The sequence below is a fragment of the Mercenaria mercenaria genome, chromosome 13 (assembly GCF_021730395.1).
Source record: "Mercenaria mercenaria strain notata chromosome 13, MADL_Memer_1, whole genome shotgun sequence".
Classification (NCBI taxonomy): Eukaryota; Metazoa; Mollusca; class Bivalvia; order Venerida; family Veneridae; genus Mercenaria; species Mercenaria mercenaria.
The window spans coordinates 52,046,738-52,118,826 of record NC_069373.1 but is presented as its reverse complement, the minus strand read 5'-3'; the positions used below and the strand labels follow the sequence as shown (position 1 = coordinate 52,118,826).

Sequence of the window (72,089 nt, the reverse complement as noted above, 5' to 3'; positions counted from 1 at the left end):
TTACTCTAAAAATATTTTTAAACTACTTGAAACGGGAAATATAAACGTATTTAATATTTTAAGAAATTACGAAAGAAGCAAGATATAAGCTCTTTTTAACATCCCTGTTGCAGAGGCTGATACAATTTGATACTATGTTAAGTGTTTGATATTCGGCATTTAATAACCATTGATGTTCCAATTAAGCCATTAAGAAAAAGCTGTCCAAAAACTAGTTATTGTCTATGGATGCTTAAAAATACGTAAATACGTTACCATGGAAACACAAGCTTTAAGCTTATATTAGAAAGCTAATGCATATACTAATAAAATCATTAGCTACGTAGACTATTAAAATAAACGGTTAAGTGTTAACTATTCATATTGTCCATCTTCTTTCGATATAAAATACATTTATAGGGTCACGTACTTCGCTAAAAATTCACTTGAAGGGAAAAAAACAAAAATATTAGATTTTGCAGCTTAACCATTTACAACAGAAAATATAGAAAACAATTAGTTCCTGTCTATTAGGGACAAGTTTCTAGGCAAAGTATTACATATTTGTAGGTGAAATTGTTTGTGATTTTGCAGTTGATTCGAAAGTGTTATCAAAACTTCTATATATGATAGTGAGATGCAAAAATGAGAAAGCAGGACTCTATTATAATCGAAATAGAATATATATTTCAAATTGGGAAAAACGATTTTGCATAAAAGTAAACTCTAGTTATAAAACATAACGCACTTTACTGCTACATTTTTTATATACGTTTCATACAAATTAGACACCATGATAACATAAATTGTATAAATGTGCTCTTAATGTCACATTTGACCATATATTTCATGGATATACTAATTATATAGTAAAGGTCAAATAAATCAGCGAGTTGCTAATGACAGGGTAGACTAGACTGCAGATACTTAAAATAGTCATAATAAGTGTTAATGACGTCAAAACATAATGTCTTTTTGATTTTTTTTCAGCGGATAACTTCCTATTTTAGATCAATATGATGCAAGGAGAATTTCCCATCGTATGTACAAGAAATGGGATTTTTCTATTCCAAATGAGATACCGTAAGTTATTGAATTTCATGCCATTCCCACCACTGAAACGCTTTGAAACTACTAAGAATATCAAAATGATATGTCTCAATTAAGGTAATTTTAACACGTTTGGTATTATCACGGTATTAAAGTACTTCCGGGTAGATGTATGTTAGGAAGTTGTTCTTTAACATTGTGACTTTGAAGCCGTTTCTATTTTCGAATGGTTTCATGAATCTATTAATATTGTAAATTTTGTGTCGTTTCTGATGTCTTTAACAATTGTTTTGTCTTTTTTTCTGCAGGACTACATATCTGTGCGAAAGGATTACAAAGTACTCTATACCTGTCATCTAGATAGATGAAAACGTGGGCAATACATGTAAATATTGATGTAAAGCAAAAACATTCATTGCTGACGACAGTTGTTTTCTTGTCTTGATTCACTTGGATAATGTAAAACTTGGACTGACATTACTGCTTATTCACCATTCATGTTCAAAAAAGTTGTTCTTCTTTACAGCAAGGAAGGAGAAAAATATCCGACAGACCTCGTTTAATTAACCGGAAGTAATAGTGTGGATAACGTAGAATAAAGCCTGTACTCTTACACAATAAGGGCAAAGTTTTGGTAAATTTATCAAAAGGGCAACTTTGTTTTTCTTTTCATGTATAAAATATGATATCAATTTTTTTTGTCTCGTTAAGTAACTCCAAAGAATAGCTCTACATTAAACCAGCTTTAAATGTGCGAATATTTTTAATCATAGGAAATTTCTCAAAACTAAGCACATAGGCATATACATTTTATTTCACCGTATTATAGAACATACATTTACTTTTAGCTGCGAGAGAACATTCACTAAAATCTTAGTCGAAGAAAAAATCTTTACGTCCCATTTTTCTATTTTAAAAACTTGCTTGAGGTAAAAGCATTCAAATTCGTCTAGCAAAAAAGCACACGGTTCTATCTTTTCCTTTGCTAAATTTTCTAAGTAATTTCTGAAGTTTTGAGAACTCATGGCTGAACCTTCCATTAAATGTCAAGAAAAATACTCAATCAAACCGAGTGTGCTATTATGTTTGCTTGGTTGCATTCTATGCTTCTGAAGGATCTTCTTACATTGATTACGTAATTATTTTGCATTTGATTTTTCTATATTTGTCAAAGGCAGTATGGCTGCGTGAAATGATATATTTCGTTCTCCTTAAATATACAGACTGTGCACTTGGGTGTTGCTATTTTTCAGGCAACTTCTGTGAAAACATAAACAAAACTGGTTAGAACATTTAGGCTTATTCTGCAGCGCGTATCGTCAAAATCGATGAAAAACGATTGGTTTCTTCCACGTTAAATGGCTTAGGAGTCAAATGGAAATTTGCAATTTTCCAATTGCCAAATAGCCTATGTTATTTTCTTGATTTGTTTACTGTAAATGTGTTTGAATTTCTATAATTTGTTTAATACCTGTTGTGTCCACATCTTCTATTAATCTAAGCAATCATTCTTACCTATCGACTAGACCTAACATCGAATGACGTAATGTGAGATCGCATTCTATTCTTGGACATGGCTACTGTGAAGTCGGGAAAGCTGTTAAAACATGCATTCTTTTTGCCCTCCGTCCAAGAAGTTCCCATATGTTCTAGCTTTAATCTATGTCCGTTGAGCAAGCCGGCCAGTGAATCACACAGACGTTATGTTCCCGTAAGCAGTGCAGAATGTGGCAATGTGTTATCGTGCCTTATCTTACTAGGGTTCCAATACCGAAATAGAATCACTACTCGATGGAAAAGGCCGTCAATATAACGCTGGGTATTTAAATGGTAAGGAATGACGAACAGGGTTTGTTTCCGACCTATCCTATAGAGATGGTACCTAAGGCTACGTATTAAATAACAACAACAACAAATCAAGTGCAAAACTGAAGCGCATATCGCGTTTCTCACACTAGCAATATCTAAACATAGCACCGCGCAGTAACTACGGGAACTTTTGACAGCGAAATCGGCTTCGTTGTTTTTGTGGATTAGCTAAAGAAAGGTGATTATCATTTCTTTTTAACTAACACAACCATTTTATTTATACTAAAGAACGTCTGCATTGTATTAACAGAAGTTTCTGTAACGGTAGATTCCGCAAGATAAATGCTGTTCAGCACGCCTCGGTCAATATGCAAATTTGGTACATTTGTAAACACAAGGTGCGTGTCATAAAAAGTGAAATAACTTCTTTCAGCACAGTTTTTTTTGGTATGGTTTTGGTGTGACCATCAGATAGAATATACATTTTTATATCGCTCTGTTTTGAATCGTACATTTTAAGGCCTTGATTATTCTTGGCAAACGAATGTTGTACTGTGCACGGTATTCTGTATTGTTTTACTACTGGTACACTATGGCCTAAATGTTTGCTTTGGATATCAGAGAAAAAAGATATTTTACGATTTCTAGAAATTACTGCTAGACTATGTTTACTATTTTACTATCTAAGTCAAAAAGCGTCGTGGTGTCAAAATTCAAAACATGGTGTCCAAATATATAACAGAATTTCTAATCAATCTTATACATACATATTTCTAAAACAATGTCGTCGGCATTGGAGTTAAAATGGGTTAAAAATAAAATATGTGTATCTCAATGTCAGAGATAAGAAGCAAAAGCATTTTAAGTCATGTATATTTATATCAATATTTCTGTAGATGGATGGGGTACTTGATAACATCAATATTTGCTCGACATTCAAAAACAGTTTTGGCATTTATTTATAAAATGCTTCTTGAACTGCTTTATTATGTAATACATGCATGTGAATAAAGAAATGATACTAATATTTCAGTTAATTGATTACGCTTTGCTTCATCAACATTTTGTCCTTTCAAACCAAAGTTATTTTCATAAAATCTAACATTACACAGTGACTCATTTTAATATACAAGCCACTGTGCGACGAGTGACGGAACAAAGAAAATAACAGTTACAAACTTGGAAAAGATGTGTCTCTAATGTTTAAACACTTTTAACTGTTCAACAAAGTTATCAAACGTTCCGGAAGAACATTTGTGATATAGGTTGAAGTTCTGGTCGTGAAACACTGCGCCAAAAATTAAGAGTTTAGTGAATTCGTTTCGGATAAGGACACTTGGTCAATATTTTGGCACAATTAAATGTGACTCGGGCCTTTGGCTTGGGGAAGTCCAACGGGCACGGATGGCATATTTGCTAACGCGTCATTAAGGGCAGCGGAGTCAGCACAAGGACTGGTATATGCGGACATTTGAGCTTGACTGACTTCAGGTTTTGAATTGATAGAAGGTCTACAATGATCAGTACATATCCATTTGCTGAACATGAGCTTGAAGAATTATTAAAAAGCAGGTATGAGTATTCATTTTGCCTGGCCTCTGATATACCACTGTAGTTCAGTATGGATTGGACATTCTTATGACCTGATATTTGGATGATTTCTGTTGGTGGAACGTTTGCATCCCGCAATTTCTGAACTTAAAGTTTTCTGGCCGAGTGTTTATTAAGTCGTTTCCATGCTTCAGCGAAACCGGCTTTTTTGGACATTGTTTTCAGTAGGCCGTCCAGTTTTTTACACCCACCCTCTGGCTAATGAACCACTGACAGTCTGGGATTTCTGGATCTATGGGCTTAGTCCTTGTACCGAGGTAGAAAGGGTCATTATCCCGACATAGATTTTTTAATCGTTTACTTTCATACAGTTTGTAAACTTTAACAGGGTCACGGTCTCCGTAATTAGCAAACATTTTAGAGGAAACTTTGTTTGTCTTTCATTTAGTTCTAGATACTCAGTTTCATCTGGAAGTTGTTTCAGGGCTATATTTCCCCACCTGAAAAAAAAAAAACAAGTATATTCGATGAAGGCGAAAATGAATGGTCTTTTTACTAAACAGAACATTTTTTTAAAGTGCTAGATTTTAGGGAAAATGTGGCAAACAAACAAACATTGGGATGTTCTATGCCTTTCTGCCATTGTGAACGATTCATTTATAAGAATTGTACACAATTGTAAAGCAGTTTTATAAAATTTTAAAAGCTATTTGACACAGACATTTATTTCAAGTAACTCATGACGCTTAGCAATATTTCTTTTGTAATTATAACACATAAATGCGCGGTATTTTTACATTTTCTCTCTTGTTACGTTTACAGAAATGTTTTTAGCTTAGGTGCCGTATTAACCTTAAATTGTAATTTTCAATGGTTCCACGTAGACCAAAGTGACTACAGTTGTTGAGCCATACAGTGTTTTGAAGAGCCTGCGGGGAACAGTCACCCAACAATCCTTTCGCAAAAAGTGTGTTGATCTCGTCATCAGTGAGTGTGCTAGCAGCATTAGGTTTGTTACCTATTTGTGTTTACGAATTGAGGTTGATTATTGTTCACATTTCTGTTTTGTTATAAACTGTGAACACTTTAGTACACATGTTTTACAAATGAGCAGAATGTTGTCTGTTCAAGTTAATCTTCGAAATTTATTATACCGTATACAAATAAATGACTCCTGTTCCTGTAAGGATTCTTTACGGTATAGCTAAATGCATTGATTTATATCATCCTAACACTACTGATAAAGTGCTGGTATTTAGCTGATTTAGATTAATTTAAATACATTTTGTTCAGATATGGCAGTCAGCCATTTGTTAATTACAGAGAGAACATTTTTGTTGTGCATACGGTATGCCGTTATTTTATTGATATTTAAAAGGCCATCCAGCTGAGTGAGGAAAGCAAGATCTATACTAGTATTTACTTTAATTTTTATTATAAGAACAAACATCTTTTGAAATGTTTTACTAAGATACCTTTTCCAGACTTTTTGAGCAGCTTTGTCCTGGCAGTTTTATAGCACTTCTGGTTAGAGAAAATGTGGGACCGTTGTGCCCGACAACAGAGTATGGATACTTGAGCCGCTTAAGTTCCCGGTCAAAGCTGCTAATATGATGTTCTTATGTTTAAGAAGTGTCCAATAACTGTTCAAAATTGTAACAGAACTGCAACTGAAACGATTAAGATTAGCTGTACTTGATTAACAGTCCAAGAACTTTGTTGAACTTTTTGAAAATACTTGGTGTTCTTATACTTCCTTACAGAGAGTCTAGCACATTTTAAGAACAATTCACAAACTAAATTTACTCTTAAAATGTCCTTGAAATGTTCTTATAAACCATTTTGAACATAACAAGAACAGTTTTTGAACATTTTGTGTTCTTCATATTTCCTGAAGTGGCTTGTTAACAATTTTTGCACATTTTTAGGACAGTTTGTGAGCATTTTGTGTTCATCATTTGTCCTTTAGTTGTCTTATAAAGATTTCTTGCATAATTTAAGAATATTTTATGTTCTTTATATGGTCTTGATGTGTTCTTATAAACAATATTTGCACATTATGAGAACAATTTATGAACATCTTTTGTTCTTGCACATTAAAGAACAGTTTTTAACACTGAAAGGTCTTTAAAATTTCCTTGAAATAAATTTGAATGTTCTGCATTGGTCCTTGAAATGAATTAATCTCTTGATTTTATAAAAAAGACTCTGCCTTCTTTAAATGTTCTAATGCTATACTATGAAAATTCAAGCAGAAGATTATTCTGACTATTATTGTGTCAAATAAGAAAATACACAGACTGCTTATCTAAAATATAAAGTAGCAATTGGATTTTGAAACTTCAAATAAAAAAGCCTTGTCCATTTTGTGCTATATTACTTTGAACAATACAGTATTATTTCGAAATTTCGATATCTGGCCTTGACTTTCCCGGTCCTGATTTTCTTTTCTTATTTTATATAAATCAGCTATGGATATCTTGATTCGGTAATTACAATTTGTTTGATATTTTGACTAAATTTTCAATTATTAAATTTCAATTTACTCTATTTTGAGGTAGTTCTCGAATGACAAAAATATCTTTAAAAACTTAATTCATGAACAATTCATAAACTTTCATGAACATTGAAATATTCATTTATTATACATAAAACTTAGGGGTATTACCTTTATCAAATAAGTTCATGAACTTTTATGAACATTAAATTCATAATGTCACATGATCAGCTTCCATCATTTTGTTGCAAGCTGGGAAATGTTTTTGCACATGGAATGCTGCAGTTTTTGAGAAGTTTGTGTAGCAAATAAGAAGGAAACATTTATCATACTACAGCAAGGCATAGTTTAAAACATTAGGACACTGAATATTGAATAAGTTACTATGTTGTTAATTGTTATTATCATTCATTTAAAAAAAATATAGAATCTTTTTAAAATGTCAAAATTTTTTACGAGCCTGATGAAAGGTTAGTATCTGAATTTTAATCTTCAGATTAAAGTAAATTATATATTAACTTTATGCAGCCATTGTTTACTTCTTATTATGTCTCCCCCCCCCCCCCCCCCCCCCCCCCCCCCCCCACCCAACCACCCCGAGTTTACTGTTCTACTTGTGTCGTTTTAAGGGGGTAAAAGTGTCACAGTGACTGAGGTTCAAGAAACAGTCTCTGGCCACTAACTGTACAGCACCTTGACCTACAGCTGTCAGATTTCATAGGATGTGCCATAGGCTATGGTCAGTATGCTAGACCAAAAACAAAATATTGTAGTTTCCAAAAACAAAATGTTGTTTGTCGCCCGTGTCAAGAACTGAGGTTTTCTCCCTGTGAAAAATTTCATGAGCTGTTCAAGAAAATTTTAAGGCTCATGAATAATTCACTAACCTTAAATGGGACTATATCCAGTTCTTGATTTAATTTATGAATTGATCAAGAACACATTTTAAGAACAGCTAAAGAACTATATTTTAGGAACAATTCTAGGACAATTGTTCCTAAAACAAAGTTCTTGAACTGAAATTCTAGCATAAAACTGCTGTTCTTGTCACTTTTCGGGAGTGTTTTAACAGGAGAAAAGACGTGTGTTAACAGAGAGATTCTCGCGCTCACGTGCTGTTATATCACCTTTTTATATATGCGCGTTCCGTGGCAAAGCGTAAACGTCATTCGGCCCCAAAACGGATAATTCAAAACGAAATGACGTCAACGTAAAAAAATCAAACTCAGACATTCCCGCGCATTTCGTGGAAATTTAATGACGTTGAGTGACATTGTATTCATTTATCAGTTTTTACGCGTTTTATGCTAGAATAGCGTTAGCGCATGTTTATTTCGTGTTATAACATCTGCAGAATCCCTCGGGATACGTTGGTACCCTCGCTCTAACGGGCTTGGACACCAACCAATCCCTCGGGATTCTGCAGATGTTATAACACGAAAAAACATGCGTTATCCCTACACTGTAACATTTGTAAAAAGTTTTGTCTTGAAAATGTGTCAAGTTAAACATTTCTAAAAATGTACTTGAATTGTTCTTGCACACTTTAAGACTAGTTCTAATACAGTTCTTGAACACTATTCAAGAACAATGCTAGAACATTTCTAAAAGTGTTCTTATCCTAATCGCATAGGAAATGCCCGAATATTTGTAGGCTGATACTCATCCCTATCACTTTTTCTTATGGACTAAAGAAAGTTGGCTATATATTCATCTAACGCGTCTACGTCTATTTCATTGAGTGATCTGGTTTCATTATTGAATCTGAGAAATCTCTCAAATATTTTAAGTCATGTTCTGTCCTTTTAGATGTATTTATGTTTGCTTGTCCGTTTATGGTCGCAGTTACATCCTCACTACTCATCTCCACAAATTCCTCTTTTTCATGTTCTCGTTCTGACTGAGGAGGAACAGTTTCGGATACAGAAGATATTGTTTCATCATGGACAAAGTCATTATTGCCAGATAACTGAACATTCTCAACGTCAAAGCTATCATCAAGTGCCCTAGCATCAATGCCAAAAGTGGTATAAAATTCTTCAAAAGACATCTCTTTGACAGTAGTAGTTTCAGTGTCATTGGGTGTGTCTTCCTCCCTTATAACTTGAAAATTAAACCCAGCATCAGTGAAGTCAGTGAACTCAGCCATTTTTAGTGAAGCAGACACCAACAACAACAACAACAATTATCTGTGAAATTGTGATTTATATTTATTTCATTTCTATTTAAAACAATGTTACCAATTTGAAAAAATAAAACAAAACAAACACTTTTTTTTAATTTATGCAACTTCACTCCAGAACTTCATTTATTGATTTTGACTGTATCATTGTTTATTTACAAGTTGTCAAAACTCGGAAATTTAGGTAAAAAAGGTAGTCCGACAAGCTTGATTTAATCACTGACCTCATAAAGCAAAAGTTATTATAACCCTCGATTTTTAGCTTTTATTTTGCATAAAGGTAGGATAAATGAGGACTTTAGTGCGTTTTTAAAATAATCGTCAATTATTTTCAAATAGATATAATATAAATCATTAATGTTATGCAACAACAGATATGGGTGGATGGCAAAATGACTGGTAAATTATGTTTGTAGTAATGAAGCTATTGTTGTGACTTTCTTGTGGGCCTTTCCAACCAGAGTCTTAAATACTGCACGGCTGGAATGTCACCATTGAATGAAACTGGGCCATACAAAATTAACCAAAACGCATTTATTCATTAATACACACCTATATTACCCGTAAAAGATGTATTTACAAATGAGACATTCTATGTTTAATGCTTTTAATCAATGTGTATTTTAATGTCGTATTTACAAAGCATTTGGTAACATAACATAGGCTTAGTGAAATTCTCAAAATCTTAATCTTTAAGGTAAATAAAAGGCATAATGTATCATTTTATAAGGGCAAGACATTAAACATTTTAACTCATTTTTTTCAAAACTAAATAAAGTCATATTTGATCAAATTGAAAACTAGATTATAAATTCAAATTTGAAACAAAATTGACATTAAAAATGTTTTGTAGAGGTCAGTAACATTTACGCTGTCCTAATGGGTGAAAAATGGAAGCTATTGCAATCTGGCAATTAATTGTAAATGACCTCAATAACAAAGAAATGCGTAATCGATATATTTTCTCTTGGGAATGAAATGAGGCATCGTCATTATCAAAAAGAAACCGGAAATATAGGGTTGCATCTGCATCTGTAATGATCGTCTGCCGGAAGTAATAACATTGTTCTACGGAAAATATAAATCAAAACTTTAATAGATAAGAGTAATAAAAATTCCACTCCTCTGAATACGTCTCATGGTTGGATTCCTTCTATCAGAACAAGTTATTTTTAGAGAAACAACTATTACCCAATTATTAGCAAAATGGGCGAACATCCAGACAGCAACATTACAGCTGTTTTGCTTAGTTATAGCAATGTATAGCGTCTTTTTTCTAACAGTGTTCTGCACGACTTAACGGCCCTAGATTATTATTTCCTTGATATCAGACACGAATTCTCCTTATGTTTAATAAACGATGTTAAAACTTTGTGAATGGTTTACAAAGACTTACTGTATGAGTCACAGTGACTTTCCTTTCTCTCGTAAAAATCTTGCAACAGAACAAAATCTAATTTAAGTACGTACAAACTCAACAAAATCTGCAGACCGAGCCAATTGATTTCAGTTGACTAACATCACTGTGTGTTCTACGGAATGTTTCTCTGGATTTACTAAACGAAGGGCAGCAGTTTGGTCTTAATATCCATTATTTCACTTAATTGTTAAAGCCGAAAGTTGTTCCACATCTTTTAATTTCATGATATTGTTTTATTATTTTCATAAAAGAAAATAATTTTATCCATAAAGCTATTTTAGAGGTCAAACATATATCATAGCTTAAAACAATTGACAGTTTTCGAATATATCTATTTATAGTACTGGTACCATAAGGGAATTATAACAACATTAGTAGCCCAGCCCCCTTGGATTATCTTTCTTTAATCCTAGTTTCCATTTTTCCCCAATTCATTTTGAAACTACTATTGCATAAATGAGACAATTATAAGCTACAGGCATTACCCGTATCAATGCCATCTTAATGTAAATATTAGACGAGTGCTGCCATGATACTTGTTTTAAAGATTGGTAAACATATTTACAACGATTAAGTTTTGTAAGTAGTTTTGTAAATCACAGAAAAAATCTATGATGAAATTACTGTTTTTAAAGACATTCTTATAAAATACTGAATTCTGGGAGTGAAAGAAAAACTAAAGTGTCTATCTGCACCACAAAGACAAGTTCCGAAAGGGGGCCTTGATTTTACGTTCCGTACATTGCAATACATATGAAGTGTTTTTCTAGAAGTAAGCAATATGTTGATCATTTTAATGACAATTCTGTATTTCGCCGGGCCCGTAGTGGGTCTTCTCTTGTTGCTCTACCTTTTGCAAAGGTATTGACTATATGCATAATAGGCCCTTATAGTTCTTAAGGTTTGTTCTATATATATTCTTACACGATCATTTCTTTGTATAAAATATTGTATCGTAATTCTGTAGCCATTACGTGTTGAAGTGATTCACTGACAGGGTAATACACAGACCAGTAACTTCGGAACATGGTTGGGATTAAGATCGAGCTTTTGTGCACTATTGAAAGGCTTAAACTTGCAAGTAAAATCTTTGCTGTTGACTGTTCGAAGGCGGCGCCCCACTGTTTTGTGACATCTTCGTTTTCCACATGTTTTACATTGTCTATTTATCATTGTAGGCGTGTCTATCATGCGTACATCTATATAATTATTCTTGTAGGGGTTGCATTGTTGAAACGTGACAACGTTTTTAACTCAATATTGAAGGAACAACTACAGATTTAGTGGCAAGGCTCCGCTGTTCATTCGAGGCAAAATTTGGTACAAGGTATTATAAAATCTGTAATTTGTAAGTTGTTGATTTAATTTCGTGTAAATAGTTACTTCAACATGTTTTTAAAATTCAGTTCAATGTAATATTCTAATATGAGCATTTTTTTTATTTTACTAGAAATATATATCGACGCTCGTCGATTACAACATTGCTCCCCTTCACATGTATAAACATGAAAATAGTATATCGGATACTATATCTGATACAAATCTACTGTTTTACACAGTCTGATTGATTTAAGGTGAATTCAGAAAAATAATCTTCGAAGTTAGACATTAGTCTCCACATCTCCTCCATGGGAGGTTACGAGTTTAAGAGAAGAGTTTGTTCTGTCTGCATAATACTGAGCATATCAAGGGAGTAACTGGTACCATTTTTCACATCCTTGGTACATGACCGTGGATCTCATCTGCGACTTTCCAACCCGGAGGCGGACACTCTGCCATTAGACAAATTAACTTCACTGGAAGTGGAATCGTGTGTCATGATAGCTCAGAGGTAGAACGTTCTCCTCCGGAGTTTGAGCTCCACTGGTAGGAGAGACAAAGAGATAGAGACAGAGAGGTAACAGTTAGGCAGGGCAGCTGGTCCAACTTTATTCCTGAAAGATAGATCTGACCAATGTAGCTGGTCCGACGCAGAAAATCTATTTTGAGTGTTTTCATTTTACAGTTAAGCACAGCTGCAGTCCGATGCAAAGAATTTATTTCTTGGCGGGAATTCTCCACAAGCGAGATCTTCGGACTGTATCGTAGATTTTCACATAAAATTCCTATCATAATATCGTCCCGAGCGGGCCGAAAAAAACCTACACCTACTACATGATCGTTTGAGAACGTTGTCAGTATGATTTGAATCCAGGTTAACTTTATCCTTCACCAAACAAAGATATTTTGAGAGTATTTATCCCATATTTGCCTTGCAAAGAGGTAGCATATGCAGTTCATGTTCCAGCATTTTAATCATGATCAAAGAATGACGACTATTTTATTAATTTCCACTCTTCTCACCTCTATAAGATGCGAGCTGACCGTCTACAGTATCATAGGTCTCCTAGCTCCCTAGTATAAGCACGTCGTAGATACCGTGTATATGCATTGCTAACTGAGTCAACGCCTTGTCGGGTTAGCGGTTCATGACTGAAGTCAGACAGAGTGACCGACAATAGGAACTACCATCTGTGGTCCCGAGTCCTTTTGCTGGACCTCCCTTTTTTGACCGGATTGCTGGGATCTCATGAACACTCTATTGCTGGACTTGAACACAACGGACAAGACTGTTGCCGGTGTAGACTAACAGCTAGTCTTGATTACCTGCCCTTTACTATCGTTATCGGGTCAGGCAAAGCCAAATAATGGCGGCGTCCAGTGCAAATTGCGAGGTATCAATAAATTCTTATTTGGAATGAACATTTTGCACTGTCGGTTGAAATCAAAGCTACTATTTACCTAAAATATAGTGGAGACCTTATCTTTAATCGTTCGGTCCCTGTTTACGTCTAAGCCGGTGGTAAACATCGCTGCAAAGTAGCCATATTTCGGACATGTATTTTGTCCGTTCGTATTTCGGATGAACGGTTTGTCAGTTAACCGGTTATCCGGTATGGCTAACATTTTCGTTTTTGTCGTGTTGGGCGACCTGTGAAGTTTCCACTTTTCTCTGTTTTAGATCTATTGGGTATTTATTTGAATTATGTTTTTAAAATATCAGATACGTCAATGCCGTGTTTATATGTTTTTGTCTCTACATTCACCTTTAGTATAGCATATTTTCTGCATAGATCTATATCATACAATAGATATATACAGCATCACAGAGGCTTGTTTAGATGTGAATAAAAGTCACAGGTCCATAAAACAACGTCTGGATTACAGAAAATTACTTTTTTTCGACTGACAAAACTTGACCCTTATCTGCCTTAGTAAATTATATAATAAGTGTAGATAATAATGTCTATAATTGGTTAAATATTTTCAGTTGAAAAAAAAGTTTTTGGTAATCCAGTCGTAGATCTATAACCATGTAGTTAATTGTCCAAAACTGCCAACAATGAGTTGGATGGAATCCAATGATACCCCTGCTTGAGGCAGATAATACTCCATGTACAAAGTATTTGTCTACATAAGCATGTCATGATAAATAAGTACATTGTACATGGAGGGGGACCAGAAACCATGGAGCTGTTCTAAATGTTGAAATGTTCTTTTATCACTTTCCAAACCCAAAGCCTTGAAATGTATGAAATTATGAAAATACCCTGTATATTAGCTGCTAATAATTTACTGTACCTGTTTCAGGATGAGAGGTACTGTATGGCACTGACGGCCTACAATCGTCAACATAAAAAAGATATAAAAGAGCTCAAACCCCTTCAACAAAAAGCCTTAGATGCTCTGGTTGGTGGGGCTTATTGTATCTGCTGCTTACCAACTGGGTTTGGAAAATCTCTGGTTTATGAAATGTTACCTTTTGTAGACCCAAATTCACTGGTCATTGTTGTTGTGCCTCTCAATGCACAACAAATTCAAAAGCTTGGTAGTATGGCTACAAATCACATTGCTGATGGCACGGTAAGATATATATTCACCCATCCAGAGGGTATTCTAAACAATCGAAAAATTACAGATTTCTTCAGACGGGATAATGTAAAAAGACTCAACACATATCTAATGATTGATGAAGCACACTGTATATTAGACTGGGGGGGGGGGGGGGGGGGAGAGGAGGATTTCCGACCTGATTATAGACAGCTTTGTCAGTTAAGGGACATATTTTCTTGTAGAGTTTTGGCACTGTCAGCCACAGTAACAAGTGTTGGACAAAAACAAATCATGAAGAATCTTTTAATGGAAAACTGTACAACTGTTATAACATGTCCAACAAAAAAAAAATATAGAGTTTATAGTGCTTAAGCGACCAAGTGCCACTGCAAGAGGGAATTGTTCCACCACCCCTTATGACTATATATTTGAACCAGTTTTGAAAGAGCTTAAACATATGGGAGCTAGCTTTTCCATCACAGTAATCTACTGCAAATCAATACAATGGATTGGCTACGGCTATGAAATGGCAAGACAGATCCTAGAGGACAGTTTTTATGCTGGAGAGAAAACACCAGAGAATGCCAGAGTAGTAATGTTTCACTCCTCTGTGGAAAATAGCAGTGGGAAGGTAACTGCATGTATAAACTAGAGCTATCACTAAAGGTGATGAATGTACCCCCCGCATGCACTGACACAGTACATTGCAATTTGATGCACAGAAGATTGCATAATTATGTAGACTGTATGTATATAGACTGTATGTATACAGTATATAACAAAAAACAAAGTCCCATAACTATGCAAAATAACGAAACATGCACAATGCACAACTAGGGTTGATACTGATCACTTGTGTGAAGTTTTGTTAAATTGTGTGCAAGGGTTCGGGAAATTATGCAGACTGTATGTACATAGTATGTTACCAAGAAACAAAGTCTCATAACTGCAATTTTTGTTGTTGAAAGAACCTAACATGCCCCATGCACAACTACTGTTGTTACTGATCACTTTGGTCATAATTATGTAAGAGAGATGTAAGATTTGTGTTATGTATACAGTATATAACAAAAAACAAAGTCCCTAACTCTGCAAAAAAATCTAACAAACATCCCAAAGCACAACTAGGTTGATACTTGATCACTTGTGTGAAGTTTCATTAAATTGTGTCAAGGGATAGGGAAATGATGCAGATGTGTTATGTATCATAGTATGTTACAAAAACAAAGTCTCGTAACCTGCAAAAATTATTTTTTGAAAGAACCTAACATGCCCCATGCACAACTACTGTTGTTACTGATCACTTGTGTGAAGTTTCATTAAATTATGTCAAGGGGATGAGGAGAGATGGTGCGCACAGGATTGTGTCTATGTATATAGTATAGTAACAAAACACAAAGTCCCGTAACTCTGCAAAAAAAAAATTCTGAAAGAACCTAACATACCCCATGCAAAACTACTGTTGTTACTTATCACTTGTGTGAAGTTTCATTAAATTGTGTCAAGGGGATGAGGAGAAATGGTGCGCACAGGATTGTGTCTATGTATATAGTATAGTAACAAAAAACAAAGTCCCATAACTCTGCAAATATTTATTCTGAAAGAACCTAACATGCCCCATGTACAACTACTGTGGTTACTGATCACTTGTATGAAGTTTCATTAAATTGTGTCAAGGGGATGAGGAGAAATGGTGCGCACAAGATTGTGTCTACGGACAGACAGACGGACAGACAGACAACCTGAAACCAGTATACCCCTCCCCCTTACAACTTTGTTGTCGGAGGGTACAATTATACTTGGGTTGTTGTATTAACATAACACTGCAATCCTCACTGAAAGTAGTAAAGTGGTCACTTAAATGATCCGTGCCATGAGGAAACTAATATAGTGGGTTTGCGACCAGCATGGAGTCAGATCAGCTGCACATTCGTGCAGTCTGATCAGGCTCCATACTGTCCGCTAAAAAGAGAGTATGAACCTTATATAGGGCAACAGCGAACAGTATGGAGCCTGATCAGACTATGTTGGTTGTCTCATGGCACGGCCCAAATTATGGTTTGCTATGAATCTGTTTAATTATAATTCATTATAAATTTCTATAAAAAGCAGGAGTTATTTACTCAGTTGTCTCAAGGCTTCATCTTTTCTGCAAATGCTGGGTTTATCAAACATAAACGTGCTATCTAACCAGTATGTCACAACCTTATCATATATACATATAACATGTGTGTACATGTATATCTGTCTTTTTATCGGTTGAAGGACATGATCTTGGGAAAATTACAGACCCCACCAGGAACATATTGTTTAAGATTGGTATTTGCTTCAGTGGCACTGGGCATGGGTGCAGACTTAAAGCACATACAGCGAGTAATACATGCAGGACCACCAACAACATACGGCAGTAATAACTCTATTATGTACCATTTTAAGCTTTACTTGTACAACATCCAAGTTTTGCATTATATATCATATAACAAATATAGATTTTCCATTACTCTTACTACCAAACATGTGTGATAAGAAATCTAAATCCATATGTATACAATTACAAGTACAACTAAGATAGTATTGCGTGACTGTCAGGATCAAGGGTCAATATCAAGTAATCCCTAAAAACAAAAACAAAAAACTCGATAGAAAAAATACCAGTGGATTCCCCTTAATTGCATAACTGTTTTGTTAGTGAAAAAATGTTCAATTAATTAACTCTTTTGTTAGTAAAAAAATATTCAATTAACAGGAATATACAAGTAACAGTAACGTTTAAAATAAAAGTTTTTTATCCATACGGGGAGCATAAAAACTTGTTACAAGACTAACAAGAAATCAACCGATGGCTTTACAAACATATGCAAGAGAACATTTTGCTATGAAAACAAAGTCATTGTAAAAATAAAGCTTTTGCCATTCTGTTTCTGACATCTTTTAATAAAATATCTGCAAAAATGTCAATAACTTTTCTCAAAATAGCAGGGTTTTTCGTCAGTTTTGATTTTTTATGCAATAAACAGGAATTAATAGGAATGGCAGGTTAAACCTATGCAATGAACAATAACTATATACATTAAAGACTTAGGAGATGGTTTGTACTTCAACATTTTATGCAATTAACAGGAATATGCAATTGACAGATATGCGATTAAGTGGAATCTACTGTATTTCTATGAATTTATCCATGAAAACTGTTAACTTCTGACTATTCACATCCTTACAACACTCATGATGACAGACGTGCAGCAATTAAACTGGAAATGACAAAAATGTCATAAAGACAAACATGCCTGATTATGTGGTATTTATAGTATATAAACATAAAGATATCAAAACTTAGGTAGATATCAAAACTTAGGTCTCTTTATTGCGAGCTGAAGTAGAGGGAAGTATAAATATAAATCAAGTTACATTACAGATCAGATAAATGACTTTTATAGTAAATGTTCATATATATTGCAGCCTATGTTCAAGAGATTGGTAGGTCCGGACGTGCTGAAAGTCAAGCACAGGCTATTTTATACTTTAACAACAATGACCTGGCTGTAGCACACATGCAGACAAACATGAAGGAATACTGCAGAAGTGACAAATGCAAAAGATTACTTATAAATGAATACTTCGGTTTCAACAACACAAGTAAACAAAAAATCTGCTGCAATGTTTGTCAACCGGACCTTGGTCTTGAATGGAAATTTACACAACTGTCTCTTTAAGGTATTTTACCGACATAACTACTTGACTTAGTTCAAAGTAGAATTTGTGCTGATGAAATCTTATCAAATTTATAAAGTCAATTGCATTCAACTTGGTGAGGGGATTCCTTGGTTGTTTTTTGAAGAACGTGGCTTGTCTACCTGGAACTTTAGTGAATGGTTTTATTGAGCTCAAGTCACAGATAATTCTAGTTTCATCATCCTTTGAGGAAATTCTTTTATGTTTATGTGCACGAGTCAATACAGATGTTTCCTTGTCAAACACTGCACTTATCTCATCCATACCAAAAAGTACTACTACGTTTCACCAGAGATGCATCAGTTACATTTGAACACATTGTCCGCAGGTGTCCTTTGGTCAATTTTACAAGGTGTTCCATTTGTAGGTCTACTGGGATTATTGTCTTTCCTGTGTTAACAAATAACCCATACACTGCTTTATTAGCAGCCCTTTCACTAAGCAAAGCAAATTGTTGGCATAGTAAGCGTAAGATTTCTAAGGCGCATTTGGACTTGTTGTCATGTCCTTTCATTACAATCATTAAATACTTCATACTAGTTTTGAATCTTTTTCTGTTAGGATTTTTTACAATATCACACAGTTCCAGAAACACCAGACATAACTCAACTAGTATGTTACTGTAGTTGTATATTATATAAGGGGAGGCATCTTCAACTAAGGTTCCATCAGTTACATTTCTGCTTGTAGATGTGACTTGACATACAATAGGTGATGCTTTAGATATCAACCACTCTTTCTTTTGTTCATCTGTCATGGTATCTAACTCTGGGACAAAGTCAGGTTTGAAGTTTAAGTTAGGCATTTCAAACTGTTCACATGTAGCCAGAACTATATATGCTTTGATTACAGATATGGCTAGTTCTTTACAACTGTCATAATGATTTTTTACATCTTGTCCATTAGCATCTTTTCTAAGCAATCTTATCCGCTGACAGTGGAGGGTAAAAATATCAGTGTGATACTCGTCATATAGCATCTGATAATATAGTGTAAGGACAGCCATCTGTAGGTGAAAAACTTCAAATGTTATAGGATACAAAGCTTCAAATCTTTCTGTTTCTGTTAAGGCTGCAGCTCTCAACCTTTTGGCCCCTGAAAATCTTTCTCTAGTCAACTGGTCACCTCCTATGTAAACTTTGTCAATAGCCTTTCCAGCAGCCATGTACGTACTTTCACATATGTCTTGGTATGATGCCAAAATGTCTACAACATCCGAGTATTTCTGTTCGTTCTTGTGCATGACTGGCAAAGGTATTACGTCGTTTTTGATTTTCATAGCATCAGGCATATCTGCAATAGGTTGACTAACAGAAGAAGTGGCAACCTTTAACCATGGAAAAAAATTTACCAGAACTCTAGACGAAAGAATAGAGAAGTTGTAGGTGATGTTTTGCCAGTCTTTCTCATTTAATATGAACATTTCTGTTGGAAACTGACGTAAATCACATTGTGGACCATCATTATTCAAATCTGTGAAGGAAATGTTTTGCGCAATTGCCGCCGAGCCAAACCAGTGCTCCATATGACTTACTTTACCTACACTTTGTCTCACTTGAGCAACACCCATTTGAATATTAATATTGTCTCCCACTATTCAATTTTTTTTCTCGTTTCAGACTGTCGATGAGTTTAGAATTGAAACTGTCTGGTATTGGTGTCATTGTATCCAGCAGACCTTGATGGCTGATAGTAATTCCCAGGGGTTGAAGTCTGTCATAGACCTGAAACATAAAATGCAGAAAGTCTTAGCACAACAAATGCTTTAGTAGATTCACAGTTTTCATAAACAATTGTTATTCATTGGAAGATTTATAGTGCTGATGAAATGTACATTAATGTAGAACAAGGAACGTGGAAATTCTGTTAGAACCATGCTTTCACACAAGCTCATTTATAAGGTCGTAGATCAAATGTGCATTACTGCGAAGTTTCTTCTCAATCAGTCACTTCATATTGAAGTAAGTGAGCAGAATTAGTTTTTCAAGTTTCAAGTAACAATGATCTAGTGACCCAACATACGATCCCAAGCTAGCTGTCCTGTTAAGTTTCATCGAAATCAGCCACCCTTAAGTAAAGTTATTGTGCTGAAACCATCTTCCCACTCGCCTTCTGACATACCCCATTCTTTTCACCAGGTTTTTCTATGAAAACCTTTAAAACTAAATGTCTCGTTGTGTTGTAAGAGAAGTTACAGTGTTAGCCATAGAAACAGATATACTTTTATTAAGAGCAAATTTGTAAGTGAAGTAAATACAGATGGAAATAATATAACTGTTACTTTGCTTTATACATTCAATGCATGTACAGCTCTAGTGTTTTTTGCGGCAGTGGAAATCAATACCAGAACAGATTCCTTAGTTTGTTATGTGTAATGCTAGGAAAAGGGACTAGGAAAAGTATGGTTTCTGAAGGACATTTTGAATGTTATATACTTTAATACTATCCACCTTGTGTATATTTGACAACTTGTTGATCTGTAGTGATGCCTCATCTGAAATAAAACAGTAACAGGAACTAAACAAACAACAGTATAACATGTTGAAGCAAACAAAGAAAATACAGTCAAACCTGTCTATATGGACCACTGTAGAGAGAGCCAAAATGTGGTCTTCATTGTGAGGTGGTCTTGATTAACGGTTATAATACACTGTAAATGTTATAATGTGAACAAACATTTAGTCTTTAGAGTCAGGTGATCTCTTTTCAGAGGTGGTCTTTAACACAGGTTTGACTGTATACCAAACATACAGAAACTAAAACATCTGACATTTAAACATGAACACTGCTTATGGCTTATGACATTATACCATTATACTCTTCGTAAATAAACACAACTGAAAGTCTCAAAGAACACCTACTTATAAACATTTTAATTCATTATTAAGGGCAATGGAAAACTCCTTTATAAGTGACCCCCACCCAAAACCCAATATACATGAATGTAAAATACACAGACCTCTCACTAATTAGTCTCTAATACACAGAATTCTGCCAGTATGGTGCACTGGGCCATACGGTTTATAATATTGGTAGTATTGGATTATTGATTGTCTTACTGATTTGCTGATCATTCATTGATGAATGTACAGAAACTGATAAGATGAAATATCCAGCTGTGCTAATTAGTCCCCCTCTACCAGTTGGTGAATACACAGCCGAATACACAGAATTCCTGCTGGAGTGTGCCCCAGCTGGAGGGGGGACATTCCTTGAATTCCTGTCGAAGTATCTTAAAATTATTCTGAAGTGCTGTTTATGATAGAGAACATTGGTTTGTAGTATGTTTTATTTTATGTTCAAAAAGGCTTTAAATAACATTTTTTACCTAGTTCCCGAACCCACAATTACATCTTTCTTTTCATAAACAACCCTGTAATTTATCAACCTAACTATTCCTTGTACTAAGTCCAAATATAATCAATAATTATCATACAAAGATATACATGTATTCAGACATTCATTGCCTTTCTACATACATCACTTGCCAGAAAATGTAACTCACAGCCTGGTGTAATGGGTTTTAAAGCTGAAACATTTTTATATTTAAAAGATCATTGTAATACCTTCATATGTGTCTGTTCATTGGCTAAGGCAGTAGTAATCATCTTTTGTACACCATTTAGGGCATAATATCTCTGCTTCATCAAAGCCCCATAAGCCATCCCTAAAACTGGAATGAGATCCTCCGTTGCTTTTGTGTTTCCGATCCTATCTCTTGGCAGTGCTATTGCTAGGAGTACCTCTGCAAGAAAAGTTTGTTTTTTCATGAGTTCATTTATTATTCTTTCCCACTGAAAATCAAATAAGTGTTCGTAATTCTTTAGATATAGGGCACTGCCTTTGTTTGAGCATATTTTGGCTACCATTTCAGTGTCGAATAAAAACATGTTTTTTATTTCTTCTCCCAAGGAGCCAAACCCTAAAGTTGCTCTAGCTATTTGACTAAGGGTACCAGTCTCTGAAAAAAAACCCCAGAAAATATTGCTTAGAGGTTGTCAGTAGTTTCTGAAAACAACCTTTCGACATCAAATATCAAAGGATGAACTGTGTGTGCATATTTCAGTAGGGAAGTATACATACATGTGCATTGAAGCACAAATGTTACAGTATCACAAGTATGTCCTAAATTACATATTGTTACATTTTTAAAGTATAGAAAATCTACACAAGCACATTGATGTTTTTACAAATTTAGTGTAAGTCATTATTCAACTTAATTTTCACGTACTGATGTTTCCAACAATAAGACACACTCACATATAAGACCTACCCCATACACTGGAGTGTACATAAAGTTCAAGATATATAGATACATCAAAGATTGATGGAATAATTGATGGCTTGATATTTAAGTGGTCAAAGCTCTGACTTTTTCACCTTGTCATTTGTTTAAAACAATGAAAATGTATACTTACTTATGATATCAATCAATCAATCAATCAACTTTATTAGCAAAATCGGCAATTAAACTTGCCTTTGGCCATTTAACATACAGCATATAATAAACATGGCAAACAAAAAATATCATATATTGCATAAACATAGCACATTTATGAGAATATCACATGCTATAAAATACCAAACAGTAACAGATTAAGAAACAGCAAGATTTGTTAGGGTATTATGTCTTATCGTCACAGATTCTTTTATATATCTACAGATGTTTACAAGACGTTTCTTATTTCTTGTTAGCATAATATTTTTAAACATCTGAATTGTAGGCCAAGCTATATTTCCCAAATACTTATTTCTAACATCTGTATATTTACTACAACATAACAAGAAATGGTACTCAGTTTCAACTGCATTTTGATTACATATTCTGCATATTCGTTTGTTCCAATCAATATTATAAAATCTACCAGACTCAATTTCTAACTTATGGGAGCTTAATCTGAAACAAGTAAACATTTTTCTTAAATTTTCACTGGCAATTTTATCAATGTATTCTTCATAACAAAAGACTGTTTTATACTGACAATAATATTTCAGCTTTGACATTGAATTAATCGATGCATTCCATTCTTGAATAAATTGGTCACGTAATCTCAGTTTGAACGCAGGGAGATAGTTAATATTCGGATTAAAATACTGACGCACATGTGTCAGACCCAGATGGTCAATAATAGAATGCATACGTTTAGCCCAGTTCTTACCAACAACATTTGAACATAGATTTTGATACAGACTATTCATTGGAGAATCTACATTTTTCATTAATTTCAACCAATATTTAACAGACCTCTCTTTACAAATAGTAGATAATGGAATGCCACCTAATTCACCATACACAGCATTATTTGGCGTTTGCTTCTTTACTCCTAGTAAATATTTGCAAAATTCAAATATAAATTATCGACACCCTTGAAATTGTAAACACCCCAAATTTCTGCTCCGTACAGTAAAATAGGTACCATTCTATCAAACAGTAATTTTGTCTTAACATCTAAACAGACTTTGTCAATTAATAACAGTATATTGTGATAGGCTCTTAAAGCCTGATCATTCAGTGCCTTAACTGCACCTAAAAGAGAACCAGTGTAAGAAAATTTAATGCCTAAATATGTAAAATCATCAACTATTTCTATTTTATCATCATTGATGTAAAATTCTTCATTATGATGAGTTTTTCTGTTTTCAAAAACACAATTTTTTGTTTTATTAACATTTATTGTTAGACCCCAATTTATTAAAAATTGATAAATGGAATCGATTTGAGACTGTAAGCTCTTAGGATCAGTCGTAAACAATACAATGTCATCAGCAAATAATATTAAATACATAGAAAGAAGCTCAAGATCTTTATCCGTAAAATCATTCCAATTTAAGTTTTCTGTGATATCATTGATAAACAAAATAAATAGCAAGGGAGATATGGCTCCCCTTGTTTCAATCCGATCGTTACATCAAAGAAGTCAGAAAATGACATCGTACTTGATATCTTAACACATGACTGTACTTTTTGATGCATACATTTAATAATATTTATCATTTTACAGCTAATGCCAGTCTGTATTAATTTATACCACAATGTATCTCTGTTAACTGTATCAAAAGCTCTTTGATAATCTATAAAAATGCACCATAATTTAGACAGTACTTTTTGAATAATAGCATGTAGAAGGAATATAGCATCAGCTGTAGAACGATTATCTCTAAAACCGAATTGTACATCATTAAATATTTGTTCAGATTCACACCATTTGTTAATACGATTTCTAAGTAGCAATGAAAAAATCTTCGAAATTTACCAGTGTAATCCCTCTGTAATTTGCAGGTTCAGATTTACAACCCTTTTTATTTACCGGTACTATAACTCCTTTAGACCATGCCTCAGGATATAATCCAGTATCAAAAATATGATTAAAAATAACACATAGATATGGAGATATAAAGTCATTAGTGTCAATGAAAAAGTCAGCAACATTTCGATTATAATCACAACTTTTATTCCTATTTAATGAAGAAATAGTTTTTTTGACTTCTGCCACAGGTATTTGCTTATCAAGTAGCTCAACATTTAATGGTACATTTCGAGAACTTGTAAAATCAGTATCAGCACACTGGTTCATAGCTTCATTTGAAATATCTGAAAAATGTCTAACAAAATCATCTAATTTTACATCATTCTGACTATTATTTGTATTTTTAAATTTATTTATATACTTCCAAAATTTACGTGGCGACGAAATAAGACAATTTCTGTCAGAATTAGTCGGAGGTGGGTACTGCCGCAATCGCTTCGTTGCAGTCTCATGGACATTGTGTGCAGACTTGCTTGCTGACTCCTACAAAAAGTACCAAAACAAACATACAAATTAATCTTCTCACAAACAGATGGTATACATCTTAGACATCAATACTATCATTATCATACAAAAGGTATAAAATAAGATAGTAAGTTTGTTTGTGTTGTGTTAAACGCCATGTTTCAACAGTATTTCAGTTATGTAATGGTGGGCAGTTAACCTAACCAGTGTTTCTGGATACTTTACTAGTACTAACCTGTTCTCCGGGGGAAAAAACTGCCAACTCTCCCATATGATAATCACGGGGATATTTGACTTCTTAAAAAACAAATCTAAGTAAAAAGGAGCATCATTCTGTCAAAAAGCACTTCACAGTTAGGGGACTGTTTCTAATAATATAGACATTGATAGTGAAGAACTGTTCTAAGTTTCAAGTCAGTTTGACTTTATAAAAATCTTTAACCAATGCCAACAAAAAAGTGACAGTAAAAGCTCTTTTTTCTTTGAAATGTCGAGCTAAATAACACATACCCCGTGAATTTTCACATGTAGTGATATAAAGTGTTGGTGATTATTCATTAATAGTGCATTAACCCTTGTTAATTAAATATAATTTATATACATGCACAATTAATTAATAACATGTGCTACATAGGCAATATTGAAGAAATTGCTCAAACAAACACATAATAATTACCCGAATGTCTTTAGTTGGCTGCATAAACACCCAATCTAATTTTGTGTCATCTGTCCTGAAAAAGTTAGCAATTTTGATGTCAGTGATTTTTTCAGTCTAAGGAGAAAGCTGGCGGGGCTTTTGAGAGGGGAAAATTGCCTTTTTTTATGAGAATATGGGATCTATTATCAAAACTTATTATGACCAGTAAATATGCTATTTATCACCATAAATATAATATTGTCCTCAAAAATGTCTTTTAAATACTGTATTTTCTAAAGAAATGAACAAATATTTACTTGAATATACATCCAGCTTTTTTCCAAGAATTTGATGGGAATGAAAAAAGAAACACTAGATGTGGAACTGCTAGTTCATTGAATTTCTAAGCAACACAGTAATATTTCTATTCATATTCTGAAGACAATTTCAGCTTATGCATTAATATTGTATTAAGTACAATAAGCTTTCAATTTAGGCATTTATTAACTGATATTCATATTTCACAGGGTAATAACAAACACTTGTAGTTGGGTAGTACCAATAAATCGTTAGGCAGATCGGCATGTGGCTTGGTATCTCAGTGGTTAAAGTGCAAACACAATGAGCAGGAGACCCTGGATTTGAGCCTCAGTCGAGTCACGATTTTTTACACCACCTGTTACACATTGACGCTGAGCCAGACTCTAGCATGAAAGTCTTGAAAAAATAAGAGGCCATAAGAATGTGTTAGCTTATAAATGATTTTAAAAAGAAATTCTAAAAGCAAATAAAAGGTTTCTGTAAGCTCAAAGGTTTTGTTGCATTTATATACAAAAATATAAAGAACTTGAAACAGAGTTAAGGTTAACAGATAATCTCTTTTACCTTTTCTGTTGCTTCCGTGGAACTTCACATTTATCTGTTCAGCACATTTTTGTCAGTATTCCTGAACAGTCTCTGTGCCTCTTGGATTCATTGCCGCATAATTGATCAGGAAGTCTTTTTCTTTAGATGTCCGGTGAATGTGTTGCCGTGGTTTATTTTCCTAGAAAAAAAATTATTTTAGACATATGTGATTTAGAATTTATCATTTCAACTTACTGACAACAATTGTAATATTCTGGATATTTTCATCCAATCTGATAAATGATGTCGATAAAATTAAAGACAAAATTTACAACCATGCAAAATGTATATGCTCACCCTGCTTTGTGTTGGTTAAAAGGAAAAGAAACTTTGTATCTTTGTGGAACATTTAACATACTGAACTTCAACACAATAATTCCTAATAATGTCTATGTTATCGCTGTTGTTGTTTTACTCAGAAATATGCCTTTAACTTACAACTGTGGAAATCTTCTTTGCCAGCTGGAATGGAGTCTTTCCAGTAGGAGTCGTGAGCCCTCTCGCTCTTTTCTTTGATGTTTTGGTTGTTGTTTTGGTTGGTGTTACTGATCCCTTACTGTGACCATGATCTATTCCGAAAATCGAAGGAACCCGAGCTTGACATTTGTCTTTTGTCTCCTTCCAACTCGAATATGTGTGATCAGCACTCTAAAAATGTCGAATGATAAACTTTATATTATGGACATGGCATATCAAACTTTCATTAAGATGACAAAACATGTCCAGTTTCCTTATTTTTTGCACATAATCCCAATGTCATGTCTCGAATCTACATGAATATCATGTCAAAATAAAGAATCCGAAATTGTAATGTGACATTTACAACGTCCGAATTATGTCTACTTTATTGATACGGTTGTAGGTTAATATTTCGGTAATAATTGCTAGGTAAAGATAAATCGAGTCTTAATGACGTATATTATACCTTACTCCTGCCAAATCCACCATCTAACGAAAATGTTCATGCTTAATAAGAATATTCCTTACCTGAAGTAACCGTGTACATGCACTGGGCGCCGCCATTATTGTGCTTTGCCTGACGTACTTTCAGAGTAACCCGGGAACCAGACAAACTAACAGCGCGATATCAATGCGTAGCTTTAAACACATGTATACGTTAACAACAGCGAAGAACATAACGACACAAAAATTACATTAACGCAAACAAAATGAATTATATAGAGAACACACTGTCCTACAGCACAGTGAATGTCCACCAACAAGTTTTGCACATGGCCGTGATAAATAAATCAAATTATATACAGTATCATACTGGATCACATATAATCACTTTTAATCAAACAATAGCTCAGAAAGGAATTCATATCTTCCGACATGTGGAGAGATATATTGATTTTACATTGTCTGACGGTCGATTATTCACCCGTCTGTCCGTCCCGTCGTCCTTCTGTCTGTCCGTTTGCCACAAAAATTAATTCCTGGGACTTCTCTATTGCTGGTATACCTGGTATTTTCATTTTATTTACAATGTTTTAGTTTGATGTACTTAGAGTGTGTGAACTTTGCCTTGAATTTAGAGTAATGGTACACAGGTGGCCTTGGCCCTCATTTTTACTTTATCTGATTAGTCATGGTTTCTTACAATATCTTGTTGTTAAGTTATGTTTTGTCAAATACATATGAAAGCCAGTTGCCTGTTATCAGTTCCATAACATTTAGAGATATATTAACTGCAACTTAAACATAACTACCTATGAATGTAAGTACACTTTTAAGGTTTAGCAGTATATCACAAAACAACAGAAATTATTAGTAAACGAACAACATCTTGACAAACAATTTATCTGTCCAATACATGTTCCCATAGAATTGGATACTTAAAGTATTCTAAATGAGCTGCCCCCTTAAAAAGAATGCCATTTGTAAAGAAATAAATGTGAACAATTGTCAAAAACGATGTTTTACTTAGTAATATTAAGTTTAAACATTGGTACATTGTTGCAAATGCATCAAAACGAAGACATGTAACAGCTTTTTTAAATACAGTGAGATTTTTAAGGGCGCTGTACTGTTCAGAAGTGTGGCCCCTTCGTGCATTCCCTTTCCGGAATTAAATGCATATATGAGTAAATTGATAATGGTTTTGTAGAAAAATATACAAAACATTTACCAAGGATCTAATTATTCATATTCATTACAATGACAATAATGTGACATGGATATACGTCAATTTTCATTATTGGCCAAGTGGAAGAAATCTGGCCTCGTATTCAAAAGAGCACCGTTCTTCGATTTATATACAAACAATCTTTCACAAATTTATATTTGTTCACAAAAGTATATTTGAATGCATCTTTTATCAATATGAAACACGTCTTGTATGATTTTTTAACGCAAATAATTGCGTAATAGTATTCTAAAGGTACAAAGACCAATGATCTGATACTATACGTTTCTAGAATATTCGGTGTCAGCTAAGTAGATATCTCTGTTATAAAACTAATAAAAGTTTGGACAAAATATTACTTTTCAGAATCTTGAACATTATTAAACTTGAATGTTTAAGATTTTATAACAAGTTTATTAAGGTGTATGTCTTGTAAAAACTCATTCAAATGTGTACAAAGTTGCCACTATGATTTCACTGTATGGTAAGTACAACGGTAGCAGTTTGTTTGCAAAATCAATAAGACATCATGTAAGGTCTCTTGAAAATATTTTTTTCAAATTTGTTAATTAAGGTGTGTAGTCTCTATTCATGTACTGATCGCTGATACGAAAGAGCAGCTGACAACTGCGGACGATAAATGAACAGGAATTTGTTATAGACCAAATCATAATCAAGACGGTAGACTGGCTTGTGACCTACCCAATGGGTTCACAGACGAATTACTTAGATAAGTCTCGCACTCAAAAGTACTTACACGTTGTATATATTATAAGTCATTATGGCCTACCTATCAGAACAGCAATCTTTCATTTTTAAAATGGTCCCGTGAATAAATCCTTTATTATACATACCAAAATCTTATACATCCCTAACCAAAGAATTAGTTATAATGTTAATTCTCGGATCGTTGATACACAGTTTCATCTTTTAGCTCAGTGTTAAGTTTTATGACCTTCAGTTTACTTCTTTCCGTAGATTATATTCTCGGAATTAGCGAAGGAGTTAACTGTCGGTGTATCTGCTGCAATCAACCAATCATATGACATGACTTTAGTTCCTATCTAAACCGTCAACTGTTCTTGATTACTCATATCCAAACCATTACACACTTGATACATGTGGTTGACTTTAGATTGTATATTGGTGCAAAAATACTTCATTTTCCAATGACAAAACAAGGCCAACATATGCATAAAATGCCTTTTTCATTCTTCTAAACCATTTTCTTGCCTGATGATGATATTACAAGACTTTTGATAGCATCTTTTTTATAGGTTCGTTTTCGCTTTTTGACTGTCATAACCTGCACCTTTTTATCACTAGATAATTTAAACTGGAATAATATCATCATTTCGCATCTAAAAGTTCGGACCGAAGAATGATGAACGGTATAAATTATTACGTAGAAATAAATGTTAAATGATAAAAGGCAGCAAACATAACTTGAAGTTATACGTCTGTCGTACTGATGGAAAAGACGTACAATTTACGATTTGAATAATTTTATATAGAGCATTATCGGAATGAAATCTCAAACATCTATTCTGCCAGATTTGATCATTCCAGATCCAGATAATAGCTTACTTTAATCAGAAAAACTTGTAGACCATTTCGAAGAATTTTTCTTCGTGCAAGTTCAGAAACGATACAAGGACAGTCTTATTTTTTTGTTAATAATATTTCAGTAAATGTGTGCCTTTTTACAATGATCCTACTGTACCGAAGATATTAGATGATATACCGTACAATCGGTAGACTTTTAGCGGGTAGAATTCCATGAAATCTATAAAAAAAAAAAAGTCAAGCAGGAAGTTATAAAACAAGCCAATAGTTTAAAGTGCGATTTAGTGGCGTGGCCGGTAAATACAATATCAAATTTTTTTCCTATTTAATTCGTATGAATTTCTTCAAATCGATCTGGGTTATTTGTTGTTTATACGACGTTTAATCTAAAGGAAAACAGCATTAATTATATGAACATAATAAGTGTCACGTTTAGTTTTGTTTGCTATATTTTGTTTTTTGTTTTTTTGTCTGGTGAGTAAAAAGGCAGCAGTGTGTTTGGATGTGTCCAATATAGCCGCTAAAACAAAAAACAATGAGACATCATGTACGTTCTTGAAGATATTTCCTATGTCTGTTTCAAGTTTGTTACCGAACTCTGTTCATTAGCCCTGGTAATGTCCAGAGAAGTAATCGCTACATAGGTATAACGATCTAAATTGTATTTGGCATAATATATCTTGTAAACTCATAGAAATTATTTAGTGTCGTTTCAGATGTTATAAAATTTCGTTTTGGTAATTAAAATCAAACTATTTCTACTTAATATAGATGGATATGAATGATAATGATATCTAGTATAACTATGCATAAACTGTGGTATGTACAAAATACATGAACATTCAAAAGGACCCCAAAACATATAAGGACATTCTAATTTTGTTTCTTAATAATATTGTCAGTAAATGTGTGCCATTTTACAATGATCCGACTGTATCAAAGATATAAGATGATATACCGCACGAATTACCGGTAGACTTCAAGCGGGTAGAATTACTTAAAATAAATATTTAAAAAATCAAGCAGGTAGTCATAAAACAAATATTTCAAAATGTGATATAATGGAGTGAAGGGTAAGTACAATTTCTTTTTTTTCTATCTAAATTGTAAAGAGTTTGTTTATTATAGTATCACCCCTACTGAAGGGGCCAGCCAAGTTGGCTTATGAGACACCTACATAAATTGAACAACATAAGTCCCGATTCCTTTCTTTCAATGCCAGGCATCAGGCAGGTAGGCAGTCGGTAACCATTATTTAACTAGCTGGCGGCTCACCAACCGGTCTCTCTTCAGCAACAAGTCCCGCCTCTGACAGGGCTCGAACCTTCGACCTCCCGATTGCGGGGCAGTTGCCTTATCTATTAGGCCACCGCAGCTCGGTATGACTTTCTTCAAATCGTTCTAAATTGTTTGTTGTTTATACGACGTTTGATCACGACGTTTGATCACAAGGAAAACAACATTAACTATATGAGCATAATGAGTGTCACGTTTTTTTTTTTGTTTGCTTGATTTTTGTTTGTTTGTTTTTCTCCTTTGTTTTGTTTTGTTTTTGTTCTTCTTTCAAGATAAAGAGGATACTGATTATTTCTAACGCTTCTACTCCTAAGGGAACCATTACCATGGGAAATACTGTTTAAAAGGAGCTTCAGAGACTGCTATGTAACATATATTGTCAAATACAAGAAATCTGATACACAACTGAATATCATTATAACGCTAACGTATGCACATAATAATCGAAACCGAGTCTAAATGTATGTCTGTGTATGTTGCGGATTACGAAAAGTCAAGGACATTTATTCAGTTCTTTTAGTTCTTTCGATAAATGGACTTTAGCAGTCTCCAGCAAATTGACTATATATAAATAAATTGAGTGGGTTAGGTGGTTAGGTGATATTTATCAATTTGAGAACGGCAAATGGTGCATTTTAGCGTTATTTGAGGCAAAAACATTGCACGAAAACATGTTTTATTTTACTAGGTATGTGCGTAATACTGCACGTGCAATCTGTGGTTTAGTGATCCACGTTATATATGTGCAAGTATTTATTCAAAACAAATGGTTATTGGTGACACACTTTGAAAATATCATTATGATTGGATATATCATTCAAGAGATTTGTGTCAAACTTTAGCAATACGCGTACATAACTAGGTGTAATTATTTGATTTCTATAATATTTTATTTTCTACATTAAGAACAATGTTAAGATATATCTATGATATCTGAAAATAACGTTATAATTATTATGCCTGACAAATTACGTCTGCAGTGTTATACAAATTGTCCTATTCAAAAGCTTTCAGCCTTGAAAATGTCTCTTTGCAGATTTCTCAACCAACAGTTTATCAATATTTGACATTGTATTATAATTTTATTATAGAAATATGACTCATTAAACCGTAAGCATAGACGGCGTATGAATGTAATATTTCACATTGTCAGGATGATTATAAAATAAGCAATCAAATAGTAGGATAATGACTGTACATAATTGTTATAAAACTACAAAGACAATTATTTGTGAATTTCAATGCACGTTTAATCAACTAATTATATAAACCAGTTTGCTATTACTTCAGTTTACTGTACTTCAAACAAAATATGAAGTAAGCAATGATGGCGTATTAAGCAATCTCCGTTGCATGATATAGACTTCTTGATGCAACCAAATAAATTAGCCAGTTTAATTGTGTATGCTGACCAGATTTTCACTACACAGCTGCGTATATATCTAAAAGCAGCTACGCGCCCTGTATATAAAGCCGCCATTTTGTTTTTTGAGGAGTTAATATTTGAAAAATCGATATTTTCAAACCTCTGTAGCTGACGATAAATCGGATTATCTAACAATAGGAAGCCGCACCCAACCATTCAAAACAATAGAAAGTACGTCACGGGCTCATATTGCGTGTACACAATAGAGGTTACTATATATTAAAACAATCATAGGGATCATGAGTCATCTCCACGGATCCGTTCTTGTTCCAGTGACAATAGTTTTATTTTTCCTAATTAGTCAGGCGTATTCGCAGAGCAGTGAAGCGTATCCATTGTAAAAATATATGTTAAATGATAAAAGGCAACAAACATAGTTGAAGTTACACGTCTGTCGTACTTATGCTCAGTAAAAGACGTACAATCTACGATTTGTATAATTTTATATACAGTAGAGCATTATCGGTATGAAATCTAAAACGTCTATTATGAAATTGCCAGATTTGATCATTCCAGATCCAGAAAGTAGGTTGTTTTAATCAGTAAAAAGCTTTTAGGCCATTTCGAAGTATTTTTCTTCGTGCAAGTTAGGAAACGATACAATGGCATTCTAATTTTGTTTGTTAAATATATTGTTAGTAAATGTGTGCCTTTTTACAATGAGCCTACTGTACCGAAGATACTAGTATTAGACAATATCAGGTACAACCGGTAGATTGCAAGCGGTTGAGTTAGAATTCCTTGAAATCTATAAAAAGTCAACCAGGAAGTTATAAAACAAGCCAATAGTTAAAATTGCGCTTTAGAGGAGTGACGGGTAAATATAGTTTTAGATTTTTTTCTATCTAATTCGTATGACTTTCTTCAAAGCGAAGTTATTTGTTGTTAATACGACTTTTAATCTAAAGGAAAACAACATTAAATATATGAACATAACGAGTGTCACGTTTATTTTTGTTTGCTTGATTTTTGTTTGTTTCTTTTCCTTTTTAGTTTTGTTTTATTGTTCTTCTTTCAATATGGAGAGGATATTGATTATTTCTATTGATTTCTGTTTGTTTGTTTTTCTGTCTGGTAAGTACAACGGCAGCAGTGTGTTTAGATATGTCCAATGTAGCCGCTCAAAACAAAAAGCAGTGAGACATCATGCAAGTTCTTGAAAATATTTACTATGTCAAATCTAAGGAAAAGCTAGTTAACGCTAGAGGCCACATTTATGACCATATCTTAATGAAGCTTTGTCAGAATGTTAATATTGAAGATCTCTAGATGAAGTTTCAATCTGAGTCAGGTGGGGTCAAAAACTAGGTTACCCGGTCAAGTCAATGGAAAATCTTGTTAACACTTTAGATGTCACATATATGACTGTCTCTTCATGAAACTTGGTCAGAATGTTAATCTTGATGATCTCTAGGACAAATTCGAATCTGGGTCATGTGGGGTTAAAAACTATGTCACCAGATCAAATTAAATGTAAAGATTGTTAACAATCTAGAGGCCACATTTATGACTGTATTTTCATGAAACTTTATAGTATGCTAGGGGGCGTGAGAGGTGTTGCACATTTCATTACCTCTCATGAACAGACTCAATCAAACCGAGTCTGCTATTATTCTTCTTGGTTGCATTCTGTGCTTCCAAAGGATCTTTTTACAGATTTTATTTATAAGTATGTTAATCTTTAAGATCGTTAGGTCAAATACGAATCTGGGTCATGTGGGGTCAAAATCTAGGTCACTAGGTCAAGTCAATGGAAAAGCTAATTAAAACTCAAGAGGCCAAATTTATGACCATAATGAAACTTGGTCAGAATATTAATCTTGATGATCTTTAGGTCAAGTTCCAATCTTGGTCAAGATAAAGCTTGTTTACACTCTACAGACCTAAGTTAAAGTTTAAAACTCATGGGAATTGATCAGAATGTTTGTCTTGATGACCTCTAGGTCAAAATTGAATCTGGAAGATGTGGAGTCAAAAACTAGATCACCAGTTCAAATCAAATGAAAAGCTTGTTAACACTCTTAAGACCACATTTTACCCATATATTAAAGAATCTTGGTCAGAATGTTATTCTTGATGATCTTTAGGTCAAGTTTAAATCTGGGTTATGTGGCGTCAAAAACTAGGTATCCAGGTCAAATCAAAAGAAAAGCTTGTTAACTTTCTAGAGTCCATATTATGATCTTATCTTCATGAAACTTGGTCAGAATGTTATTCTGGATGATCTTTAGCTCAAGTTTGAATCTGGGTTATGTGGGGTTAAAAACTAGGTATCCAGGTCAAATCAAAGGAAAAGCATGTTAACTCTCTAGAGTCCATATATATGACCCTATCTTCATGAAACTTGGTCAGAATTTTTGTGCTTTTCCAATTCAAAACAGCACCCTGCTTTTTGAACGCTAGAATAACACTCATATAATACTCTAGAAGTCACATTTACTACTTTATTTTCATAAAAAATTGGTCAAAATGTAAGTTTCTATGAAATCAAGACCAATTCGATTCTTACTTATCAGGGGTTAGAATTAGGTCAGGTGAGCGATACAGGGCTTTCAGGGCCCACTTGTTTATTAACATCAGACTTACATAGAACACATTTCTGCAAGTATCACTGTAGACATTGCCTTGGAGTAAAGAGGTATAGAAAGGATTTTAAACACTGGTCCATGAAAATAAATAATATAAACCTACAAAAATTTAAATACTTTTAATTTATAGATCCTTTTAACTAAACATTGATTCTGTCTGATGTTAATATCACTGGGTCAGTGTTGATAAATCATAGAAAATGTATGTAAACCATTTTCAAGTACTTGTCATTATGTCACCTCATAATGAGGGAGACATACTGGTTTTTGTTAGGTTGTCTGTCTATTCATTCATGTATCTGTCTAACAACAAAATCTTGTGCTCTATCATTTTAGGCTATGAAGGATTGAAGTAACTAGTCAGAAGTGCTATCTGTTATTAGACCATAAGCCAAATGCAATTTTAATTCATGTTAGGTCAAGGTCATATTGAAGTGTTCTAGAAATTTTACCTTTCACTCATTCTTTCTTCTTTTACTCCGGCTGTTTACTTTCATTTTTGCAGCTTTTGCTGGCGACAACGCATGAAGTTGGTTGCTGTCTTAGGTTAAATTCACAAGACATCAACCCAACATTACGTATTGTGTCAGCTTTTCGATCCATCCTTCACTTTTGAAGCTGTTTTCCATGTCGGAACTTTGCCACAGTTTGTGAATGTATTCAGTTTCCGCGATTTATGTCAACAATTCCGTAATCCTTCATTTTACTTTCCTAGTGTTAAATCCTGATTTCATATGATGCAGCAACATTTATTATGTATTTCTGCTGAGTAATTCCTCGAGATTTTAAGTAAAGCATTGTTATTTTGATGTTTTATCACAGTGTACATGTCGTACATGTATGTCATATTTGTTTTCACGGTTTTCTCTTTATGATTATGCAGTTGTTATTTTATGTATTTTTGTATTTTTAAGGCATTTTGGCCGTTCCCACGAAAAATCTGTGGTCCCCACAATTTTTCTGTGGGGCGTTCCACACTGTCGCGTTGTGGACGATCCCACGAAAAATCGGTGGTCACCACAATTTTTCTGTGGCGCGTTCGTTTCCCACAGCTCCACGCTGTGGGGTTGTGGGCTGATTCTTTGGGGGTATAAATAGGTTCCCACAGTTTCAGTCGTGGTCTCCAATTTCAAAATTCGCACTTGCACACCGTTTTGGCTGTTATTATAATTTTACGAAATTTTGGCTTTATATCTAAATTCTAAAGGTGTATAACATTTTTATTTATTGTACTTTGGCAATTTAAAGGTTTTATTTTAGAATTAATAAATTAGATCTAATAGTTTTGTGCAGTAACAAGACTTTGACTTGGAAACTTATAATTTTAGTTGCTTCACGACTGCTCATCTTTACAAAAGTTCGGAATATTTTATGAAATGGTTTTCTTTATTTACATCAGCAACTGTTAAGATTTTAGTAAATAAACTAGTTAGAAACTTTAGTTCTCGTTCGTAGTGTTTTAAATGATAAGCATTTCCCAAGGGTAATTTTAGAAACTTTAATTGTTGGAGTTCCAAACAGAGACCAGAGTATCCCGTCCCAGCCAGTTCCAGTCAAGGTGAGCAGTCTAGTGTTCCAGTCACGGCGAGCAGTCTTTAGTCGTCCACTCATGGCGAGCAGTCTACAGTGTCCAGTCACGGCGAGCAGTCTTTAACCTTCCAGTCACGGCGAGCAGTCTTCCAGTCACGGCGAGCAGATCACCGAGTTCGAGTCTCAGTTAGCAGCCTACAGCAGTCTACAATAATTCCAGTTCTATATAGTCCCAGTCATAATAGTTGGCAACCTATAGAGTGCCAGTCACCTAACCACTCGTTTAGTTTCAGTCTACCTTGAGCAGACTGTTGAGTGTCCAGTCACCTCTACCGTACTCTAGTAAATCTCGAGGCCAAGTAATTAATAGTGCCAACACTATCAATATACAATACTTGATACAGGACCCACAGCACAGTTCAGTCCAGTCTAGTCCAGTTCAGTCCTATACTACACCCAAGGGCTACATTCTGTCAGCCTTTATCGGCATATGTGTTAGGCAGCGACTGACCACTGTCCTAGCATATAGGCCGTATAATAGTATCCAATCACTGAAGCGCCACGCAAGGGCAGGAGCGTAACAATATGTTTAGATTAAACGTCTTAATGATTAAATGAAGGAAAAGTAAAGCTACTGCACAATTCCCATAACTCTGATTTAAATTTAGACAGAGTTATGTCCCTTTTTTAACTTAGATTTGTTTGTGTAAAATTGTTTTGGTAAAGGCAAATATCTCTGTTACTATCAAACCTTTTGATTTTAAACTTAGAATAGTTACTTACGGTAAAAGTCTACACCAAGAGAAACAATCCCCATAACTCTGATTGAATTTTGAGATAGTTATTTTAACTTAAACATTTCCTCATTCAGAGTACTGGTTTGTGGTATACTACACAAAGTTAGGTCCATAGAGATAAAATTAGTAAAAAGACATATTAACGTCTTTAATAAATAAATAATAAAGTATTTAACAAGCATTAAACAGAAAAAGCTTTTAGGCCTTTTTGAAGTATTTTTCTTCGTGCAAGTTAGGAAACGATACAATGACATTCTAATTTTGTTTGTTTAATAAATTGTCAGTAAATGTGTGCCTTTTTACAATGATTCTACTGTACCGAAGAGATTAGAAAATATGCGGTACAATGTACAACTGGTGTACTTCGAGCGATTAGAATTCCTTGAAATCTATAAAAAGCCAAGCAGGAAGTTATAAAACAAGCCAATAGTTAAAAGTGCGATTTAGTGGAGTGACGGGTAAATACAATTTCAGATTTTTTTTCTATCTAACTTTCTTCAAATCGATTAGTTATTTGTTGTTTATACGACGTTTAATTAAAAGGAAAACAACATTAAATATATGAACATAATCAGTGTCACGTTTTTTTGGTTTTTTTTTTTTTTTTGTTTGCTTGATTTTTGTATGTTTGTTTTCTGTCTGGTAAGTACAACGACAGCAGTGTGTTTGGATGTGTGAAAATATTGCCGCTCAAAACAAAAAGCAGTGAGACATCATGTAAGGTCTTGTAGATATATATATTCTAAGTGTTCTTTTTTTCAAATTTGATGACTCTGTTCATTAACCCTGGCAATGTCCAATCGCTACATAAGTATTACGATCTAATTTGTAAGTTCTTGTAGATATATATTTTCTAAGTGTTTTTTTTTCAAATTTGATGAACTCTGTTCATTAACCCTGGCAATGTCTAATCGCTACATAGGTATTGCGATCTAAATTGTATTTGGCATAAATGTATCTTGTAAACTCATAGAGATTATTCAGTGTCGTTTTAGATATTGTAAAATTTCTTTTTTATTGTAAGTTAAGTCAAACCATTTCGAATTAATATATATATATATATATATATATATATGGATATAATATGGATGATGATACCTAGTATAACTATGCATAAACTGAGATATGTACAAATTACATAAACATTCAAAAGGACACAAAACGATACAAGGACATTCTAGTCTTGTTTATCCCCCCGCCAAAGGCGAAGGGGATATTAGAAATGCTCTCCGTCAGTGCGTGCGTGCGTGCGTCCGTCCGTCCGCAACGATCTTTGTCCGGAGCATAACTCCAAAAGTACTGGAGGGATTTTCTTCAAACTTCATACACTGATAGAACACATTGGGAGGAAGTGTAGTGTGCAAGAACAATAACTCTACCTTGCCTATTTTTGAGTTATTCCCCTTTATCTTATTTTCTTAAAAAAAATTGTCCGGAGCATAACTCCAAAAGTACTGGAGGGATTTTCTTCAAACTTAATACACTGATAGAACACATTGGGAGGAAGTGCAGTGTGTAAGAACAATAACTCTACCTTGCCTATTTTTTGAGTTATTCCCCTTTATCTTATTTTCTTAAAAAATGTTGTCCGGAGCATAACTCCAAAAGTACTGGAGGGATTTTCTTCAAACTTCATACACTGATAGAACACATTGGGAGAAAGTGCAGTGTGCAAGAACAATAACTCTTTCTTGCCTATTTTTTGAGTTATTCCCCTTTATCATATTTTCTTAAAAAATTTTGTCCGGAGCATATCTTTTTCATGCATGGAGGGATTTTGATATATCTTGGCACAAATGTTGACCACCACGAGGCGGAGTGTCATGCGCAAGAACCAGGTCCCTAGGTCTAAGGTCAAGGTCACACTTAGATGTCAAATGATGTCCGGAGCATTTCTTCTTCATGCATAGAGGGATTTTGATATAACTTGGCACAAATGTTCACCACCATGAGACAGAGTGTCATGCACAAGATCCAGGTCCCTAGGTCTAAGGTCAAGGTCACACTTAGAGGCCAAATGTCAGATACAAGAATTACTTTGTCCGAAGCATTTCTTCTTCATGCATGGAGGGATTTTGATGTTACTTGGCACTATTATACACCATCATGAGACGAAGTGTCATGCGCAGTTCTCTTTTTTAGAATTACCTCCCTTTGTTGTTACTTTAAATAGCTTTTATTGTAACTTTTTCATTACTAGTCGTAGGGAAAAATCAAGACCACTTTTTTGTAGTACAACATACATGCTACATCCAATTTTGAGGTGTATTTTGACCAATCTCTACCTGGTAAAGATTTTTGTGTGGACTTACAATTTTTTTTTTTTTTTTTTTTTTAACTTCCCTTAGTTATTACTATAAATAACTTATATTGTAACTGTTTTTTAATTGACCGTAGGGAAAAAACAATACCACTTTTCTGTGGTACAACATGGATGTTATTTTCTAATTTTAGGTGTATTTTAAGATATCTCTACCTGGTAAGGAGTTTTTTTGTGGACTTAGAAAAACAAAAGACTTGCAATGATTACCAAACAACCACAAAATTAAAATTCCATTTGCAAATACAGCTGCTAGAGTAAAGAAATTTGCTGTGACCGGCATATATTGTGACATTCTGGCACTCGTGTTCCCTGTTAGCTTTCCATTCCTTCTTTTTACAGTAGAAAAATTGAAAAACGTCATAGCTATACTGTTCATGAAAATTTATAAAATTTAGCAGTAAACCACCTCACCACTGACTTATTCTTTCTTCCACATCTTTAAAACCCCTGATGCGGACCACAACTAAATGGTTCTTCAAAGCTTTCCCCAAAATTAATACTTTCAGACACTAACTTGCCAGGAACTTTAGCCTTCAATTATAATATGCCCGGCGGGGGGATTGGCCATGTCTAACATGGCTCTTGTTTGTAAACAATATTGTCAGTAAATGTGTGCCTTTTCACAATGAATCCTACTGTACCGAAGATATTAGATAATAAACCGCGAATTACCGGTAGACTTCAAGCGCGGGTAGAATTCCTTGAAATCTATAAAAAAAAATGTCAAGCAGGAAGTCACAAAATCAACACATATTTTGAAATGTGATTTAGTGGAGTGACGGGAAAATACAAGTTCAGACGTTTTTATGACTTTCTTTAAATCGGTCACAGTTATTTGTTGTTTGTACGACGTTTGATCTAAAGGAAAACAACATTTATTATATGAACATGATGTCACGTTTATATTTGTTTCTATGATTTTTGTTTGTTTGTTTTTCTTTCTGGTTTCGTTTTTGTTTTGTTCTTCTTTCAACATAAAGTGGATATTGATTATTTCTAAAGCTTCTACTACTTAGGGAACCATAACCGTGGGAAGTACTGTTTAAAAGCAGTTTCAAAGACTGATATGTAACATATATGATCTAATGCAGGAAACCTGATACACAACTCAAATATATCATAACGCTAACGTATGCATGAACATGCATCGAAAACTGGCTGTCTCGTAATTGCAGATTAGGTAAAGTCAATGACATTCATTAAGTTCTTTTAGTTTTTCAATTAGCAGTTTAGATTTTAGCAGTTTTCAGCAAATAGATCATATATAAATCAACTGAGTGTGGGGGGGGGTGTAGGCGGACAGGAAGGAGTAATATGTGTCTTTGAGTGGTGTCCTCAGAAATTGAGGGTACCTGTCTGCCTGGAGAAGTATAGCAAAGTTGCCATCCCGAAAGGTTGATATTACGAAGTAGTTAACTTCATCTCTATAGATCTAGGTCACATTATATATTCTATATAAAGCCGTCATTTGTTTTTTGAGGAGTCCAGTTTTGAAAAATTGTTTCGGTTTGTTTTATTTTTGTTCTTTTTTCAAAATAAAGTGGATATTGTTTATTTCTAAAGCTTCTACTACTTAGGGAACCATAACCGTGGGAAGTACTGTTTAAAAGCAGTTTCAAAGACTGATATGTAACATATATGATCTAATGCAGGAAACCTGATACACAACTCATTTATATCATAACGTTAACGTATGCATGAACATGCATCGAATTCTGGCTGTCTCGTAATTGCAGATTAAGTAAAGTCAATGGCATTCATTAAGTTCTTTTAGTTCTTTCAATAAATGGATTTTTATCAGTTTTCTGCAAATAGATCATATATAAATCAAATGAGTGTGTGCCGTGGGGAGGGGGCGGGGGTGGAGGCGGACTGGAAGGAGTAATATGTGTCTTTGAGTGGTGTCCTCAGAAATTGAGGGTACTTGTCTGCCTGGAGAAGTATAGCAAAGCTGCCATCTCGAAAGGTTGATATTACGAAGTAGTTAATTTCATCTCTATAGATCTAGGTCACCTTATATATTCTATATAAAGCCGTCATTTTGTTGTTTTTTGAGGAGTCCAGTTTTGAAAAATCGAAATTTTCAAACCTCTGTAGCAGAAGATAAATATGATTATCTAACAATAGGGAGGCGCACCCAATCTTTCAAAACAAAAGAAACGTACGTCACTTGCTCAATTGCGTGTACATAATAGAGGTTATTATAGCGGCGGTGGCGGATACGCTTCACTGCTCTGCGGATACACTTGACTGATTTCATTGTGTTTGTTTCTTTTATATCTCAACATAACATATATAGAATATAGAAAAGGTCACTCGGTGCGTTGTGTTCTGTAAAGAAAATCAAAGAAGAAATAAGAAAAAATTAATAATGAATTTTATTGTCTGTGACAAGAACAAGAACAGACCCGTCTGGATGACATACCTTCGCTTTATTGTTTCGGACAGTTATAGTGCCGTCACTTGAGTAAGAATGGACCTGCCTTGGTGACCGCCATCTGCTGTAGAAATTAAGCCGTTAAAGTCACGCCCGAGCGCGGTCAAAAATGACTACCAGAAAAAAAAACTGTGTTCCTCTTTATTGATTTAAGACTTATCGCTTTATGTAATTGACACGTTCTATTGTTGGGCAATTTTTGAAATTTGAGATAATTTTGTAGATAATATTAAAAAGTATGGCAATTCGTATTATTATGAAAGAACAATGGCCTGTGATATATCAAAGATTAGGAATAATAAAACTATTGTCACTGGAACAAGAACGGATCCGTTGAGATGACTCATGATCCCTATGATTGTTTTAATATATAATAACCTCTATTGTATACACGCATTATGAGCCCGTGACCTACTTTCCATTGTTTTGAAAGGTTGGTTGCGGCTCCCTAGTGTTAGATAATCCTATTTATCGTCAGCTACAGAGGTTTAAAACATTTATTTTTCAAAAATTGACTCTTTATAAAACAAACTGGCGGCTTTATAAAGAATATATAGGGTGACCTAGATCTATAGAGATGAGGTTAACTACTTTACGATAGGATCTTGTTTCAAAACAACGAAATAAGCCCATGTTTTCAAATGCACTGAGAACCAGAAAACTGATCGCCGTGAATCCAACGATTCTTTTTATATGAAAATTGTTTGCTACTGGTAAGTGCAACAGTAGCAGTTTGTTTGTATGTGTCTAATATGGCCGCTCAAAACAAAAAAAAAACAATGAGATATCATGTAAGTTCTCTTGGAGATATTTCTTTTTCAAATTTGTTAATCGCTTTTTAATAGGGGTCTAGTCTCTATTCATGCACTGATCGCTGATACTAAAGAGCAACTGACAACTGTGATAGACAAATGAACAAGAATTTTGTTTTAGACCAAATCATAATCAGGACGGTAGACTGACTTGTGACTTACCCAAGGGTTTCACAGACGAATGACTTGGATAACTGAGCACAGGTCTCGCACTCAAACGTACTTACACCATATATTATGTTTTAAAATCGTTTTGGCCTACCTATCAGGATATAATATTTCATTCTAAAATGTTCCCTTAAATAAATCCTTTATTATATATAACACAATCGTATATACATTCCTAACCAAATAATTAGTTATAATATTAATTCTCGGATCGTTGATACACATTTTATCTTTTAGCTCAGTGTTCAGTTTTATGACCTTTAGTTTACTTCTTTCCTCGAAATTAGTGAAGGAGATAACTGTCGGTGTATCGGCTTTAATCAACCGACCATATGACTTTAGTTGCTATCCAAACCGTTAACTGTTCTTCGATTACTCCTATCCAAACCAATGCACTAAGTCTTGATACCTGTGGTTGACTTTGGTGCCCTATTGTGTTCGTGTATCTTACTTGTCTGTTTTTCCATGTTAGTTAGTTGGGTGTGGTTGTGTGTTTATCTTTGGTACATGAATGTCTGCATTATTGTGGTTTACGTTGTAGTGTAACTGTGATTAAGGAACGTAGCATTCCCTTTGTATAGTTATCCTTGTTTTACTTTCCCCTTCAACTTCTTCCCCCACCCCCCCCCCCCCCCCTTTTTTACCCCTTACCACTTCTTCTCCCTCTATCTATATTTCGCATAAATCTATATGTACTTGTTAGATTTTGAAGCAACCCGTCTGTAATATTTTTCCATTACAGCTTCTTTTTGTTGTGGGCCTACTTTGCAAATGCGTTGCTCTGAGGCTGTGTTTTTGGTGCTCTGTGCTTCCGAGAAATCTACCCTTACCTATTATCTTTTTTAGATTGTATATTGGTACAAAAATACTTCATTTGCCGATGAAAAAACAAGGACAACATATGCAACAATGCTTTTTTTGCTTCTAAATCATTTTTCCTGCCTAATGATAAAATTACAAGAATTATGATAGCATCCTTTTAAAGGTTCGTTTCCGCTTTTTGACATAACCTGCACCTTTTAAATTGATAATTTAAACTGGGATAATTTCATCATTTCATATATATCACAGCTTGGATCCAAGAATGATGAACGGTATAAATGTTTATGTAAAAATATATGTTAAATGATAAAAGGCAATAATCATAACTTGAAGTTACACGTCCGTCGTACTGATGGTTAGTAAAAGACGTAATTTTATATAGAGCATTATCGGTATAAAATCTCAAACATCTATTTGCCACTTATAATTATTCCAGATCCAGATAATAGTTTGTTTTAATCAGAAAAATTTGTAGACTATTTCGAAGTATTTTTCTTCGTGCATGTTCAGAAACGATACAAGGACAGTCAAATTTTGTTTGTTTATAATATTGTCAGTAAATGTTTGCATTTTTACAATGATCCTACTGTACCGGAGATATTAGATAATATACGGTACAATTGGTAGACTCCAAACGGTTAGAATTCCTTGAAATCTATACAAAGCCGTGCAGGAAGTTATAAACCAGGCCAATAGTTTAAAGTGCGATTTAATGGAGTGACGGGTAAATGCAATTTCAGATTTTTTTTGTTTCTAATTTGTATGAATATCTTCAAATCGATCTAAGTTATTTGTTGCATATACGACGTTTAATCTAGAGGAAAACTACATTAAATATATGGACATAATCAGTGTCACGTTTATTTTTGTTTGCTTGGTTTTTGTATGTTTGTTTTTCTGTCTGGTAAGTACATCGGCAACAGTGTGTTTGGATGTGTACAATATTGCCGCTCAAAACAAAAAGCAGTGAGACATCATGTAAGTTCTTGTAGATATTTCCTATGTGTTTTCTTTTTTTTTTTCAAATTTGTTACCGAACTCTGTTCATTAACCCTGGCAATGTCCAGAGAAGTAATCGCTACATTGGTTTTCCGATCTAAATTGTATTTGGCACAAATATATCTTGTAAACTCATAGAAATTATTCAGTGTCGTTTCAGATGTTATAAAATTTCGTTTTTATTGTAAGTAAAATCAAACCATTTCGACTTAATAAATATGGATATTCTATGGATGATGATACCTAGTATAACTATGCATAAACTGTGATATGTACAAATTACATGAACATTCAAAAGGACACAAAGCGATACAAGGACATTCTATTTTTGTTTGTTAACAATATTGTCAGTAAACGTGTGCCTTTTCACAATGATCATACTGTACCAAAGATATAAGATAATATACCGTACAAATTACCGGTAGACTTCAAGTGGGTAGAATTCCTTGAAATCTATAAAAAAAAAAAGTCAAGCAGGAAGTCATAAAATAAACACATATTTTGAAATGTGATTTAGTGGAGTGACGGGTAAATACAACTTCAGACTTTTTTATGACTTTCTTTAAATCGATCTAAGTTATTTGTTGTTTGTACGACGTTTGATCTAAAGGAAAACAAAATTAATTATATGAGCATGAGTGTCACGTTTATTTTGGTTTGCTTGATTTTTGTTTGTTTGTTTTTCTCCTTTGTTTTGTTTTGTTTTGTTTTTGTTCTTCTTTCAACATAAAGAGGATACTGATTATTTCCAACGCTTCTTCTCCTTAGGGAACCATAACCATGGGAAATACTGTTTAAAAGCAGTTTCAAAGACTGATATGTAACATATATGGTCTAATACAAGAAACCTGATACAAAACTGAATATCATTATAACGCTAAAGTATGCATGAACATAATAATCGAAAGCGAGTCTACTCGTAATTGCGGATTAATAGAGTCTCTGTGTACTTGGCCTTGTATTTAGAGTAATGGTACTCAGGTGGCTTTGGCCCTCATTTGTACTTTAGCTGATTAGTTATGTTTCTCACAATATTCTATTGTTAAGTTATGTTTTGTCAATTACATATGAAAGCCAGCTGCTTGTTATAAGTTCCATAAAATTTAGAAATATATTAACTGCAACTTAAACATAACTATCTATGAATATAAGCACATTTTAAGTGAGAGTGATATGAAAGAACAACGAAAAAGATAAACATTACAAGGATCTAATCATTAATATTCATTACAATGACAATAATGTGACAAGGATACACTTTAGTGATGTGGCGTCATTTTTCATTATTGACCAAGTGGAAGAAACCTGGTCTCGTATTCAACAGGGCAGCGTTCTTCGATTTATATAATAATTCAAATATTCTTTCACAAATGTGTACTAAGTAGTATCTGAATGTATTTTTTTTTCGATCAATATGAAACACGTCTTGTATGATTTTTTTAAACGTAAAAACACTGCTTAATAGTATTCTAAACTTACAAGGACAATGATCCGATACTATATGTTTCTAGAATATTCGGTAACAGCTAAGTAGATATCTCTGTTATAAAGCTAATAAAAGTTTAAACAAAATATTACTTTTCAGAATCTGGAATCATTATTAAACTTGAATGTTTGAGATGTTTGAGATAACGAATGTACTAAGGTGTATGTCTTGTAAAAATCCTTCAAATATGTAGTTGCCACTATGATATCACTGTATGGTAAGTACAACGGTAGCAGTTTGTTTGCATGTGTCTATGGCCGTTCAAAACAAAACAAATGAGACATCATGTAAGTTCTCTTGAAGATATTTCTTTTTCAAATTTGTTAATCGCTTTTTAATAGGGGTCTAGTCTCTATTCATGTACTGATCGCTGATACTAAAGAGCAACTGACAACTAATGTGGTATACAAATGAACAAGAATTTGTTTTAGACCAAATCAAAATCAAGACGGTAGACTGATTTGTGACCTACCCAAGGGTTTCACAGAGGATTGACTTTCATAACTGTGCACAGGTCTCGCACTCAAACGTACTAACACCATATGTTTTAAAAATAGTTTTGGCCTACCTATCAGGATATAATATTTCATTCTAAAATGTTCCCTGAATAAATCCTTTATTATACATAACACAATCTTATATACATTCCTAACCAAATAAATAGTTATAATGTTAATTCTCGGATCGTTGATACACATTTTCATCTTTTAGCTCAGTGTTAAGTTTTATGACCTTTCCTTTCCTCGAAATTAGTGAAGGAGAAAACTGCCGGTGTATCTGCTTTAATCAATCGATCATATAACTTTAGTTGCTATCCAGATCGTTAACTATTCTTCCATTACTCATATCCAAACCATTACACACTTGATACCTGTGGTTGACTTTAAATTGTATATTGGTACAAAAATACTTCCTTTGTCGATGACAAAACAAGGACAACGTATGCAAAAATGCTTTTTTCTTTCTTCTAAACCATTTTGTCGTGCCTGAAGCAGAAATTAAACGTTCATTTCCGCTTTTTGACATAACCTGCACCTTTTTATCACTTGATAATTTAAACTGGAATGATTTCATCATTTCATATCTAATAGTTTGGACCCAAAAATGATGAACGGTATAAATTATTATATAGAAATATATTAAAAATGATAAAAGGCAGCAAACATTATGTAAAGTTGAACGTCTGTCGTACTGATGGTCAGTAAAAGACGTACAATCTACGTTTTGAATAATTTTACATAGAGCATTATCGGTATAAAATCTCAAACATCTATTTTGCCATATGTGATCATTCAAGATCCAGATAATAGCTTGTTTTAATCAGAAAAAACATTTAGGTCTTTTCGAAGTATTTTTCTTCGTACAAGTTAAGAAACGATACAAGGACATTCTAATGTTGTTTGTTAATAATATTGTCAGTAAATGTGTGTCTTTTTTCAATGCTGCTACTGTTATGAACATATAAGATAACACACTGTACGAATTATCGTAAGATATCATTGGAGAGATTTCAAGTGGGTAGAATTCCTTGAAATCTATAAAAAAAAGTCAAGCAGGAAGTTATAAAAAAACTAATATTTTGAAATGTGATTAAGTGGAGTGACGGGTAAATACAATTTCAGACTTTTTGCTATCTAAATTATATGACTTTCTTTAAAGCGATCTTAGTTATTTGTTGTTTGTACGACGTTTGATCTAAACGCAAACAACATTAATAATATGAACATAATGAGTGTCACGTGTATTTTGGTTTGCTTGATTTTTGTTTGTTTGTTTTTCTTTTTAGTTTTGTTTTGTTTTTTAGTTCTTCTTTCAACATAAAGAGGATACTGATTATTTCTAAAGCTTCTACTCCTTAGGGAACCATAACCATGTCAAATACTGTTTAAAGGCGGTTTCTAAGACTGCTATGTAACATATATGGTCTAATACAAGAAACCTGATACACAACTTAATATCATTAAAACGCTAACGTATGCCTGAACATAATAATCGAAACCGAGTCTAAATGTATGGCCGTCTCGTAATTGCGGATAAAGACAAAAAGTATCTTTATAAAAGATACACGGCCGCATTAGTCAATGCACATGAACTCTCCACTTTTACATACGATCGGGTATTTATAAAGCAACACCACAAAATGTAGTTTTTAAAGTAAAATGTTCATGTTTTTATGTAGAACATATTTTACAGAACACATATTTTACATCAAAATTATATCTATCATAATCTAAGAAACTTTGACAAAAAATAAGACTGAAAAGGAGGGGCGGAAAAGTGGAGGGTGGAGGGGGGGGGGGGGGCGAAATGACTATTTTGAAATCTTCAAGGGATACGAAATGACCAAAATGGGGACGTGTTGACTGGGAGAGGAGTTGACTAGGGGAGGAGTTGAATGTAAATCGTTTACGGGAGATCACTCCGTATCAGAGTGGCAGAGTCGAACTCTGCCGCAGGGGATTTAGGTTTATGACGTTTTACAAGATATTTCCACGGGAGCCTTGCAACGTGTAGAAATACAATCGTAGTACCTGTTACGGACTGTAGACTGCTCCTCAACCAACATTATCAACATGGAGTCTGCCGTCATCGGGTGTTTCGACCCTCAAATCCATGGACACTCTCTCTGCCAGTAGTTCCAACTGCTGTCATCAGTCGGCAAACGGACTGCGAACAGAACCCTCTAACGCCTTCTTCAACGGGGAACAGCCAAGTACGCCAACCTCGTTGCCTGCAAAGGTTCAGAAGCTCTGTGTACTTTGCCTTCTTCCTCTCGTAGGCCTCCTCACATCTTGTCTCCCATGGTACTGTAAGCTTGATGACGATGAGCTTCTTTCACGTTTTGGACCACAGAACGATATCTGTTCTCAAGGTGGTCTGGGCAATGTATGGGAATACAAGTCTCCTCCCGAGGTCAACTTCCATGTTCAATCCGGTAGTGCCGTCTAGGATCGATGTTTGCTGTTGGTTTGCTCTCTTTGCAGTTTCACCCGGCTTGACAAAGGCGATATAACTTCGATGGGGGTTACTTCCATGTTCCTTCTTTCTCTCTCCCTCCAGCCAGTCAGTCATCTCTCTGAGGACTGTGTCATCTATCCATCTGTATCTTCCCTGTGTCAGTGATGTTAAACAGGATGAAAGTACATGCTCTAGTTTGCCTGGTCTGTCACATAGGCTGCATTTAGGGTCGACTGTGAGTCCCCATCAGCAGAGGTTCGCTAGTAAAAGATCATAGACAGACCTAAAAAGAAACGACAGTCTCAGTGGTTCATACTTACAGATGTCTCCCCAGGTCAACGTCCTGTCTGTGGTGTTCCACGTAATCCATGTTTCCTGTGATCCCATTTTACCGCCCGCGTTTGTCTGGCATGTTCTTCCGCTCTCCTGACCTCTGAATGGATCATTGCTCCCCTCTCTTTCTGGTCTGATCTGCTCCAAAATTTTGTCTTGGTGACACCGGTACCTTGACGTCCGACAGCAGTGATTCCGATAATGTCTTAGTGCTTGAGTGAGCTCTCTGCCTGGCTCACCGTCTCTGTTGCTGACCATTTCCTGCCAATACGGGTTACAATTCCTGCTTCACGGATAATTTCGTCCGGAAAATCTCTCAGAGTTAACAACAGTCTTGTCTTGGCTGTCTTGAATTCCTCTACCAGTGAGGACAGTGGGAGCTGTAGTCTGTTGCTCTTTCCGTCTCTGTTGCTCACCGTCTCTGTTGCTGACCATTTCCTGCCAATACGGGTTACAATTCCTGCTTCACGGATAATTTCGTCCGGAGAATCTCTCAGAGTTAACAACAGTCTTGTCTTGGCTGTCTTGAATTCCTCTACCAGTGAGGACAGTGGGAGCTGTAGTCTGTTGCTCTTTCCGTACATTCCTATGCTGGTGAAACTTGGGGGTGTCGGCTGGTGAGTCTCTCTCAAGGGCTTTCATTGTTGAGCTGGGTACCTCGTATAGCATCAATGCCAAATCAGCCTATGGAGTAGGGCGTGCTGGTAGAGCCAGGCTTTGAACTTGCCGGGTAGTCCGCAACGGTCCATCTTCTTCAAGCCGTCCTCTAACTGGTTCTCGAGCTTCTTGACATTGTCCCTATCCTGTAAACTAGCGTCAAACCACTTGCCCAGGCAATTTATCGGGCTCTTCACTTTGGATGAGATCTTCTCGTCTGTACTTGAAGTTTGAACCTCTCTGTCGTCTGCCCCTTTTTGATGATGAGAGATCTGGATTTAGCAGCCTAGCTTGTATGTGACTTGTTGTTGTCAACGTGAGGTCGTTCATAAAGCTTCGGCTAGATGAGAGATGACAACCCCTTTCTCCAACTTCTGCCAGTCGGTCAGCTGGTCACCAACAGTAAACCGGGGCTTAATTCCATCCAGGTAGCTGGTGATGATTTTCTTAATGTGTCGGTCAACATGGTAGTGTTGGAGGGCTGTGTAGAGTAGCTGGTGTGTTGATATTAGCATTATCTGTCAGGAATGATGTCAGTCTTCTTGCAAGGACAACAAAGAATATTTCCCCCTCGGTGTTGAGCAACGAGATTGTTTGGAACTGGTTGACTGTCTTGGAGCTCCTTTCCTTTGGTGTAAATATTCCCTCTGCCTCTTACCAAGCTTCTGGGACATCTCCTTACCTCCAGCCCACTTTCAGGAGCTTCCATAACCACATGAGAAGTATTGTACACATCGTGTACACTTTGTACGGTATGGCATTGGGTCCGGGTGCATCTCCTTTCCTCCAGACCACTTTCAGGAGCTTCCATAACCACTTGAGAAGTAGTGTGCACATCTTGTACACTTTGTACGGTATGGTATAGTGCGTCCTCCCGAAGACTGCAGTTCGGGATGCTACTCATAGTGCCCCTGGGCCAGTCTGTTCCTGGTGGTCACCTATCTTTCCAGTGTCACCGACCTGTTCTCGGTTGTCATCCAGTCTTTCCTAGAAGAAGAAAATAGAAGTTTCTCGTGAATTTCAAAAGAACACCATACGAAGAAATAAATGACTAGAAACTCAAGCATAACACGGAAAAGGTCACAACCTGAAGTACAGTAGGGTTATTTAAACTGTACTTTGATCTGCGAGTTTGTAGTTAACTGAAATGGATACTGAGAGGCCTTCATGCCACGAGGCACTTGCGCCGAGTGTAATCTGGTCTGGTAAAATCCACGAGAGCCGAATGCGTCGGTACTGATTTAATGACACTTTTTATATACATTTACGTATTTCTACTGTTATATCAGTAAAAATGGACTATAGTTACGAGAAAACTTATTTGAAACGGTGCTCTTTTTGACGCACAATTAGAAAAAGGTAGTCCGACCATTGAATACTTTTTAATATCCGATGGAAGTTTACTACAGGGTCTTGTTTTCATTGGTGAAATAAATGTCGTATCTCAGACAGAAAACTCGTAGGTATATACTTAATAATGTATTATGTTATGTTATCTTGAAGTACATTTATTTATTGCATACAGATAAAGTTGATAAGCCTTTATATGTATTATAAATGACGCGATATGGTTATTTCATTTTTCAGAATAAATACTATAGTGTTATGGCAACCTCAGCTCTGCAGTTGACGGAAGATGACACAAGAAGATGCAGACTTTATCATCTTATTGTTCAAGGTGGTGGACTAGTTTTGAGAGATAATCTCCAGAAGAAACATCCTAATCTTACGAAAGATTCAAGTGTAAAGTTAGAAATAGAAAAGCTAAGGAAAAGGCATATTATATCTGACTCTCAATATGAGAAACTTTATCCAACATCAGGTATCTCATCATCCGAAAATTACGACATCACACTACTAGTCCTTTTGCATAGGACTTTTCTTTGTGTGAAACCAAGTAATGATCCTGTATGGAAGGCAACCAATACTCCTGCTACTGCCGACATTTCAGACGAAGCTGAAATTGTGCGTCTCAGGAACTTCAGAAATGAGGTAGAAATATTTATTCTATACAGTTATAATAGTTATGATATCAGATGATCATTGTCTCCATATAGTATTATTTTGCATTGTTTCTCCAAAACTAACTGCCCTTTCATTTAGATTTGCCTGTAGGGACAAAGAAGTTGCAAGATGAAACAACTCATAAATGTTATTATGTTTTGCAATTTCATTGTCAATGAAATCACACAATCGGTCAAAGTAAATTGCGAGTTAGCTTTTTTCATTGGTATAGATATGGCAAGAAAAAGATTTTGTTAAATGAAATAACAGCGACGCTTCCGTGTTTAATGAATTCGGTTCATTTAAATGCTCTGCCGGGCAATCTTGACAATGCGTAACACAAATAAAAGTTTTCGCTTTTTAAATCTATCCTGCCAGTGTTTGTTTTTCACAGTAGCAGACGCAAGTCTTTTGTTTGGCTCGAGATTTGGTAAGTTATGTAGGGACAATCATCGAAAAAGATGTATTCATTCCTACAATGGTTAGTAAGCAAATCGATGAAACAACATGTCTTCTGGAAAAGTAAAGAAATGTCAAAATAGGTGTGTTGTTTCGTTTCAAAATATATTCAACGGTGAAATTCATAAGATCATTACTTTAAAGGCTCACAATTTATTTCATTTTACTATATATCAGTTATAAATAACTACATTGCAACTCTTTCGGTTGAAAATAGAAACATATGCTGAGAACATATCTCGATATATTTCTTTATTACATCTTTACTTGAAGGTGATAATACATTTAAAGGTGTTAAAGTATCAATCAAACAACTATTTTCATTTGTAGATACATCATACGGCACATGATGGTGGTTTTACTAAGAACAAATTCGATGTCCTTTGGGAAGAGATATCTAAGGTAGATTTCACTCTTTATATTCAAACATTCCGTAAGATGTAGCAGGATATAATAATCATCATAATTGAAATAGCAACTAGATTTTCTTTAAATCTAGTATATTTTCCCGATGCTAATTTTCTTTGATTACGTCTATCATATTGTATGAATGTGTTTGAATATTCAGGTAGTCCATCGGTTTTGTTCGTTATTGTTATTTCATTGCTCTTTGAATACATCACATGCCTTGCTTCTTCGGTATATAGGATTAAAAAAATAATTTATTGTTTGTAAGATAACGATCAGTTACCGTTGATTGCTTTTGATCTCTATATATTCTAATATGTAGTGTCCTTTTACGTCTGATCAAGGTAGAATAATTTGTATTTGATAGGTTACATTCTTAATTATTCAATTCATGAGTCGTTATACAAATTTATGTAAGACGTTTAAAGTAGTAATTAATTTGATTCTCTCAAAATTAGTCAAAACACTTAAAGCTTCGTAGTCACTCTAACAAGTGTTCGCTGTAGATTTAATTTTCAAAATAACACAGCATCAATTATAAAAAAAAACTAGATCACAGTAGCATTAATATAAGCACAGCTTGCAGATATATCATTCAGTACCGAGAGACTGACGTGGATAATATAAACTAGAGATAAACAAGAGTTTGTTTTATGGAGTATGTATTCTTTGGAAGCAGCAGAATTGCTTATTAAAAAAAGAAGAAAAAAATTATCGTTATGGAATCGATATGTAGGTCCAGAAGTTATATGATAATCGAATAATATAATGATAGCACATATATAAGCTAAGGAGCTGAGACAAAGATAAGAGATTATCCTTTATAAGGAGTCCAGTTGAGAACTATTTAAGCAGAATGAAATTTTCAGTAAAAATAACAGAAAAGATAAGCGGAATCGGTGAAGATATACTCGTTATATCGTTATTCTTTGTAATAGTCGAAAGGTACACATGATAACACATATAATCTGAAAATAGAGGAGTTAAGTTCCAACACATACTTTAATCATACTTTGTTTAAAGTCTAGCTTCTCTCTTTGTTGGCGGACATTTACTTATAATATTCCAAATCAAATAACAACTTTATGGGCGAAAAATAGAACAGAAACGAAATTGTTAGACCTTTATGGTAGCAAGTACTAACTGAGCAAAATGAAGTCGGGAAAGATGTAAAGAATATTAGATTAGTTTCTTTATGTATTTGACTTTTTTGGGCGAGTTGGGGACAGGATTATTCGGCCGAGTTGAATGAACTTTTCAGAGGCAAACCAAATAAATTAAAGAACGATAAAAGAACCTACCTAATATCATATATACCCTGCAATCAATAAAATCTACCAAAGGCAACATAGTTCGCATGTTATTTCATAAAATTTGCTAATAATTCATTCACATTTTACTGATTTATTAATTCCTCCGGCCCTGCCTCGATTTAGTAACACATGATTCCTTACATATAATAAAAATTAATGACTTCTTTTTTACCTTTGCACTTACGCTTTGACTCGGATAAGATACAGCAGAAAATGACGAGTGAGTAGAAATAAATTCCCACAGTCTCCATTGTAAACACTCCATTTCGGGAACTGCAATTAAACTCAATTATGGATTAGATCCAATAATTACAATAAATGACAGCTTAAACCAGGTTAGAAAGATAAATTTCTGACCAGTAATGAAAAAACCCTTCAAATACACAAAGTCAATGTCGGTGCTTAACTCAGACTTTAAAAGCCGTCACCATACAGATCAGTATCAAAGATTCGAACTAAAAACGTTGCTGTAGAAATAAAAGCATAGGAATACTGAGTCAAGATCAATATTTTGACAGAGTCAGCTGATGTACACGTAGGTGTAATGAATCAAAGGTATTTTGTCATTGTATGTTGTGGTTGTTTCTCTCCAATAGATATTGTTGTTGTTTTTTTCTATAAATCCGTTATTCTTTACGAATATTTAACTTCCATAGTTAACAGAGCAAGTAAAGTAGATACCAAAGAATGATACACTTTTAAAAAAAACTATGGTTTATGATTCCTCGTTTACTTATTATAGATGTCTTAAAATGTGTGCGTTGGTGAGTGGAGGGGGCGCGTGCGCGTGCGTGCATGGGGATTTACAGTGTGATTTTTTCAAGTAAGATTTTCTTTTCGTATTTGAAGGTATTGTTGCGTTTTGGAGCAGGTATCCCAAACCTCAAAGCTGAGCTTGAAAACCTGAAAACAGAAAACTTTGACAAAGAATTTGAAAAAGTGCTGTTGGCGAAACTTCAGAAATGGGATGTCCAAGACAAAGCAATGGAGGAAGTAGTAGTCAAGACTATATTACGACACAGCCCAAGCGGTATAATTGTTTTTGCATTTAAGTTTTACTCGTGACATATACTAATTCTTTTCCACAATTTAAAGTTTTTAATTTTAACTCACGAGATACTGTCAAAATTTAATTTCAGCTTTATTTTTCACGAAGAGAAGTGTTTCTTCATTTTCAGATAATTCAGTATTTCTTCTCTTATATATTTTATGTCCATAGTAATCAAACATTTTGTTAAAAGTCTGGTGTCGTGAGTAAATCAGTTCTTCAGTAATCTCATGTTACTAGGAACAAAAACAACAAGCACTGAAGTTAGGATACAGATCATCCTGTTAACCCTTATCATGCTGGACACGATTAGTGCAGATCTGCACTGTTCGCCATTCAGTCAGTATCTTTTTTGTTAAGCACCCCTTTTAGCAGTTAATTGTGCTGTCTAAATTGAAAGATGACACAAGTTCATTACAGAAATTGAGCAGGGTAAGGGTTAAAAGTTGGACGCTCTATGTTTTCTACTTTGATTGCTTCTGACGGAACAGGTGGCGGATTATATGATAGACAATTCTTCAATCCAACCAGAACTGAGCTGTTCGATATCTGTCGTCTGAGCCATAAATAGTTAAAACTCCATAGTACTGTTTTCCGACTGACCGTTCCAAGCCGGTGCCCCATTGTATTCCTTCAGTTTTTCGTCCTCGTTATCTGTGTTTTGCTTTGTCTATGTCTTTGTACATGCACGTGCCTACGTGTGTGTATATGTGTATTTGCGCGCGCGTGTGTGTGTGTGTGTGTGTGTGTGTGTGTGCGTGCGCGCGTGCGTGTGTAAGTGATTGAAGTATTTTTCACATAGTGAACATCAGCAATATCAATTTACTACAGCAAATATACTGAACCAAAAAGAAACTTCCGATTTCTATACATATTTTTCGGCGAACGCTGTCTTAGAACGAATTCGTGACCCATGCCACGTGACTGAAGTTTGCAAATCAGACTACTTGATAACGCATTAAAGATAATTTATCAAAATGAAAGATTTATACAACACTCTGCCTGATTGGACGAGGGTGTCTTTTCTTTTCACTCTGTTGATTGTGCTACGCTGAGTGAAATGACAGACGAAGCATTTGTCCTTAATGACGCTGTTTATAGTTTTAAAGCTACGTTTCGCTCAGTATATTTAGAAGAATATTGATATATCTAAAAATGATGAATAAGTTTAATAAATATAATAAAAATCGGTTCAAATACCACAATATATCAATTTACAGAAAAAGCTGAATACGGTCTGCGTATCAGATTAAAAAGTGGGTTGATTAGTCGATCGATTAAGGTCTTCTGGGTAGAGAAGTGTCGTAGGATAAACGAAACAAAATTACATCCCTACGAAACCTTGGTGAAAAAATAAAAGAGAACCTTTTAAATTGTTCAAGTGTGGGGTTTAGTTTTGCTATTTGAAAAATGTTAGATAGATGATAGAATAACACAAATGATATGAAAACCTCATAAACGTCTTGTCATATTACAATTCGCTGACCATCGTTTTTAAATATATTGCTTGTTTTAATGTTATCAAAAAGAAATCAACATGTCAAATTGATTACATATGTTCGGGCAAACGATTATGTGTTAAATAAAACCAGTTATAACTGGATTGTACGCATTACTCAAAAAAAGAAAACGTAGAACTCGATTTCCTCGTGCATGCACGGACCGGTATGATCCGTGTTTATAAAATCAAACCTTTCAGTCTGATTTTATAGACTTTGTTGTCAGTAAGAAAAAAACATTGAAAAAAGGAATTTATTCAGTTTTCTTTCTTTTTGATATGCCTAGAATTTCAACAAATTTATGTGAACGTGCCATTGGCATGCTTAAAGAGCAAGGAATGCCTGACAATTTTATATGAAAGCCATCCGTAAGCCTTTCATAACTCTGAAAGGTTTTTTAAAATCGGACCACTATTAAAAAGATATGACAGTTTGAAATTTAAGAAAATGGCTGATCATAGAGGCAGCCATTTTAGTGTGTTTATGATGTCCTTTACACACTGCTGAACTCTTTTTTGGCAAATAACCTTTTATATAGATTGATTTCATATGCTTCTTGTGTGTAAGATGTAAAACATGGCAATTTCCTTCATTATAGCTGGAAGAGTAGAGAAATTATTTTACAGAAATAAGTAAATATAGGTCAAATATGTATCTAGAAATTTAATGAATCCGCCATTTTGTTTTTTGCTGCCATTGAAACAAAATTGCCGCCATTTTGATCAAATATTTAAATACTCATAACCTTTTCATTTATAAGCTGATTTTAATTTTTTTTTCATTTCTTTAAACGATTTAAGAAATCCTAGCAGACGGAATTAACATAACAACAACATTGCCTTTCCCTTTAATGCTGGTATGGCGACAAATGAGGTTGCTAGAGTTGTTGGCCGTGCTATTCGAAACCTTAGGCAATGTTTTCAAGCAATTGGGCGTACGGAAGATTTAGCACGTGTTGGACTTCCGCGCGTCACGATGCCACTGTTTCAAAATAATGCCAATATCACCCCGTTTCAACAGGATAATGCCACAAGCCATACAGCTAGATGTACTATGAATTTTCTCAGAACAAATAACATTGCATTTATTAACGACTGGGCCGCCTAAAGCCCAGGTCTGAATCCCATGGTATACCTGTGGGATAATTTGGACCAGCGTGTTAGACGTCGCCCCATTCCACCGTGAAACGTCAATGAACTGACACAAGCCTTAATTCAGGAGTGGAACAACATTCCACAGGCCGAAATAAACACACTTGTTGGTTCTATGTGCCAACGATGTCAGGCAGTCCTCGATGCTCAAAGTGGCCATACCCAGTATTAATGTGTGATTTTAGTGTACGAACACTACCACATTTAATCAACCATTTCATCAGTTTTCCGAAAATGTAGAGCGATAAAATTTTCCACACAAAATTAACATTGAAATACTCTTGTAACACATATACAAATAATTTAATCCTTGTTTTCATATTTACGTATATCTGCACGTAAACACAGCGAAAGTTACTTATTTTGTTCAGTATATTTGCAGTAAAATGATCTTCAAATAACTTGATAAAATTTGCAAGAGAAATAAAACATTTTTCAACGTTGTACTGTTTATTACAACCGATTGGTAAAAACCATTGCCTTAGAATCGCTATGGGTTCGAAGCCCCACGTTTGACGTAAATGCTTTCCAATGATATCATCGAGCCGTTGTGTTCTTCTAAAGTTTCCGTCCCTGCCTTAAAAAGTGTATTTTAAGAACAACTCGGATTTCTATTAACTGTTTTAATCTGGAAAGCCGTCATATTATCTACATTGTTCTTTAATGACTTGAAATTCACCAACACCAACTAAAGTACTGTATATATTGCATGTCTATATTATTTCATTTCAGAGATGGCTCTAGGTAAGTTTATTCTTAACTAACATATACCATTATTTTAATATATTTTAAGCTGGCAATATACAGGTGTGTTTCCAAAAATGTGTACATATGTTAATACTGCAAATGTACGTTCCATTGTTCAGACTGTCTTTAATTTAATTTCGAACATATGGAGTGAGACACAGGTGCTAGACACATAATCAAATATTTTACTTAATAGGCCTATATATGTATATAAAGATATAAGGTGTCCAACGGGACAAAAACATCATGCTAAACAAACAAGAACACTGCTGCAAGAAACGACCAGATCACGGTTTTCTCTTTGTGGTCGCCACTTGAAAGCATCAATCCAAGCGTTAACACTTTTTATTTCATTAAAATCCCTCAAATAGCAAAAAAATGATGAAAAGTTTCACAAAATACCACGATTTTCAATCCATGTCGTTTTCGACGTTCATTCTATATACTCAACATCACTAATCTCGCGTCATCACTAATTTCGCGGTATTTGAGTTGCGCCACCTACGTGGTGTTTACCGGGAAGTTCGTGACCTATTTTACTCATGCTGGCGAAAAATGTTCCTACCTGCAGTTACATTGCTAAATATCTGTCAATATTTATTAAAATCGTATTTTTCACATATCTATTGCAAAAATCCATGAATTAAGCAAATATCTGCAATGTTTATAAGTTCGTCTACCAGCTGATCGGCATTTGTCCTCATTAATTATGCAAATTAAGTCCCGCCTATAGGTTAGAGGACACAAAAGTTTACGTAACATCCCCCAGCTACACAAAAATGAATGAAATATTGGTATCAGGCGAAACATCAAAATGTCTTAACTCGACGGATTTTAAGGGGGAAGAAGGGATGGGGGCCCCTGACCATCTCCTCAAAATACACCCATGATACTGAACAGTGACTTTTAACATGTTAGATAACTATCAAATAGAAAATATTAAGTAATAGTACGATTCTTAGGCTCCGCTACATTATGACCATGCCCGCGACCTTGTGATTTACTTGCAAAATATCTGGTGTGTCCGCTGCCCAGAGGAGAATATTTTCGATAGTGCCAATGTAAAAAGATAATATAAAACTTTTAAATTGGCGTTTAATGACTTTTGAGTGTTCCTGTTAGTTTGACTTAGATAGTTTTTCAATGTTTGAATTATATTTAGTGTTTTTTAACCTATGATAGTTTGACTGACACAATTGTTGACCTATATCGCGACATTAGTGATGTGACGTCACATGATAACAATGGCTGACTATTGTTGTTCGAAGTACACATGGATGTTTCTTGAATGATATCTTGTTCATTTTCACACAGTTATTGATGCATATGACATGAAATATTGTGATAAAGACAAGAAATACACTGTTGTGTTGTTTCTTGTTTAATGTCGTTACGTCGAATGTCAAGTACCGCGACATTACGACATTACAGATGAACGGTATACATGTATACAAAAATGATTTCTGGTCGATTCCTACGAAATAAACAAAAAACGGCTAGAACTTCAACATACTTTCAATAAACATACTCTTTTCCCGGTCAATCCGCGAAGTCTAAACTGAACGGTAGCCCTCTACAAACATAATTCATCTGAAAAAGTATTTGTGACCGTATTTTATCGCCATGCATACAGTTAAAGATACAGATAAAGATACTGAATCATTCCTGTTGCAGTAAATCAGAATAGTCCTAATATTTATAAAGAAGAGTGTACGTATGTTGAAACAGCATGGGGATTTGTTGTAAGCAACCCTATGTTTAGCACTCGAATTAGTGTTATTTTTGTCATTATTTTGAAACGTGTCATTAAATTGTCTTTGCATAATCATATTTTAATCGATATGAATAGAATTATAAATTGCAAGGCCCTGCCTTACTATTATAATAAATTCAATGTGGAAATGAACAATTGTAACATTCTTTTTATCACATGTTAGCTTTCCCTGCTGGAACATCAAAATTTCTTCTGTCTTTACCTATTATAGACCAAGTCAATTCGTCCAAGATCTCCTCCGGCATGATTCATTAAAAATGTACCACCCGCCCAACCGCCACCACCCTCGACAAAAAGTCAAAATTATGAAATAAAAAAAAATTCTGCGCTCCCGCTCCATGTTTTTTGTTGTTGTTTTTTTTTGAAAATGTTCCTAAGAACTATAAATCAATTTGGCATGGCCAAAATTTTGGCATTTGTGTCTGTTTGTCGTCTAGTTTTCCAGATTTTATTATCAGATATCCTGCAGAAAATTCGTTTAACAATAATGCAGTATTCAGCTATTACATAAGTATTTGGGTAACAGTCTACGCTATTTTGAAGAAATGGAGGCGATTTAAAAACTGTTGCAAGAGGTCGATAGTCCGTGTGCAACAGATTTGAATGCCGTAGCCTATAACGATGGAAAGAAGTCGTGACAGTTCCCAAAACATAAATTATTATCTGATATATATCTGTAGAAAGCGAAATAATGGAAATTAAGTACCAACAGAAAAAAAAAACCTGTTTGTGTTGTAACTAACCTTTTTCGCGAACTCAGTTGATTAAACAGTTGATAAGCTGACGTTGTTTTGTGCGCATGAAACAGTCCGTCGTAGAGGAAAACAGTTAAAATAGGATTGATACAATAAGTAATAAACTGTAAAATGTATTATCAATTAGATAGAGTATTTAATAATACCTAATTTTATCAAATAGTATAATTTCTCATTTTGACATGAAATTATTTCATACAGAGCGGTCTAGAAGAGAACTTGCCGATGTTTTAGATGAAAAACATTTTGTCAAGACAGAAATCTTTAAACAAGCCGAGTATATGTTTGAGAAAGAGGGAATCATTGTACTGAAAGGTGCACAGGGCGAAGGAAAAACCACACTTTCAAAAAAGCTTGTGAAGAATCCCGATAAATGTTTAAAAGTCAATAAGCCCACAGACTGGGATTTGTGTAACAATGAAAATGTTGAAACTGTACTTATTGATGATATGTTTGGTCGTGCTATGTTTGATAAAGGGGAAAGTAGGAAATGGCTAAAAAAAATACATGATATGATCGATAACGTTTCTAAGAAGCATTTGAAATTGATTATCACATCCCGGTCATACATTTTAGATGAGGTACTAGCAAAGATGTATGTTTCACACTTAGTAAGTGACAAAAATACTCTTGAAATCTCGTCCAAAGACCTGACAACCCCTGAGAAAAAACTGATTCTGGAAAATCACATGAAATTGAACAAAAGAGAGATTGATGGTAAACTCATTTCTGGTTGTGTAGAGCAGTCAAATAACCCATCATCCTTTATCATTGGATTCCCAGAATGTGCCAGGCTGTTTTGTCAACAAGAAAACCTCTTTCAAAGAAAGGGTGACTTTTTTTCAAGTCCTATGACTCATATCAAAAGCTGTCTTGACAGTGTTTTCGAAAAAAAACATACATTTCTTGCATTTTTTGTTCTCTGGGCTCAAAAGTCACAAAAACTCTGTCTGCGTGATCTGGAGCAGACTATAGACAATACTCCAGCTTCAATACTTGGTCCCATTAAACAGCTTGGGTATAATCCCTATGAGTCTTTGAGGACTATTCATGAAACACTTTCCTATTACACAACTTTTATCCACCAGGACAGCAAACAAGAAAGTTTCTGGTTTAATCATCGCGTGCTTAGCGATGCAGTTGGACTCGTGGCCTTTGAGAAAATAAACAGAACGGCAGTATTAAAATACTGTGATGCTCCTTTTATTGAGAGATATATTTGCATTGAAGGGCAGGGCAGAAATACGGATGACGACACCAAAGCTGTGGTCATATGTAGCCGATATGATCAACTTTTTTCTAAAATTTGGCAATTGATATGTCCTGCAAAGGATTTGCCAAAACATGCACCAGACACTAATGCTGGAGAAGGGCGTCAAATTATATCCAATGAGTACTTGAATTGTACAATTCTGCTGCATCCTGCTTTTAAAGATGTTGATTTTTGCAAAGGTTTTATAAAATCAATGACTGAAGAGCTGTTGCTGGCGCTTCTTACAAATCCAGTTTCAACGGTTGGGGCGTCTTTACTTAATGTTAAGAAAGTTCTAGGTGAAGGTATCTTCGAAACCGAAATCGGAGTACTTGCATATGCCGTGAAAAACTCGGTGATGCCTTTTGCATTGGTATGTTTTTCTGAAATGAAAGATCTCAGAAGCCAAAATGAAAATGTTGAAATGAGATTAGAAACCGACTTGAAAATGTCAATGCTTTTGGCAACAGAATGTGGCGACCTTTCGAAGATTCGGTATCTTATCTCCAAAATGAATGTTTCAACGGATGATAGCAATCTTATATTTGCAGCCATAACAAAAGCGCATGACGACGTACTTGCCCTTCTACTAGACAATAGTGGGAGGTCAATCAGTGATTATAGAAGAAAAGAAAAAAGTCCATTAATCATTTCTGTTGAGGAGGAAAATATAGACGCAATACAGTGTCTATTATCTGACAAACACTTTGATGCTGATGAGATGAATTTTCAATGTAATGCTGGTAAAAAGACAGCATTGCACATAGCATGCAAGCTTGGTTATCAAGAAATTGTCAAACAGCTGCTGACAAAAGGTCCGAGTCTGCAGTTAAGAGATGCTAATGGTGAGTGTCCTATTCATTCGGCAGCGTTGAATGGTAAAACAGAAATTGTTGGACTGCTATTGGAGCACGATAAGAAACAGGCTGAATACTTGATAGATTTATCTGAGAGCCTAAGAGGCATGACGCTGTATCACATAGCAGTATTAAAACGAAATGATGTCCTCTTAAAACTGCTTACGAAATTTGAGATACCAATATCTTGTGTCGATGGAAAGCAACAAACACCACTAGTATTTGCACTGAACGGGGAAAAATGGAACATTGTCGAAACGCTTATTGACTTGTCCATTGAACAGAATGCACACAGAATACCAGACAATAGAGGTCAAACAGCATTACATATAGCTGTTGAGAAGCTTCCTGCATTTAAATCAGATGAAGGTAAAAATGTATGTAGTGTGGTAATAGAAAAACTACGCAAACACGGGGTCAATAAAATTTCAAACAAGGATGGAAAATCACCCTTACAAGTAGTTCAAATTAAAAGAAGGCGGTTAGAAGAGGACATCAAATTACTTGACAATGTGATCGAACGACTACAGAAGCCTGAATAACATACATACTAGTGCCACACAAATCTGAGTTATAAAATAGCAATATTGTAATGGCTCTATAAGCAGACAGAACTATCAATCAAACATTTACATTGTTGACTTTTCAGATATGTTAAATTTAAAACAAACGGGAAACTTCCTTTGATCCCAACAATTAGCGTTTATATCAAACGTTTTATATGCAATGTAGGCTTAATGAATCAAGTGGGTCTGCATCAATACTGTTTTTAATTGAACGTTTGTGTTGAACAATAACAAAATTTTATATACATGTATGTATATAACCGGGATGTGATCAAATCAAATTATCAACTCATTGACACACACTTATTTACGTTCTTTTTCGACACTAGTATTATGTGTATCTATTCATTATGTCTATGCAGTTTGTAAATTGTAAAACAATTTTGTTATTTTATAATGCGTTCACTATGCAATATGAATCTACTGTGTTAGCCTATTGTCAAAGCATGCATGACTTCCATGATACGAAATAAATATGCATTCCGTGAAGTATAAAACTATATAGTTTTTACTACATTTTGATTTATTACTAAAACATAGATTCATAATCATCATAATTGAGAGCAATGCTTTAGTAATCAAATGACTTTGTTTGTGGTGGGGATTTTTTGTTTTTGTTTTATTTCTTTAGTTTTTTATTTATCTGCTTATTATACGTTAACTTATTTCTTTTATTAGAAAAATAATTGTAACTAACAAGCTTTTGTCTCACAGAAAGCTATACGAGAACAGTTTTCGTTTTAGTGTCATATTGAAACATCTCTTACAAACAGCAAGAAACCACAGACACTTGGGGTCAGGACAACCCCCAGCCACCCCATTCTCTACCGTCAAGTTAAGCGAATATTCTTTACCATTTTAACCTGTATTGAGCATAGATGAAGCAACATTTCAGCGTGTTATTATAAAATGCATTTTTACCAACAATTCTATTAAAATAACAAGATTTACAACAGTGACACTGACAATGGGAACACTTGCTTGCCGCTTGAACCCCAGCTTTGTACTGTGCTTATCAAAAACCGGGTACGAAAATTAATGCTCTTACGACTATATCATACCGGATCATCAAATCTAAGTTTGGTACCCGCGTACGCTATGCGCAGTGCAAAGCGGGGATCTATTCGCAGGGAAGTATTCCATACAAGTAAGATTGATCGATTTTTAGATAATTATTGATTTCTCGTCGGAACCAAAACGTCAGTTGTCAGGACTGGTGTCACTGCTACTTAATAATGCAAGAAAAAAAACTTATATTGTAATTTATTTAGCGCAAATAATGTTATGAAAATAATTTTAATAATGTAAAATATAGTCACGAATGTTACTTAAGAGACGGTTTTGAAGTATGATATAATATTAAACATACAGATTATGTTTTCATTTTAAAGATTTAAAAATAAGCAAGTTAGAGCTACTGTTAGTAACCTTAATTGTGTCTCTAAAATGATTCGTTAAAAAGTAACGTACTATAATACACTTTTCCACAAACATTGAATTTAGTCTGTAAAATCATAACTTTTGTTAGACAATGTTTCAGATAACTTAAGTCTGGCATTTTCATCACTATATTATCTGTATCGTTTTGTTTGAGACAGCACATTTTTGCTGTAATTGATACGTTTTGTATATCATGTATTTTTGTAACGTTAAAAGATGGACTGTAATGGATACAAGCGTTTCCATGATAATCAGCTGAACTGTCTGCCTCTTTACTACCGAAACATTTTTCTCATTTTGACATTTACGAATTTCAAATGTTTTGTTATACCAACTAACAAAAAATAGTAAAATCTTCTTTGTTAAATTTTGATTCTTTTTCAGTTACAAAATAAAACGACATCATTATATTCTGTATGATGTAGTTTTGTGTGTGAATATTCTCTCGTCAGCTAATGCAAAACGTGATCCACTTATAACATTTTATATTGTCCTATCAGTTTTGTAACATTTATACGTGAATTATGCACGCGAGACCGTTTTAAAGAAATACATCTAAGATATTAAGATAATTTGTTTTCTTCAAACAGAAAAAGCGCCATTTAACCAGGGTGCATTCAACTATGTGAAAACAATCTGCATATTTATTTTCATGTACATCTTTGGGGATACAATTTCTCTTCCAACCGTACTAAAATTTTGTGATTACCTCTTAGCTTCAAATAACTGCTTAACTGAGCGACGTTTTGATTTCATCTGGCGGGATTTCGTAAGTTAAAGCAAAATTAAAGTGACATTATTCAAATGTTATTCGTGTAGTCTGTACCATATGTAAATTAAACTTAGTCTCTACTTTGCCAGTTACACATTACCCAGTACAATTGTGTTTTTTTTTATAGAATTACGTTCTCATTTAATAATTAATTTTTGGTATACTTCTGAAGGTATACCCTTTTATCAATGTTAAGTGAAAAGGATTTTATGTTATGTCAATGAAAATCAGTCAAACACGGTCGGACATACAATTTTTATCCTCTTGTCAACAAACTTTCTTAGGGAATTGAGACTAGTTTACATTTTAATACAAACTATAAGAAGATCCTTTGGAAGCATATGATGTAAGTAACCAAGCAAAATGATAGCAGTCCAATAACGACAAAGTGCTTTGCAGTACAAACGAGCGTGCATATTTCACAACATGTTTATATATACACATCCAGGTTTGAGGATCAGTCCTGAAATAACCGTTCCTTTGTTGAATTATCTTTCTATTTTTATATTTTTGTAATGTGTGTTTGTATAGTTACATTAGTACTAGTAACTAGAGTATGTTTTCGTAAAGAGTTAGTAACGCTGTTTGTAAAAACATTGCATATGATATATTCAATAGTTACGGAACGCAGGAAACATACGATTTGTTATATGATGAATATTTTTACATTATGTATATTGAGCACACATATATAGGGTGTGGAATGAACAATCATTGTTTTATATTTTGGAGTCTTGTTTACTATTCACAGTTGACATTGTGTTTAAATGTTCTTAAAGAATGTTTTCTTTTCTTTATACATTTTATGAGTATGATATATGTTTTATGTAATATCTAATGTTATTTGTAGATCTACAAATGTAGGTGAGTTTATGTCTGCTTTTTGTTTTTGCGCATACTTGTGATGTTGGGACTCAAATGTTTGATAAAGATTTCATGGTAGGTTTTACCTAAATTTGCTTCGAAAGCCCACTTTGGTCCAGTTAAATATATAACACATTTTCTTGACAGGTAATAATAGTTAATTGTAATAAGGGAGAGAATAGAGATTTTTACACTTAATTGTTATGTGTAATGAGAAAGTGCCGCTGAACTATTGCCAGTTATTTTAAGAATGTAGGATCAATTTTTTTCGACAGTTTAGAATTTTTTCATACTCAGTGAGCTTGAAGAACATTAGTTTGAAGAACAAAGATAAATAAGGGCAGAAAAAGCACAGGTCACCATACTCGTTTTTATTTATAGGGCATTTACTTCGCCCACTGTTTAAGCATTTTTAACTTAAGTAATTGTTTTAAAATGTGGGTATTTTACAAAACATATAATATCCCACTAAATGTTATAGTGGTCTTACAGGTTACTGTGAATACAAGGTGGTATCAATATTTTATAAGCATTAATGCCACTAACAAATCTCTTTCATTTTTTTACATGGTGGCATAATTACCCCACCCACTTTTTTAATGGAAAGAACGTATTCAGATCTACAATATATATTGCTTTAGTGACACACAAAAATACTTCAAAATGGAAAGGAAAAATGTTGGGGTCATGTAAGAGATATATTAAGAAAAAAGTAACTTAGAAAACTTGTGAATTTTGATATTTTACTATTTATACTTCCTAGATAATAGAAAGTGCTATGTTGAAAACTTTTATTTCAGTTGTAGCGTATATTTATATATCAGTCAGAAAAATAGCACAACCAAACCTGATCTACTTTAATAGATATTTGAAATTACCGACCCCTACCCCACTGTACATCTTACATCAATTTTAGGCAAATGCCAGCCAAAAATGAGGGTGAATTTTTTTCCCGCAACTATGGTGGCATATTTCTGCATACGATAACCAGATAAGTTTCACGAAAATGTATAGGGTTTTCACGAAAATTTACAAACTTTTCACGAAAAGAATCTCTTGTTCTAAGTGGAAAAAATTCACGATAGTGCCAACTACTGCATACGATAACAAATACGGAATGAACAGAAATAATAAAGGGAGTTAAAAAAATACGTTGATTTTGAAACCCATCTGAATGTTATAATTAAATATCTATAAGTTCAAGACACTCTTAGGGGTGGTGGTCGGGGATTAAGGTGGATATAACACACTTCATTCCGTAGAGGGGACTATTGGGTTATCTTTATGCAGTTCAGGGCACTACTTTGACATAATGTCTCGTTAACCAGATAAAACTTTCACGAAAACTTTCTCCTACTTTCACGAAAGTTTGTTCAAATTTCCGCGAAAAGTATTGTTTTTTCGCGAAAGTTCATAAACTTTTCATGAAAACTTTATGCTTATCGTATGCAGAAATATGCCACCATACGCAACAAGTAGAATCTGTTTGGTCATTCTGTAAGGCATGTTGTTTTAACCATGATGAGAAGTGACCTAGATTTAAACCATATGTCAGTAAGAGTGGCCTGCCGCTTCCGACATTTGACAATTAATAACAAATGCTGATTGAATGGGATAAGGCCGTGACTTTATTATTATAATATAATTACAGAATATTGATAAAATATCATGGCATATTGTACGAAATATAAGTACGATGAAATGAAGCATGAACTATTAGATTTCTAGCTAAAATGCATAGAGACAAAATAGACAACGCTATGATGCTAAAGCTTTCATGATAAACATACATGCACTAGACAATGCAAGGAGAATGCATTGTGTTAGGCAAGGCCAGCTACAGAAAATCCTAGGCTAGATGCTCAACGAATTTTTCAATATAATGATGATGATGATTTTATCTCTGATGACCAAAAGTATGCTAACGATTTTGTATGCAATATGCCATACCGAAATGCACAAATTGTATTGAAGGCCACCAAATATTCCATCAAATAAAATTTGCCCATAAAACTGTACATTGAATATCATATCTACTTATATAATAGCCGCATCCAAACATTCATTTCTTTAATTATATCAGATTTTTCGGCTTGTGTATTTTCAAAGATGACAATAAAAGCTATATTCAACCATATTTTACCATTGTTATTTATCTTGGTTTTACCTATTCCACCGAAAGCCAATGTTTAGAATACTGTGCAGCAGTTACTTTTTCTCTAATAAATTTGCTTGTCTAACCAGAGATAGGTCAGGCAGTAATCTTGATAAATAACGTAGTTAATAATCCAGCCATTATGTAAGTATTCATTTAAGTAAATTTGAATAGATCAACTCATAATTTTACTTGATAGATTTTTCTTACCCTTCTAGGAAAGCTGCCCCTTGATTTCACCAGTCTAAGGTGAAACAACTCCACCGAGGTCACGCCAATCGCCACTCCCAGGGTACTGTTAGAATTCAAAGTGCTTCCCATGCCATCCGTCAATCCTATTTTACTGCTTGGTTCGACAATGCTCTCATGCCATCCTGCTACTCCTAGTGTACTGTTTGAATCGACAGTGCTTCTCCTTTAGCTCCAGTATGATAGCATATATTAACAGCGTAACGCCTATGACAAGAGGAAGCTGCACACGCAAGCATTTAGATAAAAGAAAATCAAATATCAAAGTTATTTACTTATTTTATTGGATTTTACGTCGCGTAATCAAATATTTAAAGAACAGAAATACAGTTATTAGTTACTGAGGAATGACTTCGTTATTACGATAAAGTAACAAAACACACATCACTAGGTTGGCACTGTGGACGAAAATTATTAACTAGATGGCGACAGTAAGATATTATGCGGATGCAATACTCAAAAATCAACGTTACTGCAATTCCCGCGCGACTAAACCATTAATAATATATTACGGAGTTATTTTCCGACGTAATACTTAAAACATGCATCTAGCACAGAAAACACAGTCATAGTTCGCAATCTGAAAGTAAAAATTGTTGTTCCTTCTCAAGGAACATTTAGAATTGGTAAGTCACACTTGACTGAGCAAATGATCGCGAAAACTGTTGTCATTACAAGCTGGCCAATCAAACTACTTGACCGTAGAAATAACCTCTGACGTTAATTTTTTTCTTTCCGAATTGAGGCGACTCTCTGGGTGAACGCGCTCCGCGGATTACATATTACTTAACCCGAGGATAGAAAAGTGACGTTGTTGAAAATGCCAAACATACTATTTGTCACAAAGGTTAAAATACGTCATTACCTTCGAATGTTCAATATGTAAAAACAAACCCCATTGCGACCCTCTCATTGTGCGCAACAAATTCACGCATCGAAAGCCCGGATGTCAAACTCACAAGATTTTGGACAAAATATTCAACTGATATTAGCAACAACCATAGAAAAGTTCATTCTTTAATTATTGAAAACAATTCGTCAACTTTCCAATTATTGTTTAATTTTAGCATTTTATTTGTAATAGAATGTATATTTAAATCAGTAGCGAAACGAATAAAATGTTGCTAGCTCTCAGAAACTGTTAAAACATTGCATGAACCAAGTTAAAGAATAAGGCCGAAGCTATACCCCTAGTCGTCTTCATCAGCATCGTCCTTTTCTGTACATAAAGCTACTAAATCCATTCTAGTATACTTGGTATTCATATCAGCAACGACAGCAACAAGACCATAATGGACAGCATAATGAATTATTAACGCTTTCAAAATATTCAACTGATAATAGCAACAACCGTAGAAAAATTCATTCTTCAATTATTGAAAATAATTCGTCAAATTTTTAATTGTTTTTTTAATTTCAGCATTTTATTTGTAACAGAGTGTATATTTAAATCAGTAGCGAAACGAATAAAATGTTGTCAACTCTTAGAAACTGTTAAAAAAATTGCATGAACCAAGCTTAAGAATAAAGCCAAAGCTATATTTCCCTTTTTAAAATGCTTTACAATCTTTAGAAGTAACCGGAAAAGAAAACCAACTGCAGCCGATCCCTCACTAAATGCTGCCAACCAAAATGTTACTACAGTAAAACTTATTTAAGGTCGTCAGTTATCTTCCCGTTTGAGCAATAATAAAATATGCACGCATTGAGACCACCGGTCATCAAATATTCAAAGACATTTTTTTATTCACTTAGGGTAGTCTTACATGTTTGACTGTATAAGCAGCGTGAAAATGTGTGTTTTTATCCTGAATTAATAAATTTTGCGACAGGTCGAATCTAGGACATGACAAATGTAAAACCGTCAGCCAATGTCCAAAACGCAGTGTCTCCACAAAACGCAAGCAGACAAAGAATGGTGATTGTTGCTACTTTTTTAATACAAACGAGGGTTTGAAAATTGAACAACCAATGATTGTTCGACATAAATAAGCAAGAGTTTGAGCGGACAATAATTTTATCTATTCATTCAATTTTTTTA

At 34.4% G+C, this 72,089-nt stretch overlaps 3 protein-coding genes across 7 annotated transcripts; 1 reads left to right on the top strand and 2 right to left on the bottom strand.

Annotated features, from left to right (window-relative positions):
- Positions 1–18,050: 18,050 nt before the first annotated feature.
- Positions 18,051–21,948, bottom strand: LOC123550437 (uncharacterized). The gene is made up of 3 exons (XM_053521849.1): positions 21,660–21,948; positions 20,544–20,587; positions 18,051–19,817 (listed from the first exon to the last, which is right to left on the bottom strand). The coding sequence occupies exon 3, from the start codon at positions 19,661–19,663 to the stop codon at positions 18,350–18,352; it is 1,314 nt and encodes a 437-aa protein (XP_053377824.1). The 5' UTR covers positions 19,664–19,817; positions 20,544–20,587; positions 21,660–21,948; the 3' UTR covers positions 18,051–18,349.
- A 4,298-nt stretch (positions 21,949–26,246) lies between these two features.
- On the bottom strand, positions 26,247–27,432 carry LOC128547756 (uncharacterized). Its single transcript, XM_053520896.1, has 3 exons — positions 27,397–27,432; positions 26,848–27,057; positions 26,247–26,548 (listed from the first exon to the last, which is right to left on the bottom strand). Exons 1-3 carry the CDS (start codon positions 27,430–27,432, stop codon positions 26,441–26,443), a joined length of 354 nt encoding a protein of 117 aa, XP_053376871.1. The 3' UTR covers positions 26,247–26,440.
- Positions 27,433–31,065: 3,633 nt separating this feature from the next.
- On the top strand, positions 31,066–59,949 carry LOC123528516 (uncharacterized). 5 transcript variants are annotated; one of them, XM_045308275.2, is made up of 5 exons: positions 31,066–31,176; positions 52,323–52,727; positions 53,529–53,600; positions 55,769–55,949; positions 59,350–59,949. In XM_045308275.2, exons 2-5 carry the CDS (start codon positions 52,341–52,343, stop codon positions 59,379–59,381), a joined length of 672 nt encoding a protein of 223 aa, XP_045164210.2. In that variant the 5' UTR covers positions 31,066–31,176; positions 52,323–52,340; the 3' UTR covers positions 59,382–59,949. The 5 variants fall into 5 exon arrangements, with proteins under 5 accessions (XP_045164210.2, XP_045164212.2, XP_045164213.2 ...); XM_045308277.2 differs by lacking the exon at positions 31,066–31,176 and adding an exon at positions 38,031–38,198; XM_045308278.2 differs by lacking the exon at positions 31,066–31,176 and adding an exon at positions 44,926–45,026.
- Positions 59,950–72,089: the final 12,140 nt, after the last annotated feature.

Excerpts from the sequence above, each read along its gene's own strand:
- LOC128547756 (XM_053520896.1), bottom strand. The coding sequence starts at position 27,432 with ATGGCGGCGCCCAGTGCATGTACACGGTTACTTCAG. Across the intron at positions 27,058-27,396 it reads CATGTACACGGTTACTTCAG|AGTGCTGATCACACATATTC; the intron begins GTAAGGAATATT and ends CGACATTTTTAG. Across the intron at positions 26,549-26,847 it reads CAAAGAAGATTTCCACAGTT|GAAAATAAACCACGGCAACA; the intron begins GTAAGTTAAAGG and ends TTTTTTTTCTAG.
- LOC123528516 (XM_045308274.2), top strand. The coding sequence starts at position 45,188 with ATGTTTGTTTTTCTGTCTGGTAAGTACATCGGCAACAGTGTGTTTGGA. Across the intron at positions 52,728-53,528 it reads TCAGGAACTTCAGAAATGAG|ATACATCATACGGCACATGA; the intron begins GTAGAAATATTT and ends TTTCATTTGTAG. Across the intron at positions 53,601-55,768 it reads TTTGGGAAGAGATATCTAAG|GTATTGTTGCGTTTTGGAGC; the intron begins GTAGATTTCACT and ends TCGTATTTGAAG.
- LOC123550437 (XM_053521849.1), bottom strand. The coding sequence starts at position 19,663 with ATGGGTGTTGCTCAAGTGAGACAAAGTGTAGGTAAAGTAAGTCATATG.